We start from the raw sequence: 70,892 nt of genomic DNA, 5'->3' as shown, positions 1-70,892 counted from the left end.
ACAGTGGGTACACTCTTTCACGGTAAACCTTGCTGTTAACATTACATACATAGCACATGTGCTTTTGTTCCAAGGTCGCATGTTGCCTCCCCCCAGCACATGGCTAGCCCCCCCCTCCCCATGGCTAACAGCGGGGAACATTTCTGTTCAGCCACAGGCAAACAGCCCAGCAGGAACGGGCACCTCTGAATGTCCCCTTAAGAAAAGCACCCTATTTCAACCAGGTGACCATGAATGATATCACTCTCCTGAGGATAACACAGAGAGATAAAGAACAGATGTTGTTTGAACGCCAGCAAACATACACTGCAATGCTTTGTTCTACAATGATTCCCAAGTACGTGCTACTGGCCTGGAGTGGTAAAGTGTTCTACCATGGTGGATGGAATAAGGCTGCCCTCCCCAGAAACCTTTTGCAAAGGCTTTGGGAGTACATCCAGGAGAGCCGCGAATGCCAGGGGAAATTAATCATTAAACATGCTTGCTTTTAAATGTATAGTATTTTAAAAGGTACACTCACCAGAGGTCCCTTTTCCGCCTGGCGGATCCGGGAGGCAGCCTTGGGTGGGTTCGGGGGGTACAGGCTCCAGGTCCAGGGTGAGAAACAGTTCCTGGCTGTCGGGAAAACCAGTTTCTCCGCTTGCTTGCTGTGAGCTATCTACAACCTCATCATCATCAGCTTCCTCGTCCCCAAAACCTGCTTCCGTGTTGCCTCCATCTCCATTGAAGGAGTCAAACAACACGGCTGGGGTAGTGGTGGCTGAATCCCCTAAAATGGCATGCAGCTCATCATAGAAGCGGCATGTTTTGGGCTCTGACCCGGAGTGGCCGTTCACCTCTCTGGTTTTCTGGTAGGCTTGCCTCAGCTCCTTAAGTTTCACGTGGCACTGCTTTGGGTCCCTGTTATGGCCTCTGTCCTTCATGCCCTGGGAGATTTTGACAAATGTTTTGGCATTTCGAAAACTGGAACGTAGTTCTGATAGCACGGATTCCTCTCCCCATACAGCGATCAGATCCCGTACCTCCCGTTCGGTCCATGCTGGAGCTCTTTTGCGATTCTGGGACTCCATCATGGTCACCTCTGCTGATGAGCTCTGCATGGTCACCTGTAGCTTGCCATGCTGGCCAAACAGGAAACTGAAATTCAAAAGTTCGCGGGCCTTTTCCTGTCTACCTGGCCAGTGCATCTGAGTTGAGAGTGCTGTCCAGAGCCGTCACAATGGAGCATTCTGGGATAGCTCCCGGAGGCCAATACCATCTAATTGTGTCCACAGTACCCCAAATTCAACCCAGGAAGGCCGATTTCAGCGCTAATCCCCTTGTCGGGGGTGGAGTAAGGAAATCAATTTTAAGAGCCCTTTAAGTCGAAAAAAAGGGCTTCATCGTGTGGACGGGTGCAGGGTTAAATCGATTTAATGCTGCTAAATTTGACCTCAACTCCTAGTGTAGACCAGGGCTTATACATTCATCTTGACCTTGTTTTGATTTCTATTGTATTTATTGCCAAATGACACATACATAATGCTTAGGAAATGCATTACTTTATGTCTATACATTTTCAATTTCCTTTCTGTGATCTTTCTCTTCATTGTTTTAGCACATTTAAGTTCACACAAACCTTCCTTTTCTTTAAAAAAAAGAAAAGTATGCGGCTGAAGTTCTATGTTCCTGCATTGATTTCCTGTATTTTAGTTTTGTTTAACTCTGTTAGAATTTGGATGTCCTATGGAATTAATAATGCAGTAGGATGCCCTTCACATCTAGGTCTTCTGAATCTGGCCTCATTTGGTATTGATCAAATCCATAATGTCAGTGGCATTATTTAAAACCTAAATCCTACAGTATGATGGCTGTCTGTGGCTGTTCGGTGTATGATGTAATGAGGTTGTCTTGGTCATGTTCCTAGTGGGCAGGTCTCCATATCACAGAAACCACCAGCGTCGTTGGCACTATACCACTCCCTAGGTAGCAGCCGCAGCAGGGATGCCAAGGACTGAATGTGTATGGAGACTAGATCACTGCTGAGACACGTTGGCAGGCTGGTGTGGGGAAACTTGTGCTGTGACTGTCCACACTGCACCTGTTCAGTAGATAAATAAAGGGCTTTAGTCTCTGGAGCTGGTGATCCAGCACTTTCTGCAAGCAGTAAAATAAACAAATAAACCAAACAAAAACTGTCACTGATATCATCCCTAGGATTTTATATTCCGTCCATAATGTGAGATAAGTAATAACCCTTTTCACATGTAAGAACAGATGGGAGCTGATAGTTTAACATTGCTACTGCTTTGTTATGCTTCAGTCTATGAAATGCCAACCTTGTTGAAAAGCCAATTTTATACAACTTATCTATAGCAGGTTGTACTCTTGCCAAGATATTGGAAACATTCACAGTGTGCTGCCCCTTTGTGCATAACAAGCTTCCCATATGTTGCAAAACACATCAGCAGTTCTGATTTTTGCATGTGTCCCAGCTGCATGCTAACCAGAATGGCTAGTCTGCCTCCTTTTGTGAAGCAGAGACAAGACAGCAGCCTTAGCTGCCAGAATAAAGGAAATCTGTGGAAAATGTGCTTAATTCTACATTTCCACATGTCTGAAGACCTTCCAGAGGCCTTCTGTATGGATGGGAAACTTTCAAGAAGGCTTTCCAGGAACTTTGAAGGGTATTTTGTACAGATATATTTTGCTAGATACTGTTTATAAAATAAAGATCTTTTTTACTGTTATAGATGATGCCTCAGATGCACAGTTGTACCTGATGTAGTCGCCTGGATTTTGCAATAAAGAAGAGGCAGACACTGCTGACTACTCGCTCTTAGTCAGACTCCAACATAATCTACGTGGTAGCCTCCTTGCAGGACAGGGTGTGTGTGTGATACACTCACATTCACACACTACAGACCCCTTGGGCCAAACTCTGTTCTCAGTTACACTTGTGGAACTTGATTTCCACGGAGCTGCATGCATGTAAGTGAAAGCAAATTTGGCCTCATACCTGAGAAGAAGCAGTTTACAGAGGCCTCTGTCTGGATATCTGTAGCCCTCTGAAAAATACAGGCAACAGTACGTGGGGTTTTCTTCTGAGAATAGTCTCCACTAGTCACAGGAAGTGTTTCCCCTCATTGCCTAATTCACAGAGGATGTGAGCCTATCACAGCCCCAAGTTATAGCAACCTACACTCTTACTCCTAGACGTCCATGCTCCAATCCCCAGCGTGGGCCATGATGACAGCCACACATAGGTAACACTTTAAATTTGCTGATGTCTGTTTCTTTAAATTTGCTTTGCCTTTGGATTTTTGTAAGCTTCTCCCTCAGCAGTTCCTCTGACTCTTCAAAATGACTGCCTCTGAATTTTGATTTAGTTGTTTGCTATAATCTGTTTAAATTCAGCTCATTTAATTTCTTTCCCAATGTCTTTCTTTGCCATTCAGGCTCAACCTCTGAATTCTCCATCTGGTACCTCAGGAGCTGTTTCTGCCTCACCAAGAGTTTGATTACCAAACCCTTTGAACTTGATTCTGGATTTGACAGCCAGAGACAGGCTGGAGGGGATACATCAGAGCTGCAATGGAGAGGGAGATCCTAGGGAGAATTCTGTCTCAGAAAGAATTCCTCTAGAGCAGTGTAGGGGCAAGGTTGCTGAAGATTGGCGAGGAGCTAAGTGGTGGACTGAGTATGTGACTGGAGGTAAGCGGAGGATGCAGGCAGTTTCAATGAACTTTGTCCGACAGACCCTGCCAAAAGACATTGTAGCATAGCTCAGCATATTTTTGCCTGTAAACGAGTCAGTTTATGTAATAAGCATAAATCATACATATAAGAATGTAGCCAGCTGTTGACCCCATGTAACCCCGAGATAAGCGCGGAGAATATAGCGCTACAGAGGACTCCTCCCAGGTGGAGTCCTGCCTGGTCAGCTGTCCCGAACGGCCAGAGTCCCCTGCAGCCCCTCCGTGCGTCCTAGGGGCTCCCCGCACAGGTTGGAGCATAAGTTCTTCTTTCCTTCAATAAAGCACAGTTTACTATTCTTAGGCCTGAGTGTCCTCCTTTTGCTGGTATCTCCCGCCCAGCCCTTGCGGGCACAAGCAGTAAAAAGAAAAGGAGTACTTGTGGCACCTTAGAGACTAACAAATTTATTTGAGCATAAGCTTTCGTGAGCTACAGCTCACTTCATCGGATGCATGCAGTGGAAAATACAGTAGAGAGATTTTATATACACAGTGAACATGAAAAAATGGGTGTTACCATACACACTGTAAAGAGAGTGATCAGGTAAGGTGAGCTATTACCAGCAGGAGAGAAAAAAAAGCTTTTGTACTGATAATCAAGGTGGGCCATTTCCAGCAGTTGACAAGAACGTGTGAGGAACAGTGGGGGGCGGGGGGGAGGGTGGAATAAACATAGGGAAATAGTTTTACTTTGTGTAATGACACATCCACTCCCAGTCTTTAGTCAAGCCTAATGTAATGGTGTCCAGTTTGCAAATTAATTCCAATTCAACAGTCTCTCGTTGGAGTCTGTTTTTGAAGTTTTTTTGTTGAAGAATTGCAACTTTTAGGTCTGTAATCGAGTGATCAGAGAGACTGAAGTGTTCTCCGACTGGTTTTTGAATGTTATAATTCTTGACGTCTGATTTGTGTCCATTTATTCTTTTACGCAGAGACTTTCCGGTTTGGCCAATGTACATGGTAGAGGGGCATTGCTGGCACATGATGGCATATATCACATTGGTAGATGTGCAGGTGAACAAGCCTCTGATAGTGTGGCTGATGTGATTAGGCTCTATGATGATGTCCCCTGAATAGATATGTGGACACAGTTGGCAACGGGCTTTGTTGCTAGGATAGGTTCCTGGGTTAGTGTTTTTGTTGTGTAGTATGTTGTTGCTGGTGAGTATTTGCTTCAGCTTGGGGGGCTGTCTGTAAGCAAGGACTGGCCTGTCTCTCAAGATCTGTGAGAGTGATGGGTCGTCCTTCAGGATAGGTTGTAGATCCTTGATGATGTGCTGGAGAGGTTTTAGTTGGGGGCTGAAGGTGATGGCTAGTGGCGTTCTGTTATTTTCTTTGTTGGGCCTGTCCTGTAGTAGGTGACTTCTGGGTACTCTTCTGGCTCTGTCAATCTGTTTCTTCACTTCAGCAGGTGGGTATTGTAGTTGTAAGAATGCTTGATAGAGATCTTGTAGGTGTTTGGTAGGGTATTTGGAACTAGGATTAGTGTTGCTGTGGGTAGGGCTCCCCGCCCTAGAGCTAAGGTTCCTAGAGCAGTACATTCTGCTGCCTGGCATTTCTGCACTCTTACAATTGGTGCACTGTGCACGCCTCCCCACCAACACACACACTAACTGGTGTAGAAAGGAGGCAGTAATATAGCCCTAGCTTCATTATTCCCCCCATTCAGTTAACACATGGAAGCATTAGCAAGAAGCAATTCCTGCTCTCCCCAACAGCACTGTGCTGAGCACAAGCAAAGGAGAGTTCTCTTCTTACCCAATGCACACGCACACATAGATCCAAGAGCAACTTGGACATTTATGTCACATGTGGCCACACTGTGACCTACAGACCAATGTAGATTATTGAGTCTCTTCCTGTCTGCCTCTCTCTCATCCCTCAATTCATTGTCCTCCTCTTCTTCATTTATACTGCTTTGAAGGCACATGTTTTGGTAGCCAGCCTGTTTCAATATCACCTCTTAAGGTGAACAATTGCTAACCTCACTTGGGTTAGAGTTCATATGGGTAGGGCGCCGCACCCTAGGGTTAGGGTTCCTATCGGTACAGTATTTGAGTTGGGGTTAGGGATCCTACAAGTAGGGTATTTGGAGCTAGGATTAGTGTTGCTTTGGGTAGGACTCCCCGCCCTAGAGCTAAGGTTCCTAGGGGTAGGGTTCCTATGGGTAGGGTACCTGGAGCTAGGGTTAGGGTTCCTATGGGTAGGGTTCTTGGAGCTAGGGTTAGGGTTCCTATGGGTAGGGTTCCCCGCCCTAGAGTTAGGGCACCAATGGGTAGGGTTCCTATCGGTAGGGTACTTGGAGTTAGGGTTATGACTCCTGTGGGTAGGGTGTTTGGAGCTGGGGTTAGGGTTGCTATGGGGAGGGCTCCCCGTCTTAGGGTTAGCATTGCTATAGGGAGGGTACTTGGTACTAGGGATAGGGTTCCTATGGTTCAGGTTCCCCCCACTTTTGGTTAGAGTTCCTCGAGGTAGGAAACATGGAGCTAGGATTAGGGTTCCTATCGGTATGGCTCTCAGTCCTAGGATTAGGGTTCCTATGGGTAGAATACTTGGAGCTAGGGTTAGGGTTCCTATGGGCAGGGCACTTGGAGTTAGGGGTAGGATTCCTATGGGTAGGGTTCTGGGAGCTAGGATTTGGGCTCCTATGGGTAAGGTACTTGGAGGTAGGGTTAGGGATCCTGTGGGTAAGGGTCTCCGGCATAGGGTTAAAGCTCCTAAGGGTAGGACTCCCAGTCCTAGGGTTAGGGTTCCTAGGGTTAGGGAATTTGGAGCTAGGATTAGTGTTGCTTTGGGGAGGGCTCCCTGCCCTATGGTAAGCATTCCTATGGGGAGGGTACCTGGAGCTAGGGTTAGGATTGCTATGGGTAGGGCTCCCCACCCTTGAGCTAAGGTTCCCATGGGGAGGGTACCTGGAGCTAGGGTTAAGGTTCCTACGGGTAGGGTTCCCCAGCCTAGGGTTAGGGTTCCTATGGGTGAGGCTCCCCACCAGTGTTCCCTTTAATTATTTACGTCCATGCGTGTAATGAATTTTGTTACACGCACCAATATGGAGGTGATGTGTGGTGGTGGGGGCGACAGGTAAGGAGTGTGGGAATGGGCTCTGGGCTGGGGCAGAGGGTTGGGCTGCAGGGGGGTGAGGGCTCTGGCTGGGGGTACAGCCTCTGGGGTGGGGTCAGGGATGAGGGGATTGGGGTGCGGGAGAGAGCTCAGGGCTAGAGCAGAGTGTTGGGGTGTGGGGGAATGAGGGCTCTGGCTGGGGGTGTGGGCTCTGGGGTGGGGCCAGTGATGTGGGGTTTGGGGTCAGGAGGGGGCTCAGGGCTGGGGAAGAGGTTTGGGGTGCAGGCTCTGGGGTGGGGGTGGGGCTGGGAACGAGGGTTTTGGAGTGCAGGCTGTCCCGGGGCTGCGAGACGACTCCCCACAGCCCTCTCTCGCCACAGCAGCTCAGGGCCAGGTGAGAGGTGCCTCTCCTGGGCCACGGCAGTTCCAGCGGGCCTGAGCTGGGCTGGGGGAGGGGTTGCTCTCCCCAGCAGCTCTGGCGGGGCTGGGCCGGGCTCGGGGAGCATCTCCTCTCCCTGGCAGCTCCAGCGGGCCTGGCTGGGCGAGGGGCTTCTCTCCCCAGCAGCTCCAGCAGAGCCAGGCCAGAGGAGGGACTCCTCTCCACACCTGCGCGGCCCTTGGTAGCCTGCCATGCAGCCACACAACTTACAGGGAACTTACCTTCCTGCCCTAGGGTTAGGGTTCCTATGGGTAGGGGACTTGGGCCTAGGGTTAGGGCTTGTATCGGTAAGGGACTTGGGGCTAGGGCTAGGGATCCCATGGCTAGGGCTCCCTGCTGGAGGGTTAGGGATCCTATGAGTATAGCTCCCCGCCCTAGGGTCAGGGTTCCTAGGAGTAGGGCTCCCTGCCCTAGGCTTAGGGTTCCTATGGGTAGGGCTCCGTGCCCTAGCACTAGGGTTTCTATGGGTAGGGTTCCCTGCCCTAGGGTTAGGCTTCATATGGGTAAGGGACTTGGGGCTAGGGTCAGGGTTCCTATGGGTAGGGCTCCCCGCCCTAAGGTTAGGGTTCCTATGGATAGGATACTTGGCGTCAGGGGTAGAGTTGCAATGGGTAGGGTACTTGGAGCTATGGTTAGTGTTTCTATGGCTAGGGCTCCCTGGACTAGTGTTAGCATTCCAAATTGGGTAATTGGAGGCAGGGTTATGGTTCCGATAGTGAGTGTATTTGGAGCTAGGGTGTGGGTTTCTGTGGGTAGGCTCCTCGTAGCCAGGGTTTGTTTTTTTGTTAGTAGGGTTCCCTGGAGATTGGGTTTGTGGTTTCTCTGGGTAGGGGTCTCTGGAGGTAGGTGGCCAGAATTTGCAGGAATTCATAAAAAAGTGTTACAAAATTCCTTTTTTTTTAAAAAGTAGCAGGCACGGAGACAAATGTGGGGGAAAAAAAGCCATTCTAGTTGTTTGTTTTTTAAGTTATGTGATCATCTTGGGCGCTCCTTTATGCTAAACAACTTTTTGTTATCTTGTTCATACTAAGGGAAATATTCATTTCAGGGGACTAAGTCCAAGATATTCTGTATCTTGTTTTGTTTTTTGAGGTCTGTGTAAAGAAAGAGCCTTTTAGTGCTCTCCAGAAAAGATGCCTTCTCTGTGCGGTTTCATTATAATTCCTGTCAATGTCGAAGTAAGTACGAAATCCCTAGAGTCTACATTTTGGCCTTTATGTCTATCTTCTTTGCTGGCACACCTCTTTTCTGATTTGCTTACTTCTGCAATCTCAAATTCAAACACAACTTCCTATCCTTTTTTCCCCCTATCTTTTTTTGTTCTTTAAAATATTCTCTTCTATTCAGCTACATTGAAAGGTGGGTAGATCTTCAGCTGGCACAAATTGGCATAGGCCCACTGAAGTTCTTGGAGCTGCACTGATTTATTTATACCAACCCTGCTTGTTTATTCTGTCACATATTAGACTTTCATTCCCCCCACCCTCTACTCATACAGTCAATATTTCTAATGTGATCAGTTTAATTTTTCTTTACAAATTAGTTCCTTGTAATTTTATTGTACTAAACACTTAGTGGCCCAGATTATAAGTAACCTTAACTTATTTAAAGATAAAACATTATTAGGTCATATATATGACAAGGAAAAGATCCATCAATCAACTGTAGTCTTCATACATTCAAGCTATTCCTTTCTCTAATGCACTCATTTTGTTTGTATAAAGCTTTTACTATAAAGTTGTCCCCAGTGGACTGACAGGCCTTGTCTTTGAATAAAGCTCCTGAGCCATAAGTATAGTAAAACTAGCAATGCTTTGTCTTGGCGAAGCAGCTGTCCTAAGAAGTTTATCTTACATCCAAAAAGGTCATTTTATCTGATTAAAAAAACTTCTTTTGCCTTGCAGGATCCAAAAACTGGAAGTCAAATATCATCACATAAAACACACTGACTAAGCAGTTGGCTGTAGGAGTAACTGAGATCAATATTTTTTGTTAATCTCTATTGTATAAAACAAAAACAGACACTGAATGACTTGGAAGTAGATAACTGCACACCTAGCTCACTTTTGTAATCATGTACTCCTATCACAGTTAACCGCTTCTTCCTTCCCCCATTTCTTAATACATCTGTCACAATCTCTTGTGTCTTGCCTTAAATTAGATTGTAACTGCTTTGTGGCAAGGACTGTTCCTTACTATATATTTGTACGTAGTCCAGCATAATGAGGCCCTAGTTGTGACTGGGGCCTTTGGGTGCTACTGTAATACATAATATAAAATAATTCCATGTTAACCAATCACTCTTCTTGCCATTGTATTGGAGTTTGCACTCTTATTTGCAACAACAACCCACATTCCAATCATCATATAAGTGATTTTGTAACGTGGATATAGCAAAGTACTTGTAATACAATAGTCGACCTGAATGACTATGATTTGTAAGTATTCTAAATCCATTGTACTGTATTTAATAATACATGTGGAATAAGATTAAAAAGAAAGTTCATTGACTAACAGCATAATGGAATGAGTCATAGCATTCTCTCCCAATGATATTTCTCTCAGATTTCTAAAAATATAAATAACAAGCCTCAGGGTGTTATTTATTGTTCTTCCTGCTCATCAAGTTAGTTTACCAGAGGGTGTGTGCCTCATATTGTAGCTTCTCCCCCAAGGAAGTCTACAGGTGCCACAAATTAGTGATAAAAATGGTATTCCTGGAGTAGTAATCTCTGTTCATTTTGCCCTAATCAGCGAACCAACACTGTTAAACAACGTTAAGCACGTGCGCAAATCTTCGTAGGAGAAACGGCCCAGTTCAGGCCAACAATTTTTAAACCCTCTTTGAAATTAATCGCAAATGAGGAAATCTTTATCCCTGTTAGTGAAATTTATTAAGCACAACAACAAAGCTGAAAACAAAAGGATTTTACACAGAGACTCGGCTTTGCGCTTCCTGCTTTAGTAATGAACTGGATTCACAACAAAGGCCAGTGTTTTGCATTTTAAAAAGAAACTGCAGTTGCATTAATTGAATGTAACTTTTTTATATATTAATGGATCTTTTATTCATTTGTTATACACTTTTAAATTGAATTTTTAGAAGTCTATTTTTATATATTATATTTTTGCATTTTTAATACCTTTTCCACATTCTTTCTGCATTTTAAGTATTATTTCATTTCTCACAGATTCTCTTTTCATTTTTTAGTATTTCTTTCCAGCCTCCATTTTCTTCATTTCATAGGCCCCAATCCTGCAAATGCTTTACACACATCCTTAACGTTACTCCGGAGTAATCCCACTGAAGTCAATGAGCTAATGAATTCACAGGAAAAAAAATCTTAAAAAATGCAGCTGAAGGCGACACGTAACAAATAATTTTATATAAAGCAATATAATGGAGAAAAAAGAATTCAAAGACTGCAACTGAAGTTTCTTCTTCAGGCCTAAAACACTGAATTCTTTTAAATCCAGTTGCACCGAAGTCACTGCGGCTAGGTTTAAAATAAGTCAATGGGAGTATAGTTAAGTATTTGCATAGCTGATTAAGTGAGCTGTAGCTCACGAAAGCTTATGCTCAAATAAATTGGTTAGTCTCGAAGGCGCCACTAGTACTCCTTTTCTTTTTGCAGGATAGGAGCTGTAGTATTTTTTGTTACAGATTATTTCTTATTGCAGTTTCTCATCCTCGCTCTAATTTTTCAGTCTTTTAAAAAGACTTTTTTTTAAATGATGCATTTCTTTGCATTGCTTACTCTTTGAATAATTCCTCCCCCCCCCCCCCGTTTTAGCACGAGCTCACTTCCGTTTTTCCTCCACTGTGCCTTTTTTAGCTTGCTCCCCTCCCGTTTCTTAGCACTCTTTATTTTATTTTTTGAATTCCTGTTTGTTTTTGCACTTTTACCTCCTTCCTCACTGTCTCTTTAGTTTAGCCGCTGCTTGGCAGGTGCATTTCCTTCCTCTCTGTACATTACAGGCTACACTAAAGTCTTCTTGCACTTTTTCCAGGAATCTCTCTCTTGACGTCTCTCTCTCTCGTTTCTGGTAAGTCCCCACCTCCCCTTTTCCCAGCACCCGTGGAAACGAAGGCTGCTCGCCTCCTGCTTCGTTATTACACGAGCGAAGGGGAACCTCGGCTCCGGTCCGTGCTTTTGCAAGCGCCCTGACTGGCCCCCGCGGAAGCCCCAGTGCCCCGAGCTCATCTACAGCGGGCCCGGCCCCACGGAATCCCCAGTGCCCCGAGTCAGCTGTTCGCCCCGGCCCCGCTGAGCGCCGTGGAGCCTGCGCAAGGCGGAGACTGAGGCAGGGGAGGGAGAAGATGGCGGAGGCAGAGTAAGTAAGGGAGCAGTGGCGACACTTGCCCTGGGGCTGGGCACTGGCTTGCAGTGGGAGGGGTAGGTCGGGAGGGGGGCAGAGGCACTCAGCGGGGGGAGGAGAGGGAGATAAGGACGGGTCCTTCTGGAGGATGCAGCTGGGATGGGACAGGGCTGCACCCCTGACTAGGCTGGTGATGTCTCGCTGCTAAAACCTTTCCCCTGGAGGCAGGGACTTCAAATGCCGTGTTCAGCCGGGTGGCTCCGGGGTTCCCTTTTGGGGATCTGTGCAGTGAACTCCCCCAGGCAGGAGCCAGCCCTGTATTATGTGTCAGAAGGTGCCACGTACACATCCGGGCCTGGGTAAGGGTCAAATGCTGCCCTCTGGGCACGCAAGCCCCTTGTTGGCTGCAGGAGGAATTTTATACGCCTGTCCAAGGGCCGAATTTGCCCCTAAATGATTAATAACAATGCACTGCTTCACGTCGATCCTAGTCCCAGTCACTGAGAGTTGTTGCCACCTGACAGCCGACTGTTGGCATAGGCAGGGCCGGATTAACTCTCCTTTGGGCCCGGGGCTATTAGGTTTTGTGGGGGCCCCGTATACAAGTCGTTTTCCTAATTTAAAACAAAATGATCACAATTATGGCATCGAGGCTATTAACACTCTACTAAACTTGCCTTTTAATTAACATAAAGCCCTTCATGGATACATTTCAGTCTTAAAACATGTAGAATATAGTTAAGTTAATTCAAAATAGCCTACTTCTTACCTTAGAACAGGTATTATATTAGTTTCTTTCTGCGAGGGAGTTTGGGTGCAGGAGCGGGCTCCAGGCTGGGGCAGAGTGTTAGGGTGCAGGAGAGGGTGAGGGGTGCAGGGTCTGGGAGGGAGTTTGGGTGCAGGAGGGGATTCTGGCAGGGGGTTGGGGTGCAGGGTCTGGGAGGGAGTTTGGTGCAGGTGGGGATTCTGGCAGGGGGTTGGGGTGCAGGGTCTGGGAGGGAGTTTGGTGCAGGTGGGGATTCTGACCTGGGGTTGGGGTGCCGGAGGGGGTGCAGGGTCTGGGAGGGAGTTTGGGTGCAGGTGGGGATTCTGACCTGGGGTTGGGGTGCAGGAGGGGGTGCAGGGTCTTGGAGGGAGTTTGGGTGCAGGAGGGGATTCTGACCTGGGGCAGGAGGTTGGGGTGCAGGAGAGGGTGTGAGGTGCAGGCTCCGGCCAGGAGGCACTTAGCACAGGTGGCTCCTAGCTGGCCGTGCAGCAGGGCTCTGGCAAGCTGCCTGCCTACCATAGCCCCACGCTGCTCACGGAAGCAGCCGACTGCTGGCACGTCTCTGTGCGCCCCAGCCCGGAGGGGGACAGCGTGTCTCCGTGAGCTGCCCGTGCCCGCAGGCACTGCCCTACAGCTCCCGTTGGCCAATGGAAGCTGCAGGGGTGGTGCTGGGGGCAGGGCAGCACCCAGAACTGTCTCTCCTCCCCTCCCCCCCGACCAGGGGCCACAGTGACATGCCAGCAGCCGTCCGCCTTCGGGAGCAGCATGAGGCCACAGCATGCAGGCAGCCTGCCTGAGCCCTGCTGCGCCGGGATCCCCCTTAGCCCAGGGCCCTAGGCTGCAGCCCCTAAAGTACGTGAAATGGGCGTATGTGAAATGGGTGTGATGGTCCTCAGACGACAACACATCTTTCTGAAAAATCCACCCCCACAGCAGATGCTCTTGTTGGCAGACTAATGAAGGCCTGAAATCACCTTGCCCTCTGGCTACTCTCTTATCTCTGAACATGTGCCAGAGCCACCGTGGCAGGCTGTAGTGGAGAAACTTGCACTGCTATTGTCTGTCCTGAACCTGTTCTGTTCTATGTTTTTGCTTTCCACGGCTGTCAGGCTGGTACTTCTCATAATCACTACATTGACTTAAAAAAAAACAACCCACCTTCAAATTAATCCAAAATGACTCACAGAGTCTCCTTCCAAATGAATGAGACTTGCAAGGCCAGGAATCAGTAAGGGCAGGACAGGGAAAGCTGCAAAATTATTGGTGTGGTGTCTGAGTGGTTAAGGTGCTTGACTGCAATCCCGAAGGTTGTCATGGGTTCAAGTCTAACTTGATCTCACACTGAAAGGCCACTTCCAGTTCACTCAGCTGCAAACTGAGTCCCTGATCCATTGGTTTAGGGCAGTCAAATCAGTCTGATGTGATACTGGCCACATCACTCCCTTGTGTACTGTTGGCTAGGAAACTGACATGCCTTAACTACCTCAGCCTGAGAAGCTATTGGTTTGGGGGAACTTTGACTTGGCTTTGAGGTGAAGTTCCTGGATTTTAATGTCATGAGGGAAACTTAGTCCTCATCTACATTTGAAATCTCTGTCGGTGTCATAATGGTAGCTTTTCATTTCCTGGTTCTCATCACCTGGTGCTAGATTTTTAGTTTAAGAAACTCAGTCTTCTTTTCCACTCCACCATGTTCTGCATAACATCTGTATATTACATAAGAATAGTTTATTTGTGGGATTCACACAAATGAGCCTTATTGATTAGCTCAACGGGTAAACTTGGAGCAGTTTCACGATGCTTTTCCTGTTAGAGACACTGCGGTGACTGGAAAAAAATCTCAGGTGATAATTTAATTATTGTACATGACTCCCAAAGCCTTCACGTGGCACAGTTTCCCCTCACTAAAAAGTTGAAGTGGTGTGCCACAGAAGGGATAAACTGGAGCTGAGCCTGTCTTGTAAAGATGCTAGTTTTGTAGCTTTCCTGCATTGTTACAGCTTTAAATATCCATTTCCAGGAGGTGAAGGCACAGCAATGTTGTAAGGTCAAATTGTAAACTGTAGTGTCATTATTCCGACCTGGATGGAAGCTTTGGATAAAATGTAACTGATTTTGATTAGTGTGTGTGTGTGTATATATATATATATATATATATATATGCATGCGTGCACACACCCTTCCCATACCCACAGCTGTAACTTCCCTCAGAAATCTTAATCTCCACAATTAGTACAGGAGGCACAGTAATAATACATTGCAAAAACATAGGATCTTGGTGCTTTATAAAGGTTGGTCAGTTGTTGTCCCTTATTTATAGGTGGGGAAACTGAGGAACAGAGGTAAGTCGATTTTCCTTAAAATCACACAGCAAATCAATGGCAGAGCCAGGAGTAGAACCCAGGAGTCCTGTGTTCTCGTTGCCTGCTCTTAACCAATACTCCATGCCGCTAATTCAAGGCAAAGCGCTCGCTGCTGTAAACATGTTCATACTCTGCATAGATGCCTCTGCACTAGGGAATTCCTTTCCTTTCTCTGAGCGGTCAAGGTGACGCTGTGGTAAAAATGTCTGGTCCACAGCAGAGTTTGCATGGTTAATAGAACCACTGCAGCTGCACTGCTGCTGTAAAAGAAGTAATTTCCTATCATGGGCAAGGCCTGTGATTGCTTGATGAATGTTGTCAGTTGTTTCATCAATCATTGTCTGCTGAATTCTTTTAATATTGTGTATGCTGGCGTCATTAAACTCCATCCATGCTACTGCCAATATGTTTTCTCTGGTAATTAATAATAATAACACCAAGCTGTATCTAACATTTTTCAGCAGTAGGTCTCAAAGCACTTTACAAAAGGAGATCAGTATCACGATCCCCATTTTACCGAGGCACAGGTAGGTGAAGTGACTTGCCCAAAATCACCTCACCTGCTAATGGCAGAGCCAAGAATAGAAGCCAGGTCTCCGGAGGCCCAGTCCAGTGTTCTACATAGTAGGCCACACTGCTCCCCAGTGTTGACCCTTCAATCCCATGCTTTTTATTTTACTTATTTAAGCAATGACATAGTCTTACTTGGAACTTCCTTGGTTGCGCTAGAGGTCCATGGCTTATCCCACTAATCAGATTTGATACTTTTGCTGCTGCTTTTGCTGTCTTCTCGTTTTGTATGGTGCTCACTAACCTTGCCCTGCTCTCCTCTTTTCCCCTCCTTAGGGGCAAGAGTGACATGACGCTGCAGTGGCAGCAGAGAGATAAACTGCCAGGTTCATATTTTTAAAAAAACTCTTTTTTATTTAAGATGTTGCTGCTCCATTCTGGATAACTAAAAATGGAATGGAGATTTATCATCTGCGCCATCATGCCAGAGCTGCATCAGATCTGGTAGTGTTGTGAATTTAGCACTGGTGTAAATGACCGCACAAGGACAGAAAAGTAGGCCCTCTGTGTCCACAATAATGGCAGCATTTCAGGCTCACAAACCTGGGTCGCACACTTAACTGCTCATGAGTGTAGTTCTGTTGGAGTCATTACGACTGTCCACATGAGTAAATTGATGCTCAAGCCACAAGATTGAAGTTCTATGTGGATAGGGCAACACTTTTTTTATGTGGCCTCTTTGGTAACCCTTTCAAAAAGTATGGATTTCTACCTAGCTGTAGATCATAAGTACTGAAGACAGTATGGTGTGCATTAGATCCTTTCTGGAGTTGGTTGCTGTGGCTTAACCAGTATTAATATAGTTAACCTCAGATTTGGTACGTCTGCCACTTGTAATTTCCTCCAAAATTTCTACGCGGTAAAAGTGGATGCCCTGCCGGACACAGTGCTCCTCCACCTTGCCTTTGTGGCTATGCACCTTATGTATCCGCTGATCAAGGAATGGAATGGGGAAACAAGGAGTCTTCTACTTCTGTCTCTATCCATGTGGCCACGAGTAAGAGTTATCGAAAGCTGCCACCAGTTGGCAGTTTCAAATTTAAAAACAATGTTTGTTTTCTTTAAAGTTCCAGGTGGCTAAGCTGTCCATGTCCGACATGAATGTGATGTTGAATCCATGTAAAACAGCAGTTTTGATTGACGGTTTTAAGAAAGATGGTTGTTAAGGAAATTCTGCCATTCATATCTAGAGTGTATAGAGCTGGGCATGTATGGAGTGCTCTGATGCTGATGGGAAGGTGGAGGGTTTTTTTTTTACCTCTTTGCACTGTTAGTTTTGTAGCCAAGAATCATTTTTCTTAACATCCTGTTACACAGATTTTAATGAAATCTGTGTTACCTTCATGAGAATTTCTGTGTAATGGCATTATGTGCCCTTCTAGCTTTCAAAGACTCACCTTCTCTTCTCAATTATTACAAAGGTTGTTGGCTCCACCCTGCAAAATTTTTTCTCAAATTTCATTTCTCCACTGTACACTGTGATCTTTTTACTGGCTTCTTTTGAAGATCAAAGAAACATATAACGCCACAGCTGCCTTGAAATGAGATGCCTCATTCTCTTCTGAACTACCTACACTCTGGTACCACTTAATTGTCTTCTTCCCCATCAAAGTTATCACAAACTCAGTTTTTTCTGAAGCAAGCACCTCCTCCTGAGTAGTTTTTATTTCCTGTTCTTGCGCCATATGGTCCCACGTCATCAGCCATGCCGTCCACTCATTCTCAGGTTGGGTTTTTCCCCCCTCCAAAGTATGTAAAGCTGTTGCTAAAACTTAATTTTTAGCAGCATATTCATCAGCTTAACGCATGATTGCAGACAGAACTGCAATAGCATTGTTGCAGATAGAGCTAGTTCTGTTGCGGTTTGCCTTCTTCAGAAGGTAAATTATATTTTCTTCAAATTCAGAAAAGCTTGACTTATTTTTAAATATATTTTTTAACAGGTTAAAAAATGTTTTTGTAAAAATGTTTGTTTTTTTTTCCAGCCTTGTCTATTGTTTTCACAGGGTTTGGGGTACGTCTTAAATTGGGAGAGTGAAAATACTGACTGGAAGTGGATCCTCCCCAATCACACCGGTGGATATCGCCTGGCACGTCATGGCAGAAAGCGATGCAGCACCAACCATACCAAAAAAGTGTGGTCCATACATTTCATCTGTAACCAGTCATGGCATGAACTTGGTGATTCGTGGAATAGTGCTGTTTTTTATTGGTGTACTTCTTGCATTAGTATTAAACTTGCTACAGATTCAGAGAAATGTCACGCTTTTTCCACCAGATGTGATCACGAGCATCTTCTCTTCAGCTTGGTGGGTACCACCTTGCTGTGGCACAGCTGCAGGTAATGTCAGAAGGTGCCAACTGTGTGTGTGTGTGTGTGATATGGGGTGGGGGTGGGGGGTTGGTAATGAGGAAATTAAAAATCCTTCATTAATAGAAAAATGTGGAAGATTTAAAATTTTAGATCTAGTCCTGCTGCCTTTCCCATCTATCTGTTTCCTCCTCCTCCGCTCCCAAAAGCTCTTTCTACATTTTACAGAAGTTGTACTGTGAATCATAGAAATGTAGCACTGGGAAGGACCTTGATAGGTCATCTAGTCCAGTCCCCTGCACTGAGGCAGGACTAACTATTAGCTAGTTTGAGCCATGCTTTGCTGAATTCTTGAGTCAGAAGATTATGCTTGGTCTTCAGGATTAGGAAAACAGAGTTAGGCAAGCCACAGAAATCCATACAGTTGTAACCTTGAGGCTAGATTACTGCCATGCCGTTTGTGGGCAACTCTGGAAAGAAACCTGGAAATCCCAGATTTTAGGCATGAAGTAGTTTGCCTTGTCTGGTGTAAACTGTGATGAGAGTATGCCATTTTTTGCTGCAGCTTCCTGTTTGCTTCTGAGTGCGGGTCAAGGTGCAGCTTTAGATCTGTAAAGCTCCACGTGGTCTGGAACGCAGCTGTCCCCCTATATCCTAAGGGAGGTGTAGGTACAAGGTGCTGCTTTGCTCTTGTTAGTGGCAGATTGTTAGCAACGGATGTCCTCTGAAATCTGCTCCCTTTAAAAGTCTCACAGAGTCTGGGCTTAAGAACACAGTCAGTGGGTCAGTATAACACTTTACCAGTGGATTATTCTGAGCAGCTGGATGGGGGAATTCTATTATAAGCAGACCTTTATTTTAAAGACAGTATCTTCCTTGAGCTTGATTTTAATAAGAGTGAGGAGTCCATTTGCCTCTTTGGAGGGTGGTAATACAAATCAGTAAACTTACCTTTGGTCTATTGGGCACTTCTGGCATCAGGGTTTTGCTAAAGGTAATTTTTAAGCTGAGTCTTTTATCTAATTACCTTTCTTTTGGTATGGTGTTGAATCATTTCACCACAGATTTCATAGAAGAGCCTGATTTGAGAGGAAACTGTCCAAATAGCTGTCTCAGTATGTCAGTTTTGTTCTCTCTGTATTTGGAATATTTTGGTCACAGTTATGTACTTGTCGTATCTGTAAGTTGCCTGTCTAACATAGCTCTTATTCTCTAATCTTGCTGCTATGGTACTCTGTATTTGCTGCATATTTTTTTTATGCTTAAATTGGTTGTCTTGACATAGAGCTCATGAGGGGTTTGATTTCCTGATAGGGCAGTTTGATTTGGCCATCTCATAGGAATTTTTCTTTCATATTTGTAGCGGGGCTCAGCTATCCAACAACATATCTATTATGCCTTTTTACAGTAAGAATGATCTCAAGTGTGTTTTGTAAAAGAGAATACATGGATGTAATTCTGTAAAATTATCCCTTAGTAAGATGGGCCTTTTGTGTCCATGGGGCTTACAAGGGGAGAGGGGAAACAGGCTCTGAAAAGATTTAAAGGGTCAGCGGTATGCTTACTGTTCTCATTTAGTTACACACCATGCTCCCACACTATTTTCAGTACACAGTCTACTCCAGTTGTTTCTACCTAAAGGATTTGTTCTGGGGGTTGAAATGACAATGTCCCATTTGCAATAGTGTCGCTCTCTTAGCAAGCAATTGAGACCATTACATACCTACAAACTCTTTACCAGGCAATTCTAAGGTTCAGGCTTTGTCACAGTCTTGAGGTGACAAACTGAGCTTCTATGTTGAAATTGACTTACAAGGTTGCATGTTCTTAGTCGATTTCTTCCAGCCATAAATGCTACCGTGTCTCTTTGTAGGAATGTTTCACAGTTCTTCCTCTCCCCCTCTTGTTTGTCTAGCACACAAGTGCTACCTGAGGGAATAGTGTTTTCAACCTACTCAAGGTGAACTTCTGGATAATTCATGTGTTGTTCTGCTACCCATACCTACACAACCTAATTGACATTAATATGTCTCTGGGGTATTCTTCCCCAGTAAACAGATATGCAAACCCACAATATTTGTAATTCTTTGAACGACCCCCTAGGCATTAGGCCTGGTTTACTTATCCTAAAGACACAAATGAAGAGAGATCAGTGCTATTTGTGGAGCTTTTTCATCTGCCGGTGTTAGCTATCAGTTGGGCCCCACGTCCTCCGCTAGAATGTTGGTTACATGGCAATTTCTGATGCCGCTTCACTGGTGATTTTTCATTTATTTCTTAAACCCTGTAGATCAGGTTCCTCTCTGGCACGTGGAAAACATCTCCTGTGAGATGCCTACCACCATAATAGGTGTTAGAATTCAAAGCTGCCTCCTGGGCCCTGCTTACATACTAAAACAGCGTAACATTAAACAGCACTTTCACTTGTGCCTCTCAGCTGGGGTGGCAATTGTCTTTATAGGTGGAACTACGGTATAGTGAGTGTTTTAAGGAAAAGTTTTGACAATGTTTAGAAAATCCCACTTGTAGTTTATTTTCACCCCTTCCTGGTATTATGCACCAGCACAAAGCTGCTGTGGCTGAAGATGCTGCAGGGGAATTTTAAATTATAAACCTATAGCTGTTTTCATTGAATTTTAAGGCAGCCTTTTAATATTAACTTATGTTTTGGGCCTAAACTATCTGAAATGCCTTTATTTTTATTTTTAAATCTTGACAGTGTTTGAAAAATATTTGGTTTTTATGTTGCAGAACCATCTTGGCCTAGATTATCTCTAGTGCAGCTAAATAGCGCAGATGGTTTAATTGTTAATTTTTCTTTCATATTTCCACAGCTGTGATTGGGTTGTTGTATCCCTGCATGGACAGACATCTGGGAGAGCCACATAAATTTAAGAGAGAATGGTCCAGTGTAATGCGATGTGTAGCAGTCTTTGTGGGTATAAATCACGCTAGTGCTGTATCCTTCTATGTGGTAATGAAGTTTTCAGTAACAAATTAGTTTCTGGTGAACCAAAGGTTAAATAACTGCTCACAATGTAACTGTTTCTACACCACGATGTATAAAAGGACGTACAGAGTGTAGCTTAGCATTAAAACAGTTATAAAATGCCAGTAGCTGCACTAGTTCATGAAGGTCATGCATATAAGTTTCTGGAAATACCACTTAAACTGAAATCTCCCACCCTTTTTAAAAAAATATATATTTGTGTCTTTTTTAGAGTTATTCAAGTACGTGTAGGAAAAGGAGTTTATGCTCTGAGAAATTTTTAAGGGTGCTCTTCTTGCACTTATTGTAAACTCAATACAGTTACAGGTTTAAAGACCAAACTTCCCATGTGCGACAGCATCAATGAAGAGTGTGCACTTTGCTAAGCCTGGGGGAAAATTGGTAGGAAAAAAATACTTGGCATTGGTTATTCATGGATCTCAAAGCATTTTACAAAAGCGAATAAGCGTCGTTATCCCTCTTTTACAGGCAGGGGACTGAGATGCAGATAGGCTAAGTGACTTGCCTTAGAATATGCGGAAAGGAGAGAAGTTCCGAGTGAGTCAGTGTGGCATGATGTGAAATATCGTTTCCCTGCTGAAGTCTCAGAAATCCATGTACACCTTTACACTAGACTAATACTATCCGTGGATGAAGGAGTCATGATTCCCCGAAGCCCATTGGACAAAAACAGGTCCTCGAAATGGACTGCAATGCCTCACTGGCAACCCATGAGTAGTTGTGCTTTGTGTCATCATGTATAGGGTCTCCCTCTCCAAGTTAAGGCGATTAACTAGTCTCCCAAACCCAGACTCAAAGATAAGTAATTAAAAGGAAAATTAAGAATCTCTAGAAGGCTCATTGTTTCATCTTTAGCATCAGGTCCCAGACTCTGATCTGCAGAGAATTGCTGGTGGTGTGGTGAAAACTCCCTGGCCATGTGGTGCTGGCTCTCTTTCTTGTTTCGAGCTGCAAGAGAACTAGAAGAGAGAGAATGGATAAAATGAGATGCCAAAGGAAGGCATGGAAAATGCGCTGCGTTCCCATTCAAATGGCCTTACCTTTGGATGGATGGATGTTCTTTTCCCACAATACCCCCATCCTATCTAGTGTGGCCAGAGAAGTTGGAGCTATCAAAGCTAGGGTCTGCTAATGTCCCCTTGCGGGCCTCAGTTCTCCCATATTTGACAATGTGTCCATCTGGTCTCATGGATGCCACCAACTTCTGACCATCCCCTGACTGTGGACACATTCAGATTCAGGACCCTAAGAAATTCTGACCTGTTTCTTAACAATTGAGTGGTGAACTCCTCATGAGTCAGATTACTTTCAGCAAACACCTGTGCAGTTTATTATCAGCCATTCCACATTTTTAAGGAAGCAATGCCTCTTCCATAGCTATTATTAGTGTAGCAACTCTACTTTCTTCTAAATGGCTTCCTGAAAATCCTGAGCTTCAGTTCATTTCACTTTCAAATAGCAGCATTAGGATCTTGGACTTTCCCACATTTGATCTGACTTTAATTTGGTCATTGTGTCCTTGTGCCTGCCATTCTCTCTCTGTTACCATCCAGTTTACCCCATTTCTTGTTAGGCGACTCCACTAGATCTTTCTCCAGGCTGGTGGATTCCTGTGGTTGAGACCAGGACAACCTTTTTACCTATACATTTGTCGCCCCCTAAATCTAAGTTTAGGCGTATGAATAACAGTCTCTCTTTAATGGTACTTTCTTACAGAGATGTTGAGAAAATAAATTAGTTAATATTTGTAAAGTGTTTTGAAGAGGGCAAAGTGCTAGGATTATTAATCTATCATATTTTTTTAAAAATTGATGTAACTGATCTTCCACCTTGACTCACATGAGTATTTTGATGCTGCTGTGTATTTATATTTTGCGTAGCTGTAGCTTTTTTAAGAGCAAACAAGATTCTGGATAAACGTTTTACTAGATAAAAATACTATTCAATAACTATTACATGTTTTAAATTAGAAATTAAATAGATTTTGTTTTTCCAAATGACCTTATTTCAGTAGGCAGCAACATAAGATATGTGGCATTTTGACAATTTAATGCTAGATTTAAGGTTTTAACCTTAGGATATTAAAGGCGCAACAGGTGAGGATGGAATGTCCATGGTACTGCTACATCTGAACAGTAATATTTTTACAGTAAATCTGTCAAAAAATCTGGTATTCTGCTTAATTTCTGTCTAGTCTGCCTGTACTTTGAAACACTTGTACAGTTTGTAGCAAAGTCCTGAGACAACATTGTGGGTTTAAAAAATACTGTAAACATAAAATAACATTTTAAGTAAATACTTTTCTTAACACAGATAAAATAATGCTTTTTAATAATAATAATTATTATTATAGTATTCTTATACCATTTAGTTGTATTAAATGAAGAGAGCCGTGTTTATGCAAGAGCTAGGTGTTATTTTTATGCAGGAGGGTATTATTTTTATGTAGGAGGGTGTTATTTTTCAGGTCAAAAATTAGTTAACAAGGTAAATATTATTGATCTTCACCTGAAGTTGGCACTTTAAAACTGATCCTTAACAAATGACCACAGAAAGTGGATTTTGCCAACAACATACAGTTGTCTCTTACACTAGCGGCGCTTTCAATTGGACTATGGTGGACCTTTGATAGATCACGAAGTGGCTTTGGTCTTGGAATAGGAATTGCTTTTCTGGCCACCTTGGTATCACAGCTTCTGGTCTACAATGGGGTTTACCAGTGAGTATTTTTCTTCTGGTTAAGTGGTATTCATGTTGGATTAGTAAACAAGAACATTGAAGGTAGATCTGACTTAACTTGAGCCCTGAACTTGCTAAAACTTAAACACATGTGTAACTTTACTTTAATTGGACTATTCATGTGAATGCTTATGTGTGTGTAAGACTGAGATTTTGGTTTGGAGTTGTAAAACTGCTACGTTACCAACAGCAAAACAACCTGGATCAAACAGAGAAAGGATATTAGAATGAATGAATGGATGGGTAGTAAATTTGATATTTGCAGTAAGAAATCAAACTTTCTACTACAAGTGTATCTTTAGGCTAATCTGTTCACATATCCAGATTTCTCAGTATGTCTATCTCTGTGCCTAACTTTAAAAGTATAAGTGTGTTTTTTTTTTTGAAGAAAGGACTGTGTACAGAGTTAAGTTCAATCTTGGCAATAAACAGATAATAATGCAAACTTGTATTCCTTTCTAGATATACATCTCCAGATTTCCTTTATGTTCGTTCCTGGTTACCATGTATATTTTTTGCTGGTGGCATTACTGTGGGGAACATTGGTAGGCAGCTGGCAATGGTAAGTTAGGGTGGGTTTTTTGTTTTTGCTTTTTTTTGGGTACTGAGCTTGTATTGTCTGGTTTTAAAAAATTCTTTCCTAATAGTTATTCAAATTGCAAATGTGGACTAAGATGGGAGTCCAGAGACAGTGCTTTTCAGTTTGGTCAGCGTGTCCCTGCCACCAGCAGAAGTTCTGTCTGCTGCTAAGTGCCCTACATATCCTAAAGGGTTCCCCGTTTCATTGTGTTCACTCCATTCTGTATGCAAACAAGCGTTTGCGGGATCAAGGCCTAAATAAGAACACCTTGTGTGAGGGGAAGAAAGCTGCATAAGCTCTAAGTTAATAGCTAATGTACTTAGGTTTTCTTTTGCTATGCAAGGAGGCACAGAATGCCAGCACTCCGTGCATAGATTTTGTACAAAATCCTTACTACAGAACTGTAGTTGGTGAGGGTACTCTGAAAAGCATGGGAGTTTGGGGTCCTGAACTGATCTGGGAGAAAGTGTGGGCAGAGCTGTTGTGTCAGTTGCTATGTAGATCCCTCCCTTTCACAGCTGTCTAACTCAGAACTTAAATTGTATAAATCCTTGTTCTCAAATAATTTTCATTTTCTTTGGTTGTTTTGCAGTATGAATGCAAAGTCATTGCAGAAAAATCTCACCAGGACTGAGGAAAAGTAAAATAAATCTTGTATACAGGAAAATATATGACAAACAACTGTCGGAAGAACATGCTATAAGGAACATTTTGACTATAAAATTGCCAAAATGCAGTTTTCCCCTCCCCCCTGAATGGTACACGTTATTGCAATCTGTGATTGCTGCTTCTGTAAGTCAGTTAGAAACCTTGGTGTCTGATTACTGTGAAGTCACACTCGTATGCAATACATTTGACAATATTTGTTCATAGACAAGATTGGCGAAAAAACAATCTAACCTAGGTTTACCATCTTTTTTTTCACAATGTTACAGTGCCAAACAGATCTCTGAGTTACTGTACTTAGCTGAAAATTCTGCTTCAGTTTTTCTAGGCAGTTTGGGGAATTGAAGGTTTTGATAGTTTAGTAAAAGCCAGAGAATTCAGAATTAAGGTTGAAGAGATTGCAACTCATGCTGGTAGCTAATCATAAACATGTCTTCTCCTCCGAACAGAATCACAGCCTTGCTACTGATGAATGAAGGCAGGGCCAGATTCTGACACTACTAGTCATGCTGAATAATACTTTACAAGTAGTCTGGCTGAAGTCTGTTTGACTAGTGGGTGGGGGAAGGTTCTATCTTAGGTGTGTGTATGGGCCCATTAATGTAATATCTGAGTGTCTCAAACTCTATAATGTATTTATCCTCACTACCCTCACTGTGAGATAGGGAAGTACTGTAATTCTCATTTTATAGATGGGGAATTGAGGCACAGAGAGGCTAAATTTCTTGCCCATGGTCACACAGGAAATCTGTGCTAGAGCAGGGACTTGATCCCAAGTCTTCCAAGACGGAGGTTATTGCACTAACCACTTCTCCTTCTGTCAATATGTGTGTTGGAATCTGACCTATATTTTGGGTCTTACACCCAGTTTCCAGTTTTGGTTTTGCAATTCCCCCTTGAGATTATAGGGCAAACTCTCCTTGTCTTCAAATAGACACCCCCCGATCGATTTACATTGATTTCTGCCTGATTATGCCAGCAGTGAATGAGGCCTGGAACATTCCCACCTCTTGTTTCTTGACTTCCATCCCTGTCTTGATGTTGTTTAAACAAGTTCTTTTATTGCATTTTAATTATTATTATTTTTAATCTTCCATGAAAGATTTTTAAAACACGTTACAGTCACGTAAGGAGACTGAAGTTGGTCCAAAGAACAAATACATGTCTAGATAAGTTTTAATAAATAATAATGTCTGTGTATGTATTGTACATGAAGCCTGATATAGGCAATTTTTTTTCAGTCTTGTGTGCTTCTATCTGAAGTCTATAACATATGCAGTGAAATGCCTCCTATAGCATGTAACAACAATAAGAGTCACCAGAAGGAAAAACTTCTGCATGAACGAAGCTTTTAAAATGTGTAAATAAGCAAATGATATTTGGAGACCTCAGTTCAGCAAGCTCCACAGGTTTTCATTGGCTTATTACAGCTCCATGACATTTCAGTGCCTCGTGCACGTTTTCACATATTGGTCACAATTCAGGAAAGCACTTAAGCAGGCTCTTTCCTTTAAGCTATCGTTAAGCATATGCTTAAGTGCACTCCTGTTTAGGGATGTTTCTCCTTCATCAGGGCCATAATAAATAATGCAACCTTGGATGTTACATAAATGAAGGCTGTAATTCCATCTTCAGGTTCTGGCATTTCACAAGGAACCTGCTGATATATTTTAAGTGTATTTTTTTTCCATAACATTTGGCCTGATCTGCATTCCTTACTCAGGCAAGTGATTTCAGTTGGACTGCCTGATCAGATCCTCAGCATGAAGAAGTCAACGATTGGCATAAAAGCTGAGATATTGATCATAATTTTTACAATAGCTGTAGGGAAATAATGTGGTACCTCAGATTCCAGGGCTTTAATGGTGACCACTGTGTGTGTGTAAAACTGGAGGTAAGTAATTTCTTATTATTTGCTTAGTAATAAGTTCTTCTATCTATTCGTTTACATGCTTATAGAAAACAGGACATGCGTATTCAAATGTACAGTAAAAATCCTTGTGAAAAGTGGTTATTGTTCATTTGTGGGACCCACTTTGCAACATTTTAAAATCACATTCATTTAAAAATGATTGGAATATACTGTTAGCTAACTTCTTTCCAAATTTCAGTTTTGAAACTTTAAGCTGATTGTGCAAAATGCACTTGGGTGGTCTCCTTTATTATAGAGACGTTATTTTTTTAATTCTTATTTGACTAAAATAAATTGCTGCCGGACTAAAACCTTGTATGCCAAATTTTCAAACTGCATTATAATTTTATGGCTGGAATACTCAGAACCTGAAAAAAGAGGTACATAATGGGAATGCTGACACAGCCTTAACTATAGTGGTGTGAACATGCTGCTATTGTATAGTGTGTAATTTATAATATTAGACTGTCTTCAAAGCGTTCCGTATAGAATGAATAAGGTATATTTTTAGATACAACTTTATAAGCACTATAAACTCTTCACTAACTATGAGTTGTAAGGTCTATGCTGTTTACTTCTCCTGTTAAAAGCAAAATATGTATTAAATATAATTACAATCTTTTGTGACATGTTTATTTTTTTAAGTAGTAATCATTCATAATTATATTGAACCAGCTCCGCAAGTGTTTCACATGCTTATTTTAGCTGTAGAGCTGGCATGATGGTTTCACAGTCCCCCTGTTTAAAACTACTAGATTAAAAACAGGATTACTAAATAAGGAGTGAGACTTAAATCAACAGTGATTCTAACAAAACTTGGATACTGAACTGCCTTTAAAATTATGACATTTTTAATATGAAAGCTGATAGGGGAATACCAGGGCTGGATGGGAGAATATATACAAATAACCAATTTTATCTTGAACTGCTTAACAGACAGAAAATAAAGCGGAAAAGAGGTTAATTGTGGGGTGTCCCAAGAATCCATAACAGGACCTGTATTGTATAATGTATTTATCAGTGGTCTGAACTGAGTGGGGTTAACAGTGAGGTGGCAACGTTAGGTTGATCAAGTCTAAAATTCTGAGTAGTTTCAAAGCTTAGCAATTCTATAGTACATATATAACTTTCATTGTAAACAGATGTGGGGGGCCTGGACTTGATGACTTCTTGAGGTCCTTGTTAGCCCTATATTTCTGTGGTTATCTAATGCACATTGGAAGGTTCAGTTTGAGTTATTCATATACATTGATGGATCTTACATAAGCGGAAAAGAGAGGAAAGATAGCTGGGTGTCATTGTGGGCAGTCCAGATAAAAATTTCTGGTCTATATGGTGTACTAGTCCAAAAAAAAAAAAAAAGAAGAAGCAATCAGTCATAAGTGTATTAAGGCAGATAAATATTCAGGCTGAGGTATAATAGTGTCTGTGTTCCGTTTTCGACACGACATCTCAAAAGTAATATAACAGAAATAGAAGAGGTCAAGAGCGTTGCAACCAGTGAAAACAAAAAGGGTATTAAATGACTTCACATCTGAACATAGGAATTATTACACACATATCCCTGTTGTCATAATAGGTAATGCTAACAAAAATTTTGGAAGGGATATGAAGCCTCATGCTGCATGGTTTAAATCAATCTTTAAGTATTAGAGATTAAGCTGAGAGATGATGTGGGGGCAGATTTTCCCATATCTGCTTGCTCCAGCATTCTTACAGCTTCCTCTGAAGCACCTGGTGCTGGCCACTGTCAGAGACAGAATACTGGACTAGATGGACCTTGGGTCTGATCCAGGATGACAATTCCTATGTTTCTATGAACTGTTACAAAATAACTCGTAGGCAAAGCTTTTCCCTAACACCTGTGAGTTAGTGGTTAATTTATGGACTGAAGATTGAGGGTTTACATCCCTCATTTTATCTAATGAGATCTCTCACACCTCTGGATGATGATATCCGTATAAACATCTAAAGTGGGGGATACTAAAAGGGTTAGGGTTATTTAGATTAGAGAGGAAACAGGGAAGGTGTGGTACAATGGAACTATTTACAATAATGAATGTTATAAAGAACATAAATTGGGCATTTCTCTACCTCTTCTCTATGCTGTAGCAAGGAATTTAAAGCAATGAAATTGCCAGGCAAGACATTTCCTCTTTCTGTTTCCTCCTTGAAACTCACCTCTGCCTTGATGCCTATAAATCACTGCACAATGGCTAGGCCATTGGCATACTGACACCTTTATTTATTAATATAAACCGGATTGTTTCATTGTCTACCTTGTCTTTTTCCTAAATCTGTTTGTTTTATACACTTGTTGTCTCAACAGGTGTATAGACTGTGTACTCTTTGGAGAAGGGGAGGCCTTTGTATTATAGTGTCTAGCTAAATAGGTCCCAGATCCCTAACTGAGGCTTCTGGCTGCTACTGTAATAGAAACAGTTATTTAAAAAACTCATTTGTCAATGAGTACACTTCGTAACTCATTGGCACAAGGTAGTATTGAGGAAAAGAGCATGTAAAATTAAAGATTAGACAAATGAATAAGAAGAATATCCATAGTTATGCTACACAGGGTAAGCATGTACAATGAATAGAGCCCTTATGCTAGGGTTGCTAACCCTCCAGGAGTGTTCTGGAGTCTCCAGGAATTAAAGATTAATCTATAATTGAAGATCGTTATATGATGAAACCTCCAGGAATACATTCAACCAAACTTGGCAACTCTACGTCATGCTAGGTCATGCCAAACAGTTGCATGGGGTTAGGAAAAAACTCCACCCCACTCCTATGGGAAAGTTATTGCATAATTGTCCTTAACGGGGAGGTTTACACATTTCTTAGAAATATCTAGTACTATCCATTGTTTGAGATTGGATATTGTACTAGACGAATCGTTGGTCTGATGCAGTGTGACAGATCTTACGTTCACTCCTGCAGGTTCTCAAAGTCTTTAGCTAATGAATTTACTGACCTTTGAAATTTTAAAAAAAAAAGCCATGGAAAGCTACCCTGTGATTTGGGGAAGCGGGGGTTGGCAGCTGTGAAGAAAGCAAACATGATGCCGGTCCTTTAAATATTAATATAAAAGAAACCTTGGCAGGAGCAGTCGGATAAAGAGTACTATGACTCTGTGATGACTGGTGCTTCATTAAATATGTAGAAATCTCACCTTGAGTCCCTAATAAAATAATGGAACAAATATGGAAAGAGAGAGTTCATTTTCTTAATAGAGGGTGACAGTTATGAACAACAGACAGCATGAGTTTACAAAAAATAAATCAAGCCACATGAATGTGATTGCTCTTTTGATGTTGTTTGGATGAAAGGAGTAGGTCTAATGGATCTGGATTTTATGAAAGCATTTTAATGCAGTGCCTCACAGCTGTGTGTGAAAGCTTAATTCAAATGGTCTTAAATACAGGCACTGTCATACACATGTAAAAACTGGTTGAAGGAACTGTAAACAAATAGTAATGATAAACCACAATAGTAGGAGCCAGAGATTGTCTATTGGGATCTAACAGGGATTGGTTTTAGGTCTGGTCTTGCCAGTCCAAACCCACGGCTGATGTCCTCTCCCATGGACAAGGAACACACAGAGCTTTCAATGATGTCACTTACCAGATTACCAGCTTGGTGGTGACCCAGAGTTCTGTGTCTGGAAGTTGGATGAAACTTCTGCTGTATGCTTTGTAGCTTAGATATTTCTTTTTTCTTTTAAATTTCCTTTAGCCCATCAAGACCTTTTGGAGAGAGTCTTTTGTAGGCTGCAGTCCTCATTTTGTTGCTGTTTTGACATGCAGCTTTTTCTTAGCTGATGCATTGGGTGCTTTAGAGGGTAGGTTGCATATGTCTGACTGTTACTATTTTGTTATGATAGTGCCTAGAGACCAGGACCCCATTGTTCTAAACACTGCAGAGACGTAAATGATGTATCCATTCTGTGCTGCTGCCCGTCATCAGAGCACCGTCCAGACACAATAGATTGAGATTGGCAATAGAGAAGTCCCAGGCTCCATGGAGTTTCTAGTTTTTCTCCTTTCTTAGGTTATAGACAGCTCTGCCTGGGGTAGAGTCTTTTTTTCTTTTCTTGAGGAGGGAGGAAGGGTAGAAGGCTGTGAATGCCTTTCTGTTGCTGTGGAAAAGCTTTGTCAAATAGGAAGCTTGGCAGCATCTCTTAGAATAGTGTTTCTCAACGACTGGTCTGTGGATCGGCACCGGCCCCGGAGATTTCCCTGACAGTTTAGGAAAGCAGCACACTGGTGCCTGGTATCAAAAAGGTTGAGAAACCTAGAGGACTCTGGCCTCATCTAAACTGTCCTAGACCGCTGGATCCCCTCCCCCCACCTGACCCCAAGACTCCTTGTCCTCACAGGCTTTGATCTGAGCTTTGTGATCCATGATGTCCTGGGGATCGCAGTTGCCAGTGGTTTGTATGTAGAAATGAAGTCTGTGGGATCTGAACTATTAATGGCTCTGAATAATTGTTGAGGTCACCTGTTCCCACCCTGCCCTGTAGGAATGCAGCAATGAGGAAGCTCATACATGCAGTGCCTGGTGATCCTCCTCATGACAGGTCCTGGAGGCAGGCCTGTCCTGTATGGGCCAAAAGGTAGGTGCAGGAGTTTTACCGTGGAGTGTCCATCCTTGGAGGAGGAGTGGGGTGGAGCTACCCTGTGTCCTCTCCACCCTTTTCCAACTTTCCTCTCTCTATGTTCCCCCTCTAAGCCAGTGTGATAGGGCCACCTTCTCCACACCTTGGGCTACCACAAACAGACTAGTTGCTCTCAAATTCATGAACACCAGTGTGTTGTTTATTGGGTCCACTGCACCAGCTTACAGTACAGCCTTGTGCAGCACCATGCCATTAGAAGTAAACAACCTCCTTACCCGCTCGCTGGGGAAGGGAGAAGGCAAGATCTCACCATCCTGAGATCCTGCATCCCCTGGCAGACTTCCCAGCACTTTCTTCCTGTCCTGTAACTGTTCCCAGCTGACAAGCTGATTGCTCTCATTAGCTCGTCAGCCTCCCACCTAATTAAGACATTGAGCACCATCTCCCAATTGACTGCGCTCCATGGGAGAAATAGCTAGTACCTCAGCGTCCGTCTAGGCAGGGATAAAAGACTGCAACATGGCCACAGCTGGCATGGGTCACCTGTCTTGGGATCACAAAACTGAAAATCGCTGTGGAGACATTTGGGCTCAGGCTGGAACCCAAACTCTGGGGCCCTCCCCACTTGCAGTGTTCGGGCTCCAGCCTGAGCTCAAATGTCTACATAGCAATTTTCATCCCTTCAGCCCAAGCCCCATGAGCCCAAGTCAGCTGACCCAGGCTAGCAGTGGTTTTTTTTTTTATCCCTGTATAGACATAATCTTAGTGACCAGAGTGCTGGGTCAGCTGTAGGCTCCTAGCACTCTGTCACAGCCAATCTTTCCACCTTTGTGTTTGGCTGGATTCTGCAGCAGTAGGGACTGGCAGCCCCTTCCCTCCCCCGGCTCATAAGGAAAGAGTGTTGTCATAACAAGTGCATCACACGGCCCGTCTTGCATGTTTTTTACATTTGGAATCATTGCTAGTAATGCCCATTTATAACATTAATGGATAAACATCACACACTTAAGTGGTGTTAAATGTGAAATGTAGTGCTTGTAAAAGTACAACCTCGGCTGGGAAGGAGGGAGTATGTGCCTCACAGTGGGACTAATCATCTAGTGCTGTTAGTTCTGATGCCAGCACTAAATGCAAAGCAGGAGGCATGTTGGAATTTAATGTCCAACTCTAAATCTTAAATGAAAGGTAAATCCAACTAGTTAATGACAGTGGAATAGTAAACATTACTTAGTTTAATTGTTTCATGCAGTCACATTGCATTTTCACGATGTATATGATCATGGTTTGAGCAAAAGGACTGCTTTGTCCTGAATTTTCTTCAGCAGGCAAGTAGCAGCCTCAAATTAAAGTATAAACTTTATGCACAGATTTGTACGCAGCATACTGGCAGTTAGTGTTTTGACTCCTGAAAGAAAGTTAGTTCCGAGGGGAAGCAGCAGTCCTCTCCTGACCTCCCTTTTCAGGCTTAAATCCAGGCTAAAGGGCAGCTTTGCATTTTTTTTTTTTTTTAGAAAGGGATTTCTTTTTTTCCTAGCAGTCACTAGAACTCTGCTGTCTGAGGTGTGAGGTCCAAAAGATTAACTCTCCTGTTAATACTTCTGCTCTAGGTATTTTCTAATGCACCCAGAGTACCATAATTTCAAGGAATCAAATACAACAGTAAGAAAGAGAAGATGGGGGAGATACTAGTAAGCACATTACAGATATACTAGTTGAGAGTTCAGAAAATTCTATGTTTTAGGTTCCCATAGAGAACTCATGACGTTCCAAATCCCAGATAAACAGAATCGTCTCTCTTCCCACGCAGCAACTGCCTTGTGCTGTGTGAACTTTTTTGAAGGGCAGTGCAATATTATTTTCCATGAATATTCATCCAAATGTTAAAAAGAGATTCTTGTCTGCTATGCCCACGCCCCTGTTGTGTTTGCTTTCGATGAATATGCTACTAAATAAGTTTACTGGTGGGGATGTTTGCTGAAATAGTGCAACTTAAGCTAATGTTGCAAAATATATTCAGAAAGGGAATATTGAATTTGTAAATGTGAGTGTGTGTGCACTAGAAACTTCACTCAAAGTTATGCTCAGCAAATCAGGGAACGGGAATGTGCCGTGTGGTAAAAGCAGCTTGAATTTCAGATTTTGAATATTTGCTGTGACTAGTTTCTGAAGCAAGAATTATTCAAAGCAATTATTCAGTGAAAATTCGTGAACAGAAATGGAAACAAAATTCAGCAAAGGAATTGTTACAAATTATGTATCCATCTCTGGGGAAGGGAAACCACAAAATTTTGCACTGGACTACACAACGAACAGTAAGGGACAAGAAAGCTTGAAATGATCAATGCGTTTTTTTCACAGCCTGAATTTCAAGATTGGGAGCCAGATCCACAGGTACAGTGTTCATACAGACACTCTCTGATCCTTGGGCCTGCTTCAAATTATGACAGTGAGTAACTGCTCCTAAGGAGTCGCTCTGCTGCCTAGAATTGGCAGAGTATGTTGTGCATCGGCCCCATTCCATCCCCACCCCCAATCCAACCTTGAATATCACCTTATACCAAGGGCTAGCAGTCCCTTAGCATAGGCCATTCTTGAGCTGCAGTATTTCGGCAACTTTAAGTACCCGCTGGAGCAGTGCAAAGCGGTCTTGTGAGGATCTGATCCTCAGTAATTTTGCTGGTAATGTGAGAGTACATCAAGTTTATGTGGAGCAGAAATAACTTTGATTGTAATGGGTGTGTGTTTTAATGAGGTACAATTGAAACACAGGCTGCCTTGCTTTTCAAGCAGTCACTTGCTCATCCTCCACTGCTGAGATCCCCTATCACTCAAAAATACCAAAGAAGTGAAAGTGATATCCTCTTCTCCTTTCTCTTCCTCTGCCCCTCCCTTCAAACTAGTTTACACATATGAGTTTGATTTAAAGGCACTTAAGTTCTTGGAAAACTGGGACTATTTATAGGGTGGGTTAGCATTGAAAGAACCCACTGTTTTCCTTTTTAAAAACAAATGCTTGTTCTGTACTAACTGTCAAGTACAATCATTACTGAATTAACTGAGGCAACAGGGCCAAGTACTCTGCTAAACTGGCACAGCTCCATTGACCTCAGTGGATTTGCAGCAGTTTCACCGCAGAGAATTTAGCCCACCATGGTTGAGAACGCTCAAGAATGTTACAATAATTGTTCAGTCCTTTTCCTAAGGCAATAAAAGGGTCAGAAATGTACCTAGATAGACAAGAACAAGCTGTGAAATTTGCCTTTCCCTCCTTCTCTTTCATCATGGATGAAAACAGTCATCTTTCTTTGTGATTTACAAGGTGCACTTTTTATAGGGTATGTCAACTCGTCAGAGGGACGAATTTGTTAGCATCAGATGTGGCAGATCAGAGTAATAATGATGTGAGTGCAAAGTGTTGGCTATTGGTGAGCTTGTTTTCATAACAGATTGCCATATTCATTCATTTTTTGTTTGATATTTCACGGTAGGAAATTCAGCTCCAGATTGGTTCGGGCCTGTGTCTCTTCTGATTAACAATAATAATGTTCCATGTGATTTCAGATCCACAGTTAGCCACTGGCTTCCCAAAAGCAGTGTAACAAGCACAAAAAGTTAGCGGTGACCTGGGTGAGAGTTGGTGAAATCTACATTTGAAATGTCTGAGGTGCGTATCTGCTCACGGTAAAGTTTTCTTGATGTTATGTCTACAGACCCTGATCATTGCACTGTGGGTTGGTGAAGGGAAAGTTCTCTTGGGCATTAGAAACTGAAATATATTTCCTGACATCAGCAGAAAAATAAACAAATACTTCTTTGTATGTGGAATCTCTCTGCTCTGAGGATACCCATTCTCTTTGTATGGATGATTCCCTGAAGCTCCGAAAGTGGTGTGAAAGTCTTCAGGACTCCCAGTACATTGGAGCAGTGGTTCATTTAGTCCAGTCTTCATAACTCTCAGTAGAGTTTGACCCTGAAGTAGAAAACCACTCGCAGAACAAGCAGAGATCTGTTTTGCAACTGTCCTTTCATTTGGTACAAAGTTAAAGGTTTGTAGGCAGGAGTTTGGAGAGAGAAGAAATCATGATCCTTCACCCAAGGATCAACGGGTATGAATTATTGGACTCTAGCTTTTGCTCAGGAAACCAACAACTGTGAAATTCAGTTCAAAGATGTTTATACAGACAAATCTACGTGAGATACGAGACATGGCCTAAAACTGGTTGATATCAAAGGTTCCTAGTGGGATGAAATGAACAGGTTAGAAATTGTTTACCTGAATCTTGGTGAAGCACAGAGAGGTGCAGCCAGTTAACCTACCTGAAGCTGGTCAACAGTTGCTTGTACAATGCGGAACATATATTTGATGCTTTTGAGTCTTTTAATTGCATAACACCTTGTCCATCCTGCTAATTAGAATTCTTTAAAACTATCATCAATGTATAGAGAGAGTATTGTCCGCTTCTAGCACTGACCCACCCAATATTCTGGATCACAAGAACTGTCACTTCTTAACCCCACGGTTAAAAAGATCTCCCTCAAGTTGCTCTTCTGTTCAGAGGAAAGTATATTTGATTTTAATTTTTCTACGCTATTTCGGTATCAAGGGTTTTTCCCCCTTCACAATGCTATTTTTAATAAAAATGTGCCAAATCAAATTTTGATGATAATTAATAAACTTCTAGGGAGGATGTCTACTTTAAAATATTTTTGGTTTATTTCTAACAAACACTCACTGAGTCATAATTTAGGTCCCAATCTGGAAAAGTTACATACATTCTTACTGTCAGGCTTGTGAACAGTCACCTTGACTTCATGTGTGTAAAGCCAAGCATACCTGTGAGCATTTGTAGGATTGGGACTTCAGGTTTTGTTTTATCTAGCTTTGGGGCAGGGTTTTGTTCTCAGTATGTACAGTGCCTAACACAATGCAGTCCTGGTCCATGGCAGAGACAACTAGAATACAAATGATAATAATTTAGTACTCCCTAATAACACAATCCTGAGAACCTAAACTTAAACCTCTACAGTCCTGCACAGAGCCAAGTGATAACTGTACAGTTTTGCTCTACAGTTTCCCAAGTGTTGAAAAAGTGGTTCCTTTTCAACACTGTCTGTCTTGTCAAAATGCCAGGCACAGCTTGTTTTTGACATTTCAGCTACTGTTAAATAATAGTGATGTTTCTGGTATACCTAATGTTGACTTGAAGGCAGTTGTGCATTTCTCAGCTCAAACGTGAAATACCCAGACATGGGTCTTGACAAATATTTTTCTTGCTTGCCCAAGGCAACTCGGGGGGGGGGAAAGCAGCTTCCAGTTAATCACTTGCTTCAAAATTCAGTTTGGTGAAATAGGCAATTAAAAAAATACGACAATTTTCATCAAAATCTGCAAATTAAAATGCCTCTACTCAGAGTGGGCTGCAAAAAATGCAGTGGATAATTGCCACTTGAAATCAGTGAAGTATCTAATGTTCTAGGGGAGTGAGGATTGTGGCTGTTCTGCCTTAGTAAGCCTTGATTGATTTGGTAAATAAGCATTTCCACTTCTCTCTTTAAAATAAATAAGCAATTTTAGTGTTTCTGAATGGGAGGTAAACAAGCTCGTGAGCAGTAACTCAGTAATAGCATGAGGCCAAGTGCCATCTGTCATAGAGAATTTTGTCCCTTTATGCACAATACTTTCTCACAGTGTTGGGTCCAGTGTAGGTTAATTGATTAGCAGAGATCTTCCTTTTCTTTGCTGATGAATCTGTATTTCTCAACTCCGTGTCCTGTTGTCTTCTAATTAACATACTCTTTGGTGTCCATAGTTTAGAACACCTATTGCTAAAAGTCCAAATCCATTTTATATTAGGGAAAATGCTGTTGCCCTGGCAATTAACAGACACTTCTGATGATAGTAAGAGGCGGTGGAGAAGGTCATGGGGGAGTGAAATAATTTGATGCAATGGTGTAGGTTGCAGCTGATATTTACATTACTATTATACAGGTTTGAGAAATCCTCTTACAATAAAGAACAAAGGCTAAGTCACTCATACGTTTCCCTTCAAATTTTGCCACCGTTCCCCACACCTGTTCGTCCCCAAGCTGTTAACACCTGTCAATGGTAATAATGAAGTTTTAGGTGGGCTATACATTACTGTAACATGAAAGAATTATTAATTTTTGATATCAGAAATGCTATGGAAAAAATATATTTTTGTGTCAATGGCTCAGAACAGCATGTGTTTTTTGGTTTCAAATTAGAGATTTTAGACTCATATTGCATAGATAAACTCCAAATACATGAGACGTCCTAGAGTGGCCTGTTACGGCTGACTGTTGTAGCGCTCATTTTGTTGCTTGACATATACTCAGAAGGGTAGTGCTGCATCGTGCTCCTCTCCCCATGTGATGCTTGTTATTTGTCCTCATCAGTGGCATACACTGTGCATCGATTGCTACCAGAGCGGACACATCCAGTGGTGATGTTCTCTTTTCTTACTTCTTAGATGAATGCGACACACACACAGCTGCCTGCAAAAAGCACTCTGCACCTCAGTCATGTCTATGTCTACACTACCACTTATGTCAGTATAACTTACGTTGAATGTGTGTGAATAAACCACTTCCCTGAGCAACATAAATTACACCGACATAAGTGCCGGTGTGTACTAGGGTGACCAGATGTCCCAATTTTTGGGTCTTTTTCTTATATAGGCTCCTATCATCCCCCACCCCCTGTCCCGATTTTTCACATTTGCTGTCTGGTCGTCCTAGTGTGTACAGTGCTTTATGTCAGCAGGAGAACTTGCTTCTCCCGCCTACATAGCAACCGCTGCTCACTGGGGGTGGGTTAATTATGTTGACAGGAGAGGTCTCTCTCTCATTGGCATAGAGCGGCTGCACTAGAGATTGTACAATGGCACAGCTGCATCCGTACAGCTGCGCTGCTGTATGCTGTGTAGTCTAGGCATAGCTCTAGTCATTAAGAAAAAAATGACCCAACTTCCCTGCACCTAAAGATAATGAATCAGATCCTCAGCTATTGTAAATCAACACGCTCCATTTACACCAGCTGTGGAGCAAGTCCATTTTTTTTCCATAGTAAGCGTCTCCTTTACGGTTAGATTTTGCCACAAGGACTCAGCCCATGTGAAGGGCAGAGCAGCCCCAGGAGCTTCCCAGGGAAGGAACTGTGGCTCAGGGAGTCACAACTCTCTCCCTTCTTTCCCCTGGGTGTGGAGGTGGAGGCGTTAGTTATTTTCTGCTGCCTATATCAGTGACAACTTATTATTCCCCTATCCACTACTGGCTCAGCTTTGCTGGCTGGAATGGTGGGGGAGAGGAGTCAAGGCTCTATTCAGCCCCCCATCTCTACCAGTCCACTCCTGTCCAAAGGCCTGGTAGGCAAGATAGAGGCAGAAGAGGATTTCTTACTCCCCCATCTTGCAGGTGCATAGTTCAACCCAGAGCCCAGCCCTTAGTCTAGTGTAGGATTTCATGGTGACATAGGTGCAGTAGGTCTTTGTAGCCATACACTGTTTGTCTGGTCTCGCTCCACAATCAATCACCAGATGTATCCATTCAAGAAATGACGGGACGTGGCTGGTACGGCAAGCAAAGTGCTGTCCATTTTACCCCCGCCGTGACTTCTCGTCTGCAATTTATAGACTTCCTTCATGTATATTACAATATGCTTGCTGTTGTGACAGCCACTTCAGACCCACAATGAGACTTGTTGTCATTCTCATGGGCCCTCCACAATGTACTTTGTTGCTAATGAAATGTTACTAATATTTGATAAATGTTAAATTAGGCCAAAGTTTCCAAACTTGGGAACTAAAGTCCAGAGCCTATATCAATATTGTGAATAACTAAATTATTAGCCTGGTCTACAGAGGTGCAGCATATCCACAGCCCCAAAGTTTGAAAATGTTAGTTGTACTTGCACGTAGGACCGAAAATCTTATCAACCAAATAGATACCATAGGGCCAGTCCTACAAGCCCTCGGCATGTAGCGTTCCAGTTGAAGCCAATCAAATGAAGCTGACTACATGGATGAAAATTCCTCAGAAGCTATCACAGCCCAAAGTCAGTGATAAACCACTCCCAACCCCATTGATTTCAACAGGAGAAGAGGTAGGCCAATGCTGTACACTTTTCAAAATCCCACTGCTCATACTTAGTCATTCACAATCCCTGCATGAAATCTGACTAAACTGTCATTGCACAGGGAATCTCCATGGGCTTTGGTAGGGGGCTGAATCCTGTCTGTCTACGGCACGCATTAAAAGTGTAGCCATTAGAGATTTTTATTAATGGAAAACTGAACACAGCCGTAACTGTCTGCTATCACCAGGCTTTGTGTTTTGTCAGATAGGCAGCATTCACTTTGGGGAGGAATAATTATGTTATAAGTTTTCAGCAGATTGGAAAATTCAGTATTCCTATTACAGATGGTGAGAAATCTAAATGCAAACCTTGACAGTATCCCTGCTCTGGAATCAGTTTGCCTAAGAAGACCAAATTGCTGAGTCATTTTGTTTTTCATGCTGTGATTGTCAGTTGATATCCACACTAAGTTAGAACTCCTGGTAACTTTCAAGAATTCAAGCACCGTGCAAATTACAACCAGGATGTTCCGAGAGCAGAACGTCCCCCTCTTAGCAGATGGCTCCGGCCCACAATGTCTAATAATCGCATCATAAAATCTTATTACTTTTGCATGCTGTGCTTGGAAGAACATGCCAAGCTGTACTCAGGTTTCATGGGATCTGAAAGTTTCTTAGTGAAGAAATATTTTTTCTTCTTCTACTTCTTTCTTCTCCCCCTCCCCCCAATAAATGGACAGTTCACAGCCTAGAAAAAGTCGTCAGCAGTTCAGGATATACTGACACGAATCAGGGAACATACTTGATTCTCGAATGAAAATTGCTTCGCTTTCCCCGACAAGGATCATGTTGTCACCCATTTATAATCTGCAAATGTAATTGGTATCCCATCACAGTAGCGTTCAAAGAGGTAGCATGAGGAATATCATTCTGCTCTATAGTAGTGGGTGGGAATTTAAAAACCCTTTTAGACTGACTGATTTGGCATTGCTTTACATGTCTTTGCCCTGGGAAATTTTTAGGATTTGGCTATCATCAGTATGAGACTATAAGAAGACAGTTTGCCTCATGTGACTTCAGCTAAGCTTTGTTCCCGCTACCTCTTGGCAATTTTCACAGATGATAGATGATGCTGTAAACAAAGTGTGCAGAAAAGAGCAACCTTCCTGCTGGAGACAAATTACATTCTTGCTTCTGCAGGCTGCATGACTGTTATGTTTTTTCCCCCATTGCAATCTGTATTGGGTGTAACATTACATAATAAGTGATTAAAGATCAGTGATGACTGAGAAGTTAAGTGATCAAATATTTTACCTGATAGACATGTACACATCATTTATCTCACTTTTCTCAGGGAAGAAATTATACTGAATTCCTCAGCTATTAGTTCAAGGCAAATGGAATCTTAGATTCAATTAAGAGTTGGTGCTTCTGCCTTCTCTTGGAAGTGTTATTCAAAAGTCAAGATAATGTAGTTGCAGTTGTCCCTTTTAGCAGCTCTAATCAAACTCCAGCTTATCAAAACCTTTACTTGAAGGAAGAAATCAAGTCAGTCAGGATACTGTGTAGATTATAAATCAGGACAATAACTATTTATTTTTGCTTGAAACATTTGCTACCAAAGTTACCCACTAAGTCAGTGTTTGAACCAGACCTAGAATTAAGTATTTCCTATCCTGTATATTGTGGCAACACCTAAAAGCTTCATTCAATTCAGAGTCCTGTTGTGCTATCCGCTGTGCTATACAAATATGTATTAAATTGTAGTTCCTACCCCAGAGAATTTGCAGTGTGACAACAAACCAGAACAGCTAGAGGAAACAAATAAGAGACTAGAGGAGGAGTGTTTGAGGTGAGGAAGGAAAATTCGATGTTTTAGCATAACTGACTGCACAATTCACAGCCAATCAAAATCAGTAATCACAGTATTCACAATTTGCCTGCCTGCCTAATTCGTGCCTCTCAGTCCTTTATTCATACCCCTGGAATATTCTGGCCTATACTGGGCACTGTAAACCTGCATAGGGTAAAATTAGTTAAATATTGATACATTGCTTCATGGCATGGCTTTAGATGCATTTTTGCAATGGGATATTGGAGGACACACACTCAAGGTTTCCTGGCTCCCACCCCAATCCATAGTGTACATGTCTTTTTAAAATTAGCCTCCAAACTAGCAACCTTCCAGAATGACAGCTGCAACATAGATACAATCCAAAAACCTCAGGGTGTGAAGTGAGTTCTTCACGCTGAAGAGGAAGAAATTTGTTCCACACTGCAGAGTATTGAAAAAGAAACATCATATCTGATGTTGTTCAGTGTCTTATGTCAAACGAATTAGGTGGTTTTGGCCAAGTTTGTAGCATTCCATTCTCCTCATCACAAAAGCCACCACCGCAGCTGTCACCTGTCACCCTTCCTTAGATGAGAAGGAGTGGAAGATGGCAAATAATCCTGAAGCCAAACTTTTGTGGTGCAACATATTTACACCACTTTGCAGTGAGAATACCTAAGAGCCAGCACAGGTGTAATAGAGGTTGGAGGGAGAAGAGAGCCAGGCCAGGCGTCTCTTTCCCTCCCTCCCTCCTCTTAGTATCAGGCCCCTGTGGCCCATTCTTCTCCCCGCTCCCTGGGGGGACAACATGTGGGACCAGAGGTCCACCAACCGCAGGTGCAGTGAGAGAAAGAGCTAGGTTCAGCTCCCCCTAACAGGCCAGCACATGGCCTCGGAGGCTCATTGTCCCCTCTGGTGGCACCACATGGGGCAGGAACTGCCCCAACTCCTGGGAGAGAAGGGTGGGGGGGGGCAGGCTAGCCTTCCCTCTTGTCCCAACTGCTTCCTCAGCATTCTTTTAATGTTGTTTTTTGTATGTAATACATATGCAGAGGCCCTGATGCTGTGAAGACTAAGCATGTATGCAGAGATCTGCAGGTTTCTTTGAAGCACTGGAACCACAATAAAGAAAAAGGGGGTTTAAGCAGCCCAAGAGAGAAACAGTGGTCAGGCCAGTATCCCTTTTAAAGAGGTAATCCAGACTCCCTATTGTCAGGACCAGACTGATTAGGGTGACCAGACAGCAAATGTGAAAAATCAGGACAGGGAGTGAGGGGTAATAGGAGCCTATATAAGAAAAAGACCCAAAAATTGGGACTGTCCCTATAAAATCGGGACATCTAGTCATCCTAAGACTGATATATTGCTCATCTCTGTCTTTAATGGAGCAGAGGCTGATCCTTGTCCTCCATTTTGAAGTTCTTCAACCAAATTATAATGCATCACCTGGAACAGTGAATCGGTCAGGAGCAGGTATGTTTTGTAGGACACAGAGACACATTAAGGTCAGATAACCAGCTCCTAGGCTGGGTGAATGTCCCAGAATCCTCAATGTGTGATCTTGGGCAATTCTGAACCTCTCCATGCTTCAGTTTCTCCAGCTGCACAATGGGGATAATAACACTTACCCACCTCAGAAGACTGTTGGGAGGTTTAATTCATTGGTATTGGGGAGGGGCTTTAATATTCTTAATGCAAAATGTTGTTATTCTCATGTCTAAATGGCTTTCTTTGAAAATGAAACTCTGCTCTGAATGGCCACGATGGAAACGCAGATGTGATTCTCAGCTTCTTACTCCAGGGGGCTAGCAGCAGGAAGAAGGCAGCAGGCTGGTTCATCTCCTGGAGGGACGGCATGAATGCCTCAACAGTGACCCCTCTGGCTGATTAAGGCATGGCAGCAGTGATGAGTTTTGGAGTAAGTCATGTTCCTCTATACAGTGGTTTTCCACCCGTGGATTGCGGACCAATCAGCACACAGTTGTGGCCCATGTGACATCCTCAGGGCCATACAGGTAATATATCGATTGTGTGGACGCAGCCCACATAACACATAGAGCTGCATATGTGTCCCACAATGGTAAATTGCTTGAGAACCACTGTGTCTAGTACTTCTGAGTACTAGGCATAGTGTGGGAGATTGCAAGGGACAAATCAGGACAAATTTCCAGCAGATCCATCTGTCTTATCTACATTTTTATATAACACTTACTGTTTCATCACGTTCTTTCTTTGGAGCCACTTTGAGAGCCAAGGAATGCTTACAGCACATTTGAAGTGTCAGGATCAACACTACTCCAGTGGCCGAGTTTTTGTAATATAATAGTTACAAGGCTTCTTTAGGCAAGCAGAGCTAAGAAAGACTTCACAAGATGTTTCTCCATTCTAAGTGTGGGCAGGTTTTTCACAGCATCATCTCCAAAAGCTCTGCTCTAGTGCTGTGTTGCTGTTCCTTTCTTCTGGTATACGATACCTCACGCACTGTCAGGGTGTCTTGTTCAAGGGGGTTGTTTTTTTAATTTGCTTTTCCTGGCTGGAATGTCCACCTGGATCTGCCAATTAGCGATTATGCATCCAGAGCCGAGCATGTCCTTAAGTGGCAGGCTTAAATGCATGAGCTCTTGAGGGCAGCATGTGGTAACCTGGCCATAGGTGAGGACATGAAGAGAGAGTCTAATTTTGGTTCCCTAGTATAAAGTTTCCATGTAGGAAAGGGCAGGAAGAAGCATGTACCCTTTCAGTTAAGAGAAGAATGACTTACTGGGATATTGGGATGTTTGGGTTAGTTATATGATTTAGATACAGGGTGAGGAATGGTATGGCTTGGGGCCTTAGAATAGGGTTTTGGGAGGATGCTGAGGTACCGCAGCCAGGTGATACTCACTCTCCCTTTCCAAGCCCTAAGGGAAGGGGGAGCTGCTGGGAATTTATGTTTCTGAAAAGAGGAAACCTCCAGTGCTGCAGCTCAGCGAAGTGTCCGGTCTCTGCTGTGTGCTGTCACCTCCAGCTGGAATCTCTCTGTCTCCACTGGGCCTGGTGAGACCCAAGCTATGTTATCCATGGGTGGATTCCCTGTGTGTTGGTGGCAACAGGCAGCCTGCTCCTCCACCAAAACATGGCCATGATGTTGTATCTCTACGCACAAGCACTGCTCAGGATGCTGCCAATGCAGGCCCCTGCCAAACCTTGACCTGGTATAACGGAACCACCTGCCTCTGCCCCCTGGGCCTTCCCATTGGAAAACCCACTGCACTGATTCATTAACTGGCACTAATCAGCATTTGTGTTGGCATCTCAGAAGCAAAGACATGGAAAAAGAACTACTCTTGCACTTCTAGCCAGGGTGCTGAGGCCCATTGGCAGGGGCAGCCTGGGGAAGCTGGCAAGAGCTGTATCTCTTCAGTGGGTAAACAGACGGCTTCAGTGGTCTCCAACCATTCACCCCAGTTACTTTCACAGATATTTACAATCACTTTTTAAAAATATGGGGGAAGGAAAAAAAGGGTTCTTGTGCTAAAAATATAGAGGTTCCTTTCAAAGAACTACATAGAGGCAAAGCTGAGAACATTTAAAAATTCCACATGTGTAGACGGGTAGGCTACAAACTTGTGAGAGAGACTGAAGCCCAATAAATTCTTCATCATCATCATCATCTTCATCATCAAAGCAAACCCAAAAGTCTCCTTGCACCTTGTGCACCATCCCAGCCCAATACATTGCATTATAATAACTGTGTTTGCTTCTCATGCAAGACACTCAGTTACGACAATGATGAGTGCCATTATACAAATCTAGAAAGACAGACATGATGCATGGGCCAATAAAATTGTATTCATGTATGTTCCGAGAGCTTTTGTATTCCAAACTAAAACACTGAAAGGAAAGTATGTCCATTGTGTTTGTTCACAAACTGAACATTAGTCACTGCTATGGTATATTAAATATAACCATAATAAGGGGAATGGATCGCTAAGCAGGCTGGTATGGGATTTCAAAGCCTTTCATATAATATGATTGGTTGGTGGTCTATGTGAAATGAGTTGTTAGTTTCATTTAGAGCCAAGTGAGTAATTGTCTTTTCAGTTGAGTGGCCAAACCAAAAAAATCTGGTTAGTTTCAAATTGAAACTTGATTTTTTTTCCTTTTTTTCTCAACAAAATGAAGACCGTAAAAAATTGTTTTGGTCAAAAATGAAACATTTTGGATATGGATTGAAAATGACATTTTGAAACAAAATGGTGATTTGAATTGATATTTGCAAAACAAACAATTTTGACACTTTCAAAATTTTTGTTTTCAGGGTTTTTGGGGGGGATGGGGGTGGGGTGGGGGTTGGCCAAAAGTATTAAATGAATTTGACCTGAATTCATGAGTACTGTGTACCACCACAAATACATTTTTCAGCAAATTTACTATCCACCCAAAAATTTCAACCTGCTTTCCGCTCACTACATTTTCTAGAGGACAGGGGTCCATGGTTTTTAGTCTGTGAGTACCTCCAGTGAAGTCCTGAATAATTCAAACTACATTCTTTGACTGCCAGGTGAACTATATTATAAGCTATTTTATTTTGATTTAGTTGGAAGCTGAGGATACTCATCACCTCACAGGTTTAGGCCCTGTGTCCTCCCAAAATTTCACAATTACACCTCATGTGTAACTAGAGGATTTTCATAGATTTTTAAGGCCAGAAGAGACCATTACAATCCTCTTGTCTGACCTCCTGTATAACATAGGTCATAGAATTCCACCACGTGGTTCCTGTATCAAGCCCATGGTTGAACTAAAGCATATTTTTAAAAGACATTCAACCTTGATCTAAAGACCTCAGCTGATGGAGAATCCACCACATGCCTAAGAAAGTTCTTCCAATGGTTATTTACCCTCACTGTCAAAAAATTAAGCCTTAGCTAAATTTGTCTAGCTTCAGCTTCTAGCCTGTCGGTCTTGTAATGCCTTTGTCTGATAGAATAAAGAGCCCTCTACCACCAAAAACCATCTCCTCATGTAGGTATTTGTAGACCATGATTAAATCACCTCTTATCCTTCTTTTTGTTAAACTAAATAGACTGAGCTTCTTTAGTCTCTCATGTTTTCCAGACAAATCATTCTTGTAGCTCTTTTCTGAACCCTTTCCAATTAGGAATTTAGTCTGGAGAACTGCGAATCTGGCACCTTTCATGTCATGAGCAATATACTAATTTAAAAAGACAAGAAAAGATGGCATCTCAGTGAGAAAATGATTCTGGGAAAAATTTCCTGAGGTCTGTTTGGCCTGTTTCCCGGTTCACTTTCCATTGATTTAGAATAAGAAATTCCATCAGGGTGACTGCTACTATGAGGAACTGTGTGTTCTTCTAGTTGCTATCAACATCATTCCTGCTAAATTCAGTTCTGGGTGTGAGGTTAGCTTGAAGGATGCCAGACAATACTGGCATCCATAGCCTAATTATATTGTCATTGGCTGCATCTTCTAGTTAATTTCAAGACACCCAGAAAACCACTCAATTATTCTGAGGCATAAAAGGAGACTTATTTGGAGATTTATGTTTTCTGGGTTTTTTTTAATATACTGACTCTTTTAAAAATATAATGTGCCATGGTACTTGAATGGCATAAAACAGAGATTTCAGAAAAAGATATATTGCTAGAGAGAGATAGACATGATGGTTCAGATCCTCAGCTGGAGCACGACTGCATTGCTGTGTTAACATTAATGGAACTACGCCAAATTACACTCGTTGAGGACCTGGCCCATTATGTTATAGTGATCTAACAGTTAATGGATTTATAACACTATATGCATGAAAATCCAACATATTGAAATCCCAATCAATGGGAGTTAGGTGCCCATATACCTCTGAGGATCTGGGCCTAAATATATGATAAAGCAAATCCACTATGAGGGTGGTCTCAGTTGGTCATCAAACCTTATTTTGGTAAAGTGAGGTATGCAGGTTGCTTAGAAAGAACTTTAATGAAGTTGGGAGTTGGAATACAGTAATTTTATACTGTACTTGACATACTAACAATTGGGGCTCACTGTATGCTTATATGAATCATTAACTTCAAAAGCAGCTCGTTCAGCCTCTGGCATAGAGCAATGCATCACTGCTAACTGGTATTCACCACAACAGAAACAACACAGCTGTTCAGATAAAAGTTATAAGTCGTCTCACTTGTGTAATGACCAGTTGAATCCAACTCAGATAATACTAACAAAATTTAAGGTTTGTTGCAAAATATTTTAAATATGCCCAGAGCTAATTTCCCAATGATTATTCAGCACTGATATCTGAAACTTTCCCATTTTTATTAGGGCTAGTCTTTGCATAGCTAGTCTATAAAACTTTAATATTTGCATGTCATAAATGATTTTTCTAAAGTTAACTTTTCCCATACTTTGACTTATCAGTTTTGGTTTTGCTGGTGTGCATTTCAGTTGAAGTTTTATTACATTATCTTGGCAGCACGTTATATTTTTTTACACATGGATTTGATTGAGAAATGAAGCTGGAATAAGAATGAGGTAGTAGCAGCATCTGCTGCGATACCCAACTATTGCTGTTGTCAATCAATATGATTGATTAAATATGGTGGCACACATTTTATTAAAATGAAATGCTTTCCCTGAAAAAGACTATTATGCCAATATATTATACAGCTTTCCTAAAGAATGTTACCGAAGAGGTGGTCTGTTTATGATGTATAATACTTGTAAATAGTTGGAATGAGCTGAGGAGTTCAAATTACATTTGGCTGTTAGTGGAAAGTGTGTGTGTGTGTGTCTGCACACACAGTAGCTAGTATTGTCATATTGGTAAAGCCAGCAACAAAAATGGGAGTTTAATTTTTCTACAGGGTTGCAAAAAAGATTTCAATCAATTCACTGATGTTTTTATGTGCAGGTCCCTGATTTCAAGGTACTTAGTGCCCTGGGCCCAGGGTAATTCAAAGATCATCTAAAGCTCTGGGGTGAGGGCTGTGATCAACAGCTCCACTCCTCAACCACAATGGAACTTTATACCATAAGACTAAAGCTTGTCAATGCAGGAGGAGACAAAGCTTTCTCGGGGTCCAGTCTGAGACTGTGGAATGAACTGCCACACAGGAACAAAGAACCATCACAAATCTCACTATCTTCTATTCCAAGTGCAAGGCACACGTCTTCAACTGGCCTTTTCTAGCATAAACACAGAGCAGCATGTACATTTTTTTAAAAAGAATCCAAATTTCAAATCCACAATTCTTCCTTTGGGGAGAGAGTGAGAGAAAGAATGACCCACACATGACAGATATTAGTCACATGGCTTAATTCATTTCTGGAAGGTGCTTATATACTACAGTGAGGAGGGCAGTATAGGAACGTATACAAAATAGAATAGGTCTTTGCAGTGTTCATTATTCACTTATCTTAACATTGCTTAATCTAGTGAAGACCTTTTAGGGGGAAATCATGGTGCTATTGAAGTCAATAGGAGTTTTTTTAGGATTTCACCCTATAGAGTTTTGGGTGACTCTCAAAGTTCTACATCATTTAAAAACTGAAATATTGTTCCAGTCACACACCTTGTCTATACAATAGAATGAATTATGAAAGACTTTAATGAAAATGTCTTGTCATTTTATTTCTGAATTTTGAAATTCAAAATTTCATTGAAATTTCAAATTTAAATAAATTCTTACCATTGCTGCCATAATCCTAGTTAAATGAACTGGAATAACATGTATCCTTGTTATTTTTGTAATAATGATCATTCCTAAATATCAAACAGATATATATTCCTGATATCAGGCCACATACATCAACCACAGAGCTAAAATAATGAACCTTATGTGAACCAGCCACTATCTGGGGACAAAGATTCACACTCTTCTATAGTATGGTTATACTTGGAATTTTAGTCATATTTTAACACATGTAAACAGGGTCTGAATGAGCTCTCCGCTGACATCTAGTGATGAGCTGTGGAAGAGGACTTCAGGAGCTGACCTTGTTTGAATAGGCACACCCACCCTGCCTAGGTGCTCAGCATGATGGGATTGCTTGCCTAAAGGATCACTTTTGGCTGGTGTTGGATCACCAATCTCCTTGTTATTGGGGCAGGAGTAATAAAGGATTGTTATCCTTGTTGTGTGAATCAAGGGCAGCAGAACTGTGCTTGGCATACCCTGGTTGAGGGACTCACCCTCAACTAAATGGCACTTGCTAGGCGGGGGCATGGGTTCCAAAGCCCAGTGAATTGAGAGAGGGTGGGGATAGGCATTTGTGCTTGGTTGTGTGGGTGCTCTTTTCTGTATAATAACAGACTAATTTAGGCTTAATTGAGAGTCTTGTTACACGCTGCAGAGCTGAAATCATTGATAGTTAGGTCTAAGCATTAGATGTGCTTTGGGGCTGTGTCTCTGGTGCAAGACACTGCCTAGTGTGCACCAGCAGTGAGGTTTCTCCACTAACAGTTACAATTACTGAGAGCTGTGAGGCCTGAAGTCACCCTGGTGGATTGGTGATTGGTTGACAGAGTGGTTGGTGGAGAGGTGCAGCAATCAGCTGGCGGGGCAGCTGGTGAAGAAGAGCGGAGTGTCAATGGGCCGGCGGGGCAGCTGGTGAAGAAGAGCGGAGTGTCAATGGGCCGGCGGGGCAGCTGGTGAAGAAGAGCGGAGTGTCAATCGGCCGGCGGGGCAGCTGGCGGAGAGGAGTGGAGTGTCAATCGGCCGGCAGGGCAGCTGGCGGAGAGGAGCGGAGCACCAATCGGCTGGTGAAGAGGAACAGTGAGTGAGTGGCCGGGCAGCTGATCAAGCAAGGTGCCTTTTTATTCTCCCCTCCACACCCAGGGGGGGAGGTGAACTCTGCAGATGCACCTCTGAACTCTGAGTTTGCCCTGACCAAGGACAACAACTGTTAGTGAGGTGCCGAGAAGGGACAGGCATGCTAAAGGGGCTTTTGGTTGCTGGATTTAAGAAGCTGGGAGAAAAGGACACTGCCCAAATTACTTGGGGGTGGGTCTTTTGCTCATGGTTTATGTTATGAATTCTGTTTGTGGTGTGTTCCAATTTAATGCCGGGTTACTTCCCTCCTTTTATTAAAAGTTTCTTTGCTACACTCGGACTCGGACACACATGCTAACATGATTGTAAATTCTAGTGCAGACAGGACCTGAACATTTGCAGCTAATTGTCATTAATCCCTACAACAAACATCTGTGTAGTGCAGGGGCTGGCAAACTTTTTGGGCTGAGGGCCACATTGGGTTTCAGAAATTGTACGGAGGGCCAGTTAGGGGAAGCTGGGCCAGGGTGTGCCCCTACCCCCTATTCGCCCCCCCCCCCCCTTGCTTCTTGCCCCCTGACGGCCCTCCCCGGAACTCCTGCCCTATCCAACCCACCCTGTTCCCTAACAGCCCCCCCAGGACCCGTGCCCCATCCTCTCCCTCCCCTGACCACCCGTGGAACCCCGCCCCTGATTGCCCCCCCACTGCCCCAACCAACCCAGCTCCTGCCCCCATTCCAGATACTGCCCAGATACTGGAGCTGCAGCTAGCAAGAGATGTTAAGACTAACAAGAAGGGTTTCTTCAGGTATGTTGGCAACAAGAAGAAAGCCAAGGAAAGTGTGGGCCCCTTACTGAATGAGGGAGGCAACCTAGTGACAGAGGATGTGGAAAAAGCTAATGTACTCAATGCTTTCTTTGCCTCTGTCTTCACAAACAAGGTCAGCTCCCAGACTGCTGCGCTGGGCAACACAGCATGGGGAGTAGGTGGCCAGCCCTCTGTGGAGAAAGAGGTTGTTAGGGACTATTTAGAAAAGCTGGACGTGCACAAGTCCATGGGGCCGGATGCGTTGCATCCGAGAGTGCTAAAGGAATTGGCGGCTGTGATTGCAGAGCCATTGACCATTATCTTTGAAAACTCGTGGCGAACGGGGGAAGTCCCAGATGACTGGAAAAAGGCTAATGTAGTGCCCATCTTTAAAAAAGGGAAGAAGGAGGATCCTGGGAACTACAGGCTAGTCAGCCTCACCTCAGTCCCCAGAAAAATCATGGAGCAGGTCCTCAAGGAATCTATCCTGAAGCACTTACATGAGAGGAAAGTGATCAGGAACAGTCAGCATGGATTCACCAAGGGACTTTAGCAAAGCTTTTGACACAGTCTCCCACAGTATTCTTGTCAGCAAGTTAAAGAAGTATGGGCTGGATGAATGCACTATAAGGTGGGTAGAAAGTTGGCTAGATTGTCGGGCTCAACGGGTAGTGATCAATGGCTCCATGTCTAGTTGGCAGCCGGTATCAAGTGGAGTGCCCCAAGGGTCGGTCCTGGGGCCGGTTTTGTTCAATATCTTCATAAATGATCTGGAGGATGGTGTGGATTGCACCCTCAGCAAATTTGCAGATGACACTAAACTGGGAGGAGTGGTAGATACGGTGTCAGGTAGGGATAGGATACAGAGGGACCTAGACAAATTGGAGGATTGGACCAAAAGAAATCTGATGAGGTTCAACAAGGATAAGTGCAGGGTCCTGCACTTAGGACGGAAGAATCCAATGCACCGCTACACCCTAGGGACCGAATGGCTAGGCAGCAGTTCTGCGGAAAAGGACCTGGGGTGACAGTGGACGAGAAGCTGGATATGAGTCAACAGTGTGCCCTTGTTGCCAAGAAGGCCAGTGGCATTTTGGGATGTATAAGTAGGGGCATTGCCAGCAGATCGAGGGACGTGATCGTTCCCCTCTATTCGACATTGGTGAGGCCTCATCCTGAGTACTGTGTCCAGTTTTGGGCCCCACACTACAAGAAGGATGTGGATAAATTGGAGAGAGTCCAGCGAAGGGCAACAAAAATGATTAGGGGTCTGGAACAGATGACTTATGAGGAGAGGCTGAGGGAACTGGGATTGTTTAGTCTGCAGAAGAGAAGAATGAGGGGGGATTTGATAGCTGCTTTCAACTACCTGAGAGGTGGTTCCAGAGACGATGGTTCTAGACTATTCTCAGTGGTAGAAGAGGACAGGACAAGGAGTAATGGTCTCAAGTTGCAGTGGGGGAGGTTTAGGTTGGATATCAGGAAAAACTTTTTCACTAGGAGGGTGGTGAAACACTGGAATGCGTTACCTAGGGAGGTGGTAGAATCTCCTTCCTTAGAAGTTTTTAAGGTCAGGCTTGACAAAGCCCTGGCTGGGATGATTTAATTGGGGATTGGTCCTGCTTTGAGCAGGGGGTTGGACTAGATGACCTTGGGTCCCTTCCAACCCTGATATTCTATGATTCTATGATTCAACCTCCCCCCCCATTCCCTGCCTTCTAACTGCACTGCCCCCATCCACACCCCCACCCCTGCCCCCTTACCACGCAGCACAGAGCATTGCCCAGCTGCCCAGAGCATTGCGTCGGTGTAGTGTAGTAAATTGCTCTCCATAACTGCTACCAGTAGCACATTCCTACGCAGAGCAGAGCAGTTTAATACACTACACCTGCAGTGAGGCTGTGGGGGAGGGGCTGGGGGCTAGCCTCCTGGGCCAGGAGCTCGGGCCGGATGTGGCCCGTGGGCCAGAGTTTGCCCACCTCTGGTGTAGGGCCTACACTAGAATTTAAAATCACATTAGCTGACATGTTAATTAACACGTTAAAATATGAATAAAAATATATATTTAGACTTTACCCCTTGTGTGGGTTACCACCACATAGCCACTAAACTTAGGCCAGGTCTACACTACAAAGTTATGTTGACCTAATTTACATTGGCTCGCAGCGACTGCAGTTATTAAATCACTAGTGTGTGTGCACACTTGGATCCTTGTGTCAGCGGTGCACGTCCTCAGCAGGAGCACTTGTATCGATTGTTTTGTCAGTGTGGAGCATTGTGAGACAGCTCCTGAAAGCCAGGAACAGTCGACATAAGCAACACAGTGTCTACGCTGACACTGCATTGACCTAATTACATCGATCGTACCTCTACACTGCCTGGGGAGGTGATGGTACTATGTCTCCACTACAGACCTTGCAGGGGCACGGCTGTACTGCTGCACTGCAGTAAGGTCTCACGTGTAGCTGCTCTATGCCAGTGGGAGAGCTTTCCTGTTGACATAATTAATCCACCCCCAACGAATGGCGGTAGCTATGACTGCAGGAGAGCTGTCTGCACCTGCCCTTTTGTCGGTGAAATGTCAGTCAGGGTGTGTTTTTTCACACCCCTGACTGATGAACGTTTGACTGAAAAAAGTGCTAGAGTAGCCTAAATTGGCATAGAGAGGCATTTATGTTGGCGGGAGCTAGGTTAACACAAGGCAGCTTACATCAACCTAACCCTGTCGTGTAGATTGGGTCTGGGTAACAGCTGCTCTGTGGCTTAAGCTTTGCGATTTTAGACTAGAACCTGACCCCACTGACTACAGTGGGGCCAGAATTTCTTTTTCTCTTTTTAAAATACCTGAGCAAATATGTAGAAATATACAACGGGGGACTTTTCCTTGATCCACCTATGCAATTTATGGGGGTTATCTAATTAATGAGAGTTATTATTCCTGGCCATGGTTATGGACTTCAATGGTGCCTAAATCTGGGGATTAGGAGCCTAAGTACCTTTGTAGATGCAGACTGTCGATAATAGGGTGATAGACACAACAGAAATGCCTTAGGTTTAGACAGAGGGATGGATAGATAGACAGACAGACGGACAATCAGAACAGTGTCATTGGCTAAATATAACTCAGTGATAGGCCTCTGTTATGCCCCCACTCTGAAAGCTTCCAAAATAGTAGCAAGGAGTTCTTTCCTCTGCCTCCAATTCAACAAAACATGTAAGGACATTCCTGAACTGGAGTCTCAATGAGTCTGTCTACACAGCATTTTGGAGTGAGCCTCCCAGTCTGGGTCAACAGGCTCGGTGAGCAGGGCTTCCACGAGCACTCTTAAAAACAGCTGCGCAGACAGCACTTGGAAATTGCGGCTCGGGCTGGAGCTCAGGCTGGGGGTTAGGGGTGGGCTTCAGAGCCCGAGCTCCAACCTAAGCCTGTTCTGCAGTGATATTTTGTTTGATTGCAGTTTATGTCATCACACAGTAAAAACAGTATGCTATAAAATGTGATCATATGTAAGACTACCTTAGGCAATCATGTATATATGTAAAAAGAAAAGGAGTACTTGTGGCACCTTAGAGACTAACCAGTTTATTTGAGCATGAGCTTTCGTGAGCTACAGCTCACTTCATCGGATGCATAGTGAGCTGTAGCTCACGAAAGCTCATGCTCAAATAAACTGGTTAGTCTCTAAGGTGCCACAAGTACTCCTTTTCTTTTTACGAATACAGACTAACACGGCTGTTACTCTGAAACATGTATATATGATCTCCATTAAATCAGAAGTACCTTTGCTACAAAGAAATAATTGATAAACATCAGTTCCTTCGTTTTTTCTCAAGACCCCAAGGCTACCTCCTGAAACGAGAAATGTCCTTGAACAATTGAATGGCAGAGAAAGCCAGCTGGAACCTGTTGCTTCTTATTTTTTCACCTTTTTAGGATTCTAAACATCTGTTTGTGAATGTGTCTGATCACTAGATGGGAATTTAAAGCAAAGAATACACCAGTCACTACTTTTAGCAGAGCGAAGGCCTTTAAAAATTACCCTTACATCTACTGCAACCCAGGCAAACAAACAACATATTTGGAACCAGAAAATCCCAAAATCCAAAATATTGTGGGTGGCTTTAATATTGTTGTCCAATGCATATGAAATACAACATTTTGGAGTTGGTAATTGCTGTTAGTTAAACCTCTGAAACCCACAGATTTATATTTGTTCAGTTTCCTTTAAAATGGATAATAAATCTGTATAGCTTCTTCTGTTTTTTTAAACAGCTTTCTGAGAAGGTGATAGTTGCCTATACAGTTCTATTTTTTCAATTATATAAAAGATTCTAACTGTTGATTTATTATGTATGGAACAAATTGTGTCTTTGAAACATGTTGTACTATAATGACTTGAGTTAGCACCAAAGATACATATGCAGGGACTAGCAGTCAATTTTGACTCAGAGTAGATAATATACCAACTGTGTATTATGTTTAATGTAGATTAATGTGAGTTGCTTCCCTTTGCACGTATGTATACAGGTACAAATAATTAAGATTAATTTCCACTAGATATAATGGCTCTCACTGTGCACGGTGCCATAAAATTCTTCTTTAATAGCTGTTAATTGAATGTATTCGCTTTGATGGTAAAGTCCTGATTAGTCTCGTTACCCTACACTCCCCGTCTCCCTCCCTTAGCCCACTTTTGTGCTTAGGGAAAGATTTACAAGAAGAGAGTCATGGCTATGCAGTTTATTAGCAAAAAATCAATACATGTATCTGTTCCTCCTACGCATATAAAAGGTTCTACAAAACACAGTAACTCTTTGCATAGTGTTAAAAGGAAAGACATGGGACATGTTTCCATTGCTTTATTCCCCACCCTGCTTCACAAGGAACAATTCACAGTTTTTGCTGGATTTCCTTTTACATCTTTGTTTTCTTCCTTTGGCTTCTGTACGGGATAGGAACCCCAGGATGACTCAGTGGTAACATAACACGGTACTCTGAGAGTTTTTACTGGTGCCAGGCTGTAAGATGCGAGACTGAAGTGAACAATCTTTTATTGGCTGGTTCCATATATTTTTTTTTTTCCCGGAAGTAATTTTTTTTTTTTTTTTTTTTTTTTTTTTTGCTATTTCCATTCTTTGACATACTGTAATCCTAGGCACCAAAATCTCTTCTGGTATTAGCTAATGTAGCTTCCTTGACATCTGTGGAGCTATTCTGATTTACACCAGCTGAGGATTTGGCCCTAGGTTTTTTGTTTGTTTTTTTATAATTTTTTTTACTAACATTAATTAATTACAGATGGGTAGAGTCACACAGAAGCTAATGCCTAAGGCCAACCCTTTCAAATTTAGGTGCCTAAATACAGGGCATCTAAACAATTGGCTTCTACAGATACCTATATAACTAAGAAATTTTCAGTGGTGCTGGGCTCCTGAAGGCAGCAACAGATGCAGGAGGTCAGCAGCTCAGGAAATCAGGCAAAGTATTTTGTTGCCTAAGTATGGATTCAGGAACCTAACTTTAGGCACCCAAATTTGAAAATGTCTGCCATTTTAGATGTGTAAGTGTGTATAAAAATTTGCATGCATGTTTTTTGCATGCTTGAATTGCACATGCAAAACACTCAGCGCAAACGTACAACTGCAGCTTATATGTGTGCACTGGGCATTGTGTGCCTGGAACATTTATGCACACTTTTAAATAATTAGGCCTGAATCCCATGATTCTTCCATTACAGTTTGCTGCTCTAGCAACTTTCCCACCCTAACACAAATCATCTGTACTGTCATATTTTTAATATGCTGGCCTGCTGCCGCCTTCTTTGGTGATTAAGGAATAACTATCATGCCATAGGGTTATGGGTAGCAATAAACAGACTTGGTGGTGAACAAATTCAGATTTGGGGTAAGTGGGTGCTATTCTGTGCACCCCTGGACGTTCAGGCTATGTCTGCACTTATGGTGGCTTGGAGCGTATGGGCATGACATGCGTAGCTACATGCCACAGTGAAAAGCACACTGCATCCAGGCTTGGCACGGAGGTATGCAGCTACACCTGGCAGTAGGGTGACCAGACAGCAAGTGTGAAAAATCAGGGCAGGGGATGAGGGGTAATAGGAGCCTGTATAAGAAAAAGACCCAAAAATCAGGGCTGTCCCTATAAAATCGGGACATCTGGTCACCCTACCTGGCAGCGAAAGGCTCTGGCGGTGGGGAAAGGCTCCAGCAGCAGGGCACTATTCTGCTAAAAATAGTGTATGTGTGGGAAGCACAGCTTGGGCATTCAGAGAGCCATGGAGGGTATATACCATAGGGTTCAGGCATGTAGGGCACTCTACTCATTTAAGCCATGCCACACAATCTATGCTGCTATTTATAGCTATGCTAGCTGGGCTCTACACCCCACTGTAAGCATAGACGGACCTTCAGGTTAGTCAAATCTTGATTTGGCCCTTACTTTGGCATGCCTTGCTCCCTGCTCTTGTAAAATCCGTGGATAGTGATTAAAGGAGTTGCAAATGCCAGGAGAGTTTGTCCCCAATCAGAAAAGGAGGACTTGTGGCACCTTAGAGACTAACCAATTTATTTGAGCACAAGCTTTCGTGAGCTACACCTCACTTCATCGGATGCATTCACAGTGGGGTCCTGTCCCCAATCAGTACAGCTGAAGGGAGGGGGTTCCATAGATTGTAAACCTGGAGGGGACCACTGTGAGTGTCTAGTCTGCTCTGTATAATACAGGCCCTTGGATTTCCCCAAATTAATTCCTCGTTGAACTAGAGCGTGTCTTTTTTAAAAAAAAAAAATCCAATCTTGATTAAAAAATCTCCAGTAATGAAGAATCCACCATAGCCCTTGGTAAATTGTCCCAATGATTAATTACCATCACTGTTAAAAATGTACGCCTATTTCTAGTCTAAATTTGACTAGCTTTAACTTTTTGCTTTTGAATCTCATTATATCTGTTCGCTAGTCTGAAGAATTATCACATTTCTGTCCCCCAGGTAGGTATTTATAGACTGTGATCAAGTCACCCCCTAACCTTCACTTTGATATGCTAAATTGATTAAGTCACTTGAGTCTTTCACTATAAGGCATATTTTCAAACCCTTTAAGCCCCTTGGGGTAGGGACTGTCTTTTTGTTCTGTGTTTGTGCAGCACCTGGCACAGTGGGGTCCTGGTTCATTAATAGGGCTCTTATTACAAATAATAAATAATACTAATTTCTTGTGGCGCTTCTCTGAACCCTCTCCATTTTTTTTTCAACATCCTTCTTGAACTGTGGGCACCAGAACAAGGCACATGTTTTCCCCCACCTCTCTGTGGAATGAAGCACAGATGCTGCCCCTTCCAAATGCTTCAGTTCTCCAGATGTCGGCAGAAGGCTAGGGTCAGCTGTGGAGAGGCTTTGGGCTCACGTGCACTGGCAGCATACCTCTTCTGATGCCTGCTCCGAGGCTGCGGCTTCCCCCCGGAATCCTTGTTAAAAGGGGGATGAGATCACCACAGAGGAAGCAGTGCTGCTAGTCCCCAGTAATTAACCCAAGACTGATGAGGGGGAAAACATATGTATCCCTGGCTTCACATCCACACAACATGGGGCTAAGTTCCTACGCCAGCCCTTTCAGTCTCCACCAAGCCCACATGAGAAGGGGAAGAGCTACATGTGGAGGGGATGCTTCACACTTATATCTTGGGGATGTGACTGGGCACTAGGGGGTCTGATCCTGCACGCATGTGCTCCCATATTGAATGTGACTTTTGCACTCAAGCGTTTGCAAGCTCAGGTCCTTTTGTCAAGGAGGGTTTTGTAGCTGTGTGAGACACAGCTAGCTTTATCTAGATTTCAGTTGGCTGTGATCCTGTGGTATCATTGTGCTTAATGATTTTAATGCGCTAACAACCAAAGCGGATTCCTAAAAATGTATGAATTTTAAATGATCTACGTGCATGATAAAAGTATATGATCAAGTGCCCTATAGTAGGGTCAGTGCTGCTAGTTCCATCAATCACTGCTATTTATGTCCTTCTCTTTGGGCAATATTCCACTGCATGATGTGGATTTTGGGGGACACATAGTGATCTATATTGCTATCTCTAATTGTATTTCAATATCCATGCATGCTCCTTAAAGTACTCGGGTCTCTCCTTGCAGTCAGGCAAAACCCATACTGGGCCAGATCCTCAGGTGGTGCCAATCAACATAATGCCATCGATCTAATTTACCCTCCAAGGAGCCAACTGATTCATGCCATTGTGAGTTTTTTCAGACTGAGATTGAAGAATTGGTCATCTTATGAGATCAACAATCTCTCAAACATTAATATGTAATAATCTTTCTCCTACCCCCAAATTACAAGTATGCATTAATAATGGAGAGTATAACAAAAGTAATCAAAATATTGCCTGTTCCTTGTAGGTTACTCATGTTAAATTGTTTAGTAATTATACATTTATTGTAATTATACGTGTGATATGTAGCAAAAAAGTGACTATTAAGAGAAGTAATTAAGAACAGTATTTCTTGCTTCTAAAAATAAAACAGAGAAACATCAATAAATCCTTAGCTGGGTTTGTGATTAGTCTAATCATGATTTTGATCCCACTACATTTTCTAACTCCAAAATATTCCTCTTGTCATAGGCTCTGCTTACGAGTCCTTTGCCTTTGATCTACCCTAGCAAGGAGAGGGTTAAAACCAATATTTGTAGATAAAGAGGTAAACATATTTACATTCAGTTTTTCACACTTCATGCATATGTCATGCAGTGAATAGTTTTGGAGGTATGTTTGTACTATCTAGCCAGAATTTTTACAGTCTGCAGGACACAAAATCTCTATAAAGTGACTTATTGAAATAGAAGCAGATTGGTAAAACCGTTTCTCTCTTATGAACTGTGAAGAATGATCCTCTAAATGAAATCAGGAAGGAACTGGACAGAATCTTGTTTAATGGTGTGACAAAATGAATCACAACTATTCCAAGCATCCATCACTGCTAAAAGGGGACCACAAATGATCTGTGAACTACTATATATTGATTACTCATGTACTACAAGTGTCGGATTTAATGTTCACACACCATGGAAAGGCGGCAGGGACAGATGGTGCCTTAACTCTTCTTTGATAGATTTTAATGGTGAAATATTGATTTCTATCTGGCCAAGGCCTGCTGTTAGGGCCAAAGTCATTTGTTGGGTATAGCTGGACACCCAGTCTGCTAGGGGTAATCAATCATTTCTGGCAAGGCAGGTGAAATTCTGAAGAGAAGCACCTTGGATTCCCAAATTGTATCAAGATGAGGCTGAGGCCGGGGCGCGCGCGCACACATACACAAAAAGACTCCATGAAATTGTGCTTGTAAAGAATTATTAATGATAAGACATGTTTACTGAGAAGAGTCACAGCGAATCACAGCTGACATGAAATAGTCTGGGAGCCTCAGCGAGAAAATGAGCTTCTCGCTAAAAGGGACTATATTTTATTTAAACATCCGTCTAGGGCTGAAAACTCAGGTAATCTGTTGTGTTACAAGCCACTGGCTGTTCTTGCCATCCAGAGAGATAACAGTGAGGAGCTAATAGGAACACATCAATCACAATCAAGCTGCAATTCCAGCAGTGTCTCCTCTTCCCAGCTCCTTTTTAAGCTCCTTAATAACGATGATAACATAGTTCTGGGCTCCTGAGAGGATTTCTTCCCGCCAAGGGTCATATTCATACAGAGAATGGCTTGCAAAGTCAGCATCTCACTCCTATGGAAACGGATGTGTATGTGAGGGGGAGGGGAATGATGGGTGGGGTGGGGGGAGAAAGAAATTGCCGTACACTGTGTGTGGGGGGGGGACTGGGGGATGTGGCTTCCCCCCATAATAAATCCACTGACTCCAATGTCACTCACCCCACAAGGAACATTCTTGTTGGGGGTGGGGAAACGTCTGTCCAGATGTGCAGCCTGCTCCAGCCATGCAGCCTGCAGTGCTCCCAGATGTGGGAAGCTGGTGGAGGCTGATTTTTTGTTTAGATTATCTTGCTTACCTAATGATTTTTGCTTCACTGCTCAGCTCGATTGTGTTCACTAGGATGGCAGGCTATTAAAATGTCAAGGCACATTGAATTGTTGTTATCAAGGAGAGAGACCTTTCCAATCAACCTGTGCTACTCTGGGTTGCATAAACGCCAAGAAAGGATTGGAGGAGGGAGACCTTCTCCATAGGAAGCCGGGGCGAGGGAGCCAGAGACTCACAAGGTGTGTGCACGTGTGCCTGTTGTGGTGTGTAGCAGTAATTAAAATGCCATCTTTTATAACAGGTATTAGGCATTTTCTCTCATTTGCATTAACGGGGGGAGTTGAAACTTCTCCCCATTGTGCAGTTCACTGCAATCCTTGTAAAGAAAATCCTGTGAGGAGGAAACTTGTGTGGCTGAATCACTGGCCCCGCATACTAAAGAGATGCTAGGCTGGGCTGAAGGAGAAAAACAAAGGCAAATGCCTTCTTCATGGCTGCACCTGCCTTCGGGCTAGATAAGAAAATAAGTTGACTGCTCTACAGGGAGAAACACTGGGAGATTGTCCAGTATCACAATATTGAACAACTGGTGACAGGATGATACAAATCTAGTGTATTTGGTGACACAAAATCCCCTAGCTCTCGTCACCTCCGCCACCGTGTTCATATAATTGTGGAGCATTTTATTACACAGAGGCATGTCAGATATTGCCATGGATTGATTTTTTTCTTCCTCCCCTCGTAAACTATACAGTACATCATATTCACTGGGAGGGGGAAAAATTCCTTGGATTTACTTCTCTATGTTTAAATCATTTCACAAATATTTTGCTTTTCCCTGTCATTTCTGTTTCATTTTCATTTAAAAAACGATGGCTTTGTTTTTGCTTGGATATAGTTTTGTAGAATAACTACATCTATTCTTTCCCCCATGCATCAAGCATCATTGATTGGCTAGAACATCATTGTCGCTACTGGGTGTTCATCTTCACACTTGCCTTTGTCAGTTTCATCATCTGGCTCTCTCTGTGTGGGTCTTACATGCACACATGTTTACACACACCGCCAGACTCGTACACAGGCAGACACAGTTTCCCTTTCAGCCTAACCTCTGGTTTCTCTCACACATTATCTCTCTCTCGCACACGCACGTGCGCACTCACTTGCACACACTTTCATTTGATCTTTGTTAGGCCTCAGTCCTGCTAGTGAGTGAAGAGAAGCAAACTACAGTTCTGCGCCACAATCATTTTCATGATTGGGACGCTAGGATGTGTCTGTACTAAGGATATGGGACAGGAGGGAAGAATTCCCACTGGCTTTTCCTCATACACAAAATGTCCTCTCTTACAACAGTTTTATTCTCCCAACATTTCCCCCTCCCGCCCTCCTCCCCCCTTCCTGTCTCACACTTTCATCTGTCTGGTATTTGTATGGCGCCCCACACTTTCATCTGTCTGGTATTTGTATGGCGCCCATTACCACGGTAGCTGAGTGCCTCACATTCTTTAATGTATTTATTCTCACAACACCTCTGTGAGGTAGGGAAGTCTGACTATCCCCCTTTTACAGATGGGGACCTGAGGCACAACGAGACTCAGGCCCGGAGTGGGAGTGAGGCACCTAAATACTTTTGAAAATTTAGCCCTAAGTATGTGGCAGAGGAAGTATTTGAACCTGGTCCCTGAATCCCTAACCAGTGGACCACCCTTCTTTTCCCTCTCATTCTGCGCTACCCCTCACTTGAAACATGTACCGATAGGCAGATATTTTTAGCAACATCACACTCCTGTAAATTTTCTCTCTCAAACGGCTGCTTATTCAAGCAGCTGTATTTGGCTATATAACTAGAAGCTATGTCCTGCCCTTGTCCTGAGCAGGGGCATAAGGCCCCACAACCAACCTACACCGGTGAGTGAAATCTACCTGGATCATTGGTCTAATGCAAAGGAAACCTGTGCTGTGAGCAAATGTAGGAGAAGGCAGAGTAGATCCTTGGCTCTGTTCCCTTCACTGGCTAAAGTGAGTCCCTAAATAAAAAGGGAGATGTATGCTACACCTTTACAAGAGACACAGTAACTTTCCTATTTTCCAATCCCATACCAGAGCAAGGGAGGAATGGTGCCTGAGAAATGTGCACAAGGCCTTCTGGGCTAATGCATCTTACACACCACTCCTTGCTCGGGCTGGTGCCTAAGCTGAAACCTTCTGTATCTGTATGAATTTCTGAGCCCGACAGTCACTGCTCTATAGGAGTAGAACTCATTTTTCTTTCTTTCCTGTTCCTTGTCTACATTCTCATACCACTAAGACAAAGTATTCTGAGTCGTAAACTTCCCCCATGATCTCATGCACGAATTTGCAGTGTGGTTATATCTCATCTCCTCCACCATCCTTTATATATCCTAACTGCCTAGAGACCTTACCTTGCTGCTCGATACTTTGCTTTGCATTAGCAGGTGGCTTTCATTAACAATAAGAATACAAAACATTACAGAATTTAATCCCCTCCTTTCACAAACTATGGGAAAGATCAGATCCAGACCTGAAATTGATGGCTTGGGACTAGGATATTTAACCAAACCCAAATCTCTGATCTAAAGCTGGTTGGAAAATGGTAAGCAATGTCTGAAAAAACTTTGTCAACATTTTAAAAATGCATTGATTCATAGATTTTAAGGAACCCATAGCCCACCTCCTTAAAAAATGGACATTGCTCTAGCCATCTGAGCATGCTCACATGGTAGGAAACTCATATTCAAACCATCCCCAGAAGGATCCTGCTCTTATTTAAGGATAGAAGGATTTCTATTAACTTCAGTGGGCATTTTGATCAAGCCCTAAGTCAATGGCAAATCTTCTATTAAGTTCAATAGTGCAGGATCAGCCTCTACAACAGGTTTGGAATAACAGAGTGAGCTGAAGTCCTTCAATAGGTTGAGCTAATGAACAGGGTCTACATCTGTTAACCTCATGCTTTATTTGTTCATTATAGTCTTGCCATCACAGGGTGATTGGCCCTTTAAGGGGAAGTGGGTCCAGCCCCTCCTGGGACATACTTAGCTCACATCACCAGTTGGAGGAAACAACTGAAATCACCTGAAGGGCAGGTCATGTGGCTGACTCAAGCCTTCTGGAAGGGGAGAAATAAGCCAGAAGCTTGTACAGGCCTAGAGGGGGACTCTAGGCAGGAAGCTACTACTGCTTGATAAGTACAGGCTGAGCTCCAAAGGAACTTGGGAGGGGCTGAGGAGAGAAGAGACTCCCTAGGTAAAAGGGAGTGTGTGCGACTTGAGATTGGGGATGGTTTGTGTTTGTTTTGAACTTGGTTATCCTGGGAGTGGGGGTTTTTTTTTTTTTAAATGATTTAGTTGCAGTGCTAAATCAGCGTGGTAACCAAACCAGGCTGGAAGGGGGAAGATCCAACTGGAGTGAGGGGAGACTGAGGCAGTAAGTAGCTAGCCTGACACCAAACTGGGTAGGTGGTGTGGCTTCAGGGTTCAATCACAGCATTCTTTGCTTCCAAAGTCCTTTCCAGACAGGTCCCTCAATCTATTGTGACACTGCTGAGGCACAATCCTACAAAGGCTGACCTGTTGCTACCTGAAGAGAGTTTGAGTTAATTGTGGCTCTGTGGCCACACTAACTGAAATAACTGATGTTTGTGTGCTCTAGATAATTATATTGAGCTATGGCAGAACTCCTTTAAAATAAAGGAGTTTTAATCTGCCATCTCCACAGAGAAACAAAAGGGCTGTAATAGTGTAAGTGCTAGGGGGACAAACTGGTATAAACAAGGCCCTGCTTCATCATTGCTCTACTAGCTATGCTGATACAAAGGGACCGTAGGGCAGATATATAGCCCTCTGAGGAAATCCCATGATGATAGACCCCTGGTGCTGGAACAATTTGTGGGGGGAGGGGGTGCTGAGAATCATTTAACCAAACTGTAAAACCTGCATGGAAACCACTTCAAGCCAGGGGGTGCTGCTGCACCCTCTGCAGCCCTAGTTTCAGCACCTATGGTGCGAGAGGGTCCCTCTGCCAAGTGCAGGGGTGGTTCCACCAGTCCTGTGTTGCTTGCACAGGAGCAGGGGAAGCTCCGGCTGGGGAGGGGGAGGACAGTGATGGACAAGGGATTTGGTGCAGAGTAGATGCCTGTTCAGGCAGTAAGGAAGATTGCCAACCTCTCTTGCACATCAGTGTGGGCAGCTGGAGCCTGCCTTCGGGCGGGTAAGAAGCAGGCACTCTGCATTCTCTTAGTCCATGCAGAGTTGGGGGGTTTGATTCCAGCCCCCCACTCCAACCTGCTGGCCAGGTTGGTCACCGAGCCAGTACGGGGGAGGGGGTGGATGATGTAATTTGCTACTGGTATAGGCCAGCTGCCAATAACTACGTAGCCCTCGAGCAAAAAGAGTGGTGCGGTGCAATATCCTGTACAGAGGGTCATGCATGGAGAGCTTGGTTTTACAGCTGTGCTGCTGACTTACTGTGTGACCTAAGACCAGTCACTTCACATTTCTGTGGCTCTGTTTCCCCTCTTACCGCTATCTGGCCTGTTTAGACTGTATGCTGTTCTGGGCAGGCATTCTGTTACTATATGTGTGTACCACACCTAGCACAATGGAGCCCTGACCTTGGTTGAAACCTCTAGGTGCTACTGTCTATGTATAAACATCAGATCACCCAGTTCGCTTCAAATAATGGTGTAAAATTCACCTCTTAGCAGCGAGTGAATGAGATTCTCCTACTGACATGCTCCACAGGGACCTGCCCTGAAGGATTTAGGAGTATCATTCTGCCCGCCTAAAAGAATAGATTCAGTCTGCTCCATACAGAGTGGATTGGGATATGCAGTTCTCGTTGTATCATTGTGGGGGCTAAAGATAAGACCAATCATGTTGATCCATGATTCCATGGATGATGACTAGCCTTAAAAGAGGAGGAGGGATCAAAAGGTTCATAAATGTTGAACTAGCTCTTTTGAGTCAGGCCAAAGCTGTGGGGTTTTAACAGATAAGTGCCAAGATATGAAAGAAACAGACACGAAAACCGTCTGAAACACTCCTAATAACCAACAGGCACTTGTTAAAAATACTAACTGCAGCTGCCAGACAATACCTCACCAAAGAAAACGCCTATAACTGAGATGACTGAAGAACACGTGAGAAATTAAAGAGACAGACCAAATCACAGCCCGAATTTGACAATCTCAAGATCTGTTGGAGGATTACTGAGCTCCAATACTCTACTTCCAACATATAATGAGCCAAGGCAAATAGTGACAGCCCAGAAGGAAAAGCGTATTGCATTGTACTCAGGCAGGATGTGATCTAGGAACCTACATGCTGACAGATGCGCAGAGGTTTTATTCGTTGTTTATGTCAGAACCAGATGGATAGTTTAGTGGGGAAGAGACTTTTGTAATGTATCTGTATGGTGCCTCGCATCCTGTCCTATACCTGGGGGTTCTAGCTGCTACTCCCAAACAAATTAAGAATCCGGTACAGGTATATGGATCACATCCTGTTTAGGTGCAATGCAATGGATGAAAAATACAGCTTTAACCTGCTCTACGGTCCCCTACCTGCCTGTGCCTATCCCACTGTCAGCATTGTTCTGCTTGTGTTAGGGGGACTCCGGCAACAAAAGAGCGTGCCCCAAGATGCTTATGGGTGTTATGCAGGGCAAGTTGGCCACTCCCAACAGCAACTGGACTGTCCAATAACCCCCTTCCACATCTAGTTAGGGAAGTGTGTACTTACCTTCAGAAAAGGTACCAAATGCAGGGAGTGTGCCCAAGTTTCACTACACTGTCCCCGCACCTCTACGTGACAGAATAGCTGCCTGCTTTGATCAGTAGTATCAGGCTGGGCCCTGAGGTGAACAAGAGACTCTTTTTGGTTTAATAATATTTCCGAATGTACAGAATTGTGCCTATTTTATGGTCCATGTTGAGACTAACCTTGAGAATCAGGATTACTAACATGTATTGTCAGTTGCAGAGAGGATTTAATTAATTCTTTAATTCTGATTTGTATTTAAAAAGGCATTTGCACAGGAAATTTGCTGATTATACGCAGGGTGATATGTGCACACCTGTGTATGTGAGAGACATGCAGGTAAATGAATTCAATCATACCCTATTTTGGTACAGCCTCATTGTACCATGTAGTTGTGTAGCATTGCTATAACTCAGACTGGGACTCTCCTCTGGTGACCCCGAGAAGGTCTGCCAGAGGGAGAAGGTGCCTAGACAGCTCAGTTGGAAGCCCAAGCAAAGCACCTTCAACTACAAGTAGTCTTTGTTCCATGCCCCTTCTCATCATGTACAACATTGCTGGTGGTACCTGTTATTTTAGCTGAGAGGGGAAATAGCTCTTTTGGGTGGGGCAGGCTCAGATGAATGGTAGAGGGACTGGAACTAGCATACACCTACTTACTCAATGAGCCCATTTTGCAGCTGTGGCAGTCGGTACCCCAATGTTCATCCCTTTAAAATACTATGATAAATTTTGTACAAAGTGTGCCTCGTGAGGTATCATTTGAAAACTCATAATTTGCTGATCATTATTGTCCTGGTAAAACAAGTGTGGCAACATTGTATGTAAAGTTACAAAATTTTACTGTATGATATTACTAAGTCATGCTTCAAGTCTGGAGAGCCATCACAAACCCGTTCCCCAGAGATAAAAGGCTAGCCAACACCTCAGCCAGGTGTCAACTGAATCAAATGGACCATTTGGTTTTGGTTAAATAGCCATTCCCATTCACACAGACTGTCTCCTGAACCTCAGCTGTAGGTAATTATCAGAGGAGAAAGAATAAGAAGGGGGAGCAGACACCCCATATTATTCCTCCCTTTCTCTCTAACAGCAGCATCGACAACACTTGAATAAAGGAAGCAGCATTAGACTATGGAAGGATCCTGAGTGAAAGAATTCAGACAATAAGATTGGTAGAACGTGTGATGAGAGACCTTTTCTTTGAATTCACTTAGGTTGTTAAGTTAGGTTTAGTTATGTTTTTTATTTATTGTTTTTTACTTTTACTTTTAGTTTTTTGTAACCAATTCTGACTTTTATGCCTCATTACTTGAAGTGTTTGGGAAATTGTAGTTGAGATAACAGGATTTGTGCATATCATTTTCTATTAATGAAATGACAGACTTTGTATTGTCCAGAAGCGAGCTGGGCAGTACAAGACATACGTTTCTGGGGAAAGTCTGGGACTGGGAATTTGATGGTGTTGCTGTGCAGTATAATTCATAAGTGGCTGGCTAGAACACTCATGCTGTATGCTTTGGGGTAACTTACATGCTGGAGGCTGTGTGTGTGAGCAGGTCAGGAGTGGTAGCTCTCACAGCAAAGCAGTGTAAAAGGCACCTCAGGTTGGAGAACTGAGGGGACTCATTGGTCCAGATTGTGCCCTGGGTAATGTTACAGCAGCACTTGCTTCTACACTTCCACATGTGTGGCAGCAGTCCTCTCAGCTGTTTCAGAGAGTTTTCTACTCAGTCCAGGATGTTCTGTGTATTAGCCTTGCTTTATGTTTTCCAGATTTTATATATATATTTTCCCCTTGTGGCCTCACTACAGGGCAGAGTTAAGTTGGTTTGGGTGTGTAACAGGATGGTCTGTCCACTCTAAGAGTGGCAGAGGATCTGTGGGGCAGCTAAGCCTTTTTCAAGGCCCAGTCAGATACATGGTTCCCTGAAGGATCTGGGGAATTGTAGTTCTGTGGGCATCAGGTGGTGGTCACATGACCAGTCACAGAATATAAGGCAAACCTATAACTTACTTCAATCAGTGAAGACTGAGAGAGGGTAGAGATGACTCTTTAGAGCTCTTAGGCAGATGGCAGGACTCTGTGAAGTAATTTCAGGGAGCAGGAGCCTGTTGGGGAACTAGTTCCAGCTGGAAGTGGCAAAGGACTGCGAAGCCCTAGAGGGCGGGCTATAAGGAAGGTGAAGACTTTTGAGCTAAATGGTGGCTAAAGCATTCTATAAACCAAAAGGTCTAATGATGCCTGGGGAGGAAGCCTGGAAGGTTTGTTCTGGATGTTGTTTTCATTGCAGTAAGCTGGACATAGAAGGGGAGCAGTATTGTGAAAACACCAGGTGTGCTTGCTTGCTTGATGTGAGGTGGAAGGTAAACTGAGGCAGTGGGTGGGCTGAACGCTGGCTCAGATGCACCCTGCTACAGAGTGCCATCACTGCATTTTTTTTTACCTTAGCATATTTAGATTTCTCTATAGAGTAACCTTAACTCTGAGTTCCCTAGGTTTTAAAATGCTTGACTTTGAGAGAACTACAAATCTATGTTTAACCATTACATTATGGATGTGGCCCTCAACCTTAATGTAACTTTTCCTCTGTTCTGTAGGATTTTTTTTTAAAAACTAAATCTCCTATACTAACACCTAAAGAAAAACCCAAAGTGAATGCTACCATATCATATTTCTACTGATTTGATGGTATGTACTATCAACCTAAAATCACTTAAAAAGCAAACAGACAAACCACAGGGAAGATCTCACCGGTTAACCATAGCAGCACAAAGTAGCCATAGAGCACCTGCAAGTTAAAATGTGTTTCCTGCTTTGCATCACCACAGCAGGACAAAGCAGGAAAGTTGATTGGAGAATTTGGCTCTTAACTTGCAAATAATGACTTGTTGGTTTAGAGAGGTGTTAGTGAGAACAGCCCTGTGTAAGGAGAGAAGAGGAAGATCCTAGTACCTGAGTTGCAATGTGTCTGTGCTTAAAAGGTTCTCCCTGCACTCCCCTGAACTCGGCAATGTGCAGAGGCACCGGTGTCATAGGCATCAGTATTTGAAAGGCTTCCGAAGTGGGCATGGAGCTTCTGAATAGGATGACGATATTTCCCAAAGAGAAAACAGGACACCCCCCCAGCTGCTCTCCCCCTTCCCTCCCAGGAGGCTGGTCCCTGGAACCCTGTGGGGGCCCCCTCAGGAGGCTGTTGCTCAGTGGCTGGAACCCTGCTGCCTCCCGCCCACCCCCATGCTGAATGCTCCCTCCCCGCCAGCTCTGCCGCCTCCCCTGCGGGGGGCTGGCATCTCCGCTCGTGCCCCCCCCCAGTTCTTCCACTCTGCACCCCATATTTTTTGACAGAAGTGGGCATTTGTCCCCTTTGCTCTTTCCAACTGTTCAAGTCAGCAAGAGCAAATAGGACAAATGCCTCCTCTTGGAAGAAAAAAAAAGTTGGGACAGCCAGGACAGGGCTTAAAAAAGGGACTGTCCTGGCCTGAATGGGGAGTATGGTCATCCTACTTCTGAACTCTTTACACTTGTCCAGTCTCCCTTACACCCATGAATCATTACAACCAATAGAATTGCTGCATACAGATGAGCTCTAGAGAAGGGGAGGCACTTGATTGAATTACCTCTGTCATAGTTAGAGCTGGACAAATAACTGACTCTTCTGGTTCACTGGAAGTTGTGGAAAACTGGGGAGGGGGAAGGGGAAGGAGTGAAGGAGGGATGCTAGTTTGATCTGCACTGAATCAGAAAATTTCAGTAAACTAAAAAAATCAACTGAGTCAAATGGAAGATGTCATCCATCCCAAAATGTCTTGGTTTCAAGCATTTTAAAAGGGCTAGATCTTAGCCAACTCGGGAGGAAGAGGTGGTACCACCATCATTAACTTCTGTTTGGGGGTTAACACACTCATTTGGAGGGGAATGAAGAGAGACCTAGGTCTCCCCTATCCCAGGTGAGGGTCTTAACCCCGAGCTAGAATTTACGAGGAGGGTGGCACTATCTCTTTCTGGCTGTACTGTGAATTTACGCCCAAAAAGCTTTTTTTTGGGCCAAAACTACTACGTGAATTTTATATCCAATTAATGAATAAATAGTGTGAGGCTGACTGACCAAAATATCATTGTTTTGATGAGCAAGCTACTTAACCAAAAAAATGCCTAGCCACCCCTACGCAAGTTGCTGAGACTGCCTGTAGCCTACGTCAAAAGAATTGTATACAACGCTCATTAATAATTTCTTCAAATATATCCTATGTACAAGACTTCAGTGAATTTGAACTACATGGAAAGTTTGGAGTATCTGAGTTCCACTATTAAGATCATATGAGACAAGGCAAAGGCTGACACAGATGCTACCTTTTGTTAAAGGATCCAGCGTGGGAGCCGCAAAGGTACCTAAACTCCAGAGTTAGGTACCAACATCCCAGTTTTAGGCCCATTGTGATCCACAAAACTTCTGCTGAACCCTATAGGTGCCTAAACTCACTTGGCACCCAAATTTTCAGGTA

The 70,892-nt window shown here is 43.2% G+C and overlaps 1 protein-coding gene across 5 annotated transcripts; it reads left to right on the top strand.

The window, feature by feature from the left end:
* The first annotated feature begins 11,429 nt into the window (after window positions 1-11,429).
* Window positions 11,430-27,092, top strand: INSIG2 (insulin induced gene 2). Of its 5 annotated transcripts, none has more exons than XM_043525566.1 (7): window positions 11,455-11,568; window positions 14,640-14,661; window positions 17,259-17,593; window positions 20,398-20,522; window positions 23,126-23,292; window positions 23,775-23,874; window positions 24,485-27,092. In XM_043525566.1, exons 3-7 carry the CDS (start codon window positions 17,350-17,352, stop codon window positions 24,524-24,526), a joined length of 678 nt encoding a protein of 225 aa, XP_043381501.1. In that variant the 5' UTR covers window positions 11,455-11,568; window positions 14,640-14,661; window positions 17,259-17,349; the 3' UTR covers window positions 24,527-27,092. The 5 variants fall into 5 exon arrangements, with proteins under 5 accessions (XP_027675260.1, XP_043381500.1, XP_007057106.1 ...); XM_037912316.2 differs by having other exon boundaries at window positions 11,534-11,568; window positions 17,238-17,593; XM_027819459.3 differs by lacking the exon at window positions 14,640-14,661 and having other exon boundaries at window positions 11,430-11,568; window positions 17,238-17,593.
* Window positions 27,093-70,892: the final 43,800 nt, after the last annotated feature.

This window comes from Chelonia mydas, chromosome 11, assembly GCF_015237465.2.
Source record: "Chelonia mydas isolate rCheMyd1 chromosome 11, rCheMyd1.pri.v2, whole genome shotgun sequence".
NCBI lineage: Eukaryota > Metazoa > Chordata > Testudines > Cheloniidae > Chelonia > Chelonia mydas.
This window is presented reverse-complemented; position numbering and strand designations above follow the sequence as displayed.

Coding starts and splice junctions, on each gene's coding strand:
- INSIG2 (XM_027819459.3), top strand. CDS start 17,350: ATGGCAGAAAGCGATGCAGCACCAACCATACCAAAAAAGTGTGGTCCA. Junction 23,293..23,774: donor GTCTACAATGGGGTTTACCA/GTGAGTATTTTT, acceptor ATTCCTTTCTAG/ATATACATCTCCAGATTTCC. Junction 23,875..24,484: donor TTGGTAGGCAGCTGGCAATG/GTAAGTTAGGGT, acceptor GTTGTTTTGCAG/TATGAATGCAAAGTCATTGC.